The following is a 65,899-nucleotide window of genomic DNA, read 5'->3' as shown; positions in this document are numbered from 1 at the left end:
GTATTAAACAGTGGTTTATCATTAGGCGCAGCACACAAACAACAGCAGCAAAGTTGGGATAACCAACACTAATAAGCGACTCTGTTTTTTTTTTCATATTACAGTAATTTCTTCAGCAACAATGCTGTTTCATATATGGCCTGCTTCAGGAACTTGTACGTATAAACTTGCTCGAAGCGAGCGATTCCATTACACATATGGAAAATTTTCGAACGGCAGTTCAGAAAACGAAGAGCAAAGCTTTTTCGCGATCAGCTCCTTTTGTAACAGTTGTCGCAACATTTGTAAAATCGTGAAATGATTCCCCAATTCGTAAAGCTTGCGAAAAATTCGGGCAAGTTGGCCGCTACGCTGTAACTCTTTCTTCAGGCAACGTATACGCAACGCAACGTATATCGAATCGTATTGATCACTTTTGTAAAGTAGTCCTCCAATATTCGCACGGTAAATATTTCTTGCCCTCTTTCTAGCCTCTCGCGTCATTTCAACGGAGCCGTGTTCACACAGAAATCCTGAACAATACAACTAACGAACACAAGTATCGTGCGACATTAACCATGGTTGTGGAACGTGAATTTGTTCGTTTCTGACTGCGCTCATTTTCATTTGTAGCAATAGTATGTTATAGCGTTCAACTGTAAAGCTCATTCCCTGTTGCGCACTAACTGATCCGCTGTTTCCCACCAGCTAAAATTGCAAAATGAAAACGTCACCTTTTAAATCGCTAAATATTTCCACGCTTACCCAACGAGAAAAACCGTTCGTCCGTCCGTCCGTCCGTCCGTCCTTCCCGTACAACGATCGCTTTCAAGATAGGGCCCGCAGCAGCGAGCCAATTCACCTTCGTGCTGCCCCTCGCTTCAATGCGAACTAAGCGGCGAGAACACAGCGCTCACGAAGCCATCAGCGCTCGCCGCACTCTCACCCCTCATCGCAGATCGCTTTCAAGCTATCGCCTGCCTGGCCGCACCATATGCGCAGCAGCCGCCGGAGTACGGTATATCACGGTTGATAATGGTTCAACGCGTATGGACAAGGCCTCAAGGAGCGGCACCGACTTACAATGACCATGACGTCATCAGTGCACCTGGCTCCTCGGCGTGCAGTAGATTGCTTGCATCATCGATTCACCTTGCGCCGCCATCCGCAGCAGTTCGTGTCGTCGCAGCGCTGTAGCTTATAGTGGTCGGATAAAGTTGGATAACTTTCGTAATGACACCGAACGGCGGGGAGAGGAGCAAGTGGCGCAATGCTTGCGCATACTAGACAACTCCCAGAGGACTTTCTGCGCAACTCCTTACTCATTGCATATTATTTGTTTGTCCCTGCTCAACCCATACCCATAGGTTATGGCTTGCGGTCCTGGTGGTGTTAATAAATAAATAAATAAATAATTAAATAAATAAACCGTGCCGCATTTAGGCCACGAAAGAAGAGGAAGAACCAAAGGGACGAAGAAGGAGGAGTACGAGGAGGGCAGATTGATTAGAATAAACTGAGGGAATGTATTCGCCGCTATTAAGGTATGTGTTTCCTTCAGTTGCGTTTATAAGGAATGCTAAAATAAATAAATAAATAAATAAATAAATAAATAAATAAATAAATAAATAAATAAATGACATCTATTTCCTGGATAAGGAGTGGTTACCTCCGACGCCGTATGCAATTTGTGAGGTCTTCAAAGCTGCATATATTTAAACACTTATCAAGTTTAAGGCACAGAGCTTTCCCTTACGAGTTAAATAATCAGTTGTCGCTCTTTGCCGCTTATTTTGTCTACGCAGGAATCTCTCGTCTTCATTACTGAAATGTCAGCATGATGAACTACCTTTTGAAACCTATATAGCAGATGTGGAACATGTCTGAAATTAAATCCGTTACCTATCATCCGTTATCGTTATTTATTTTTAGACAAGCAATCAAATAAAACATGGTGCACTGTTTTATCACTGCAGTGCTTCAAGTCTGCTGCAAACAGATAAGGATTGGCAATATAGCTGAAGTTCTCCTTTCATGCCTATAGTCTGGAAGATTATGCCAACATTTGTGTGGTATTAAATTTTAAATTGCATATACCATTGTCACTGCATGTGGAGAAGCTCGTGTAACCTTTGAATTATTAACAGTTCAACTGTAGCTTCGTCTCGAAAATATTTGTGAAGGAAAGCAACTGTGGATGACCAAAAGGAACACATCTTCGACGCCAATATTCTTATGAATGTATGAAAGTTAAACTGCGCGTAATCATCTGCACCCTTGAACAGAGAATAAAATGAAATAAACGGCAGTCATCAAAGTTTACCTTGCGAGTATTAAGTGCCAGTTCCAGGTTTCTTCCACGTACCTCCTTCAGCACATGTAGTCAACGTCAAAAGCTTACGGATCGTGGAACCTGGGAAAAGCTTGATATTTCTGCAGCGTAGGCACGCAGCATGGTATTCTGATTTATCGCATATGCTGGTCTAGAACTAACAACAATTTTGCATAGTTTTCTTCACCATGCACTCTTACTGCTTTTAATATAAACTCCTTGACAGAACATGTGCCGCGAAAACATTTGGCGATGACTACACATTTGAGCACCTGTATTTATTTTTATTTTGCACTCATAATTATCTTTAATGAACGGCCGCCCAGCCGACGTCATGCGGCTCTTAAGCATGGCTAATTTTCAGGACAGATATCGTAGACATGATGCATGAAGTCTAACAAGTAACCCCTCTTGTAATACATGATTATCAGTGCAACTTAAATATAAGAAATATGTAAACAATATAAGTGATACAAACTTACCTATGATATTTATCCTAAACTTCAGGACTAAGTCAAAGCTTGACCTGTTTCCCACGTGTATATTCCTACGCTCTCTTGGCATATGAAAGACCAATACCCAGGGGGTGAAATCACCCTTTAATGCAGCCCTACGGCAGAAGAGGGCTATGGGTGGCATGGCGAGACCATATGAAAGACTTAGCTGCTGATGTGCTACTGACACACAATGGACGACGTCATGCAGTTTTATTTATGCACAGTGGAGGAAATTATAAATTGCGTTAAGTGGGTGCTGGCATGGTCACGACAAAACCATGGCACCTGTATGGGACATAAGTGATCGTAATAAAGGAATACTTCTAGCAAACGCTCGGGATCCCATCCATTGTTTCTTCAATCGTTGAAACACTTCGAAGGGGTCTAAAATCATTATAAGATAGTTAGGGAAGAATTGCATACGTGGTTATATTCAAGCGCTGGGACCGGACTCAGCAACAGAGGTCGTTAATAGAAATGGACAGCAAAATGGTACAGCAGCTGTGTCGTTATTCTAACCGAGGATAAGGTCTTCTTGTGAAACTTTGTGGCCGTAACTCAAGAAAGAATCTAGAGGTGGTATTGTTCCTCTTTTCACACGACAGCTTACACGATCATGTCCCTGTGCCTTTTCCTTGAAGTTTCAATGCTTAATGGACTGGTGAACAAGGCAAGTTCGAACTGGAAATTCATATATTAGCTAACCAGCGCTGAAATCCACACTCATGCAAATAAACAAAGAAACGTAGACAAGCGCTTTGTTCGTCGTAATATGAAGACATGTAATAGACCTTTGTTATTTATAATATGTTGTGAAGCTTCCTATAGGAATGGGTGAAATGATAGTTCATTTGCACTGGATTCTGAGAAGAGAAATGCGAGGCTTTTGATATGCCGGTCTGTATTAAGCAAAAAATAATTGTGTAGTAACCTGGACTGCCTTCATTTGCAGCAAGACTATGTACGAAAAAAGTTTCCTTCGATATAACGCCAATGTACTCCGTCAAATAGCTTAAACTATATTCTTTCGTATGTGCTACATCTGTGGCTGCTAGTGGTTTTTCTTCGTTTACGTATTTTAATTTCGCGCAGTAGATGCTAAACGTCTTTTTCTTTGCGTACATTCCAAGCTGCACAAGAGGATGAGCAAAACGAGAATAAGGTAAAAGCGGGAGCCATCGTTTCGACAACTGGACTTGTCTTTTTCAAGGCCATATGCCTTCCTCGGCACGGTATTGGGGGCGAGCTCCCCCACTGGAAGAGCTGGCGCCACCGTCGGCGTGACGTGGCATGAGGGATCACGTGGACACAGCGGCCGCGTCGGCTGCTTCGGAAGCGTCGAAACGAGCTGAAAACGAAAGTTTAAAGTCCCACCTGCGTCGCGGTTCTGATTAAGTGGTGAGGCTTTACCACATTGGGTGTCTGCTTGACAACATTTGAAAGTACTATAATAGGTAGTGGCTGCCTTTGGAGGCGTGAAGCATGGTAGGCTACTGCTCGGTGCCGCAGTGCCGGACGTACGCAACGGAACCTGGTGTCAGCCTTATTCACACGTAGCCGCAGGGCAAGGAGCAGCGTGAAGCTTGGCTGGCGAAACTTAACCGGCAGACAGCCATCGGCTATAACTCGGGTATGCAGCAAGCACAGACGCGAGGAAGTTTCCTGCTAGGCGCCGGGACTGCGCGACGTTCGGTGAGTAGCAGGAAACGCGCACTGAGACGCTCGCCCGCGCCCGCTGCCCCGGCTAATGTCATGACGCTTTATTATGTCTACGAACTTGTTGATACTAGATTCTGCCAAGTTCGCTGGAATGGAAAGGGAGCGGTAAGAAGCGCATTAAAACAAAGGCCTGACATATGGTCATGTTTGTGTTATCAATTATTGCACTGGATTACGAAAAACAACCAGAGGGAAATCGCACGCTGAAAGGCCGATAAGCACACAGTGCGGCGCAACTTGAGAAATAATATTGAAATGTCGAAGAATTTAGAAGACAAAAAAAGATTGAATCGTCGCGACGGCACATCACAGTCGCCATAGGCGTCGAAGTCTCTACAACAAAATTATTTTTGAACAGTTCTGATAGCGTCCACGCAACAATGGTTGCTAGTGTTCCGTTAAAGGTTCATATGCTGCGACCTAAAGCGGACAGCACAGTGCAAAAACGCGCTCACAACGAAAGCAAAACATTGTGCGCGGACATGCATGCAGATGCGTAATCGGTCACTGCGTACCCGTGCGATCGCTGCATTGAGGCTTCATTCTGTTATGCCCCATTTGGTTATACAGACAGCCCACAACATATTCGACATAGTTTACTATTAGCGTTTGCCTACCTTTCACGCAAGAAGCCGGTTCGGGAGACTCCATCGCGGCGACCGCGCGCAGTGGCGTTCACTGTACGTATTCGGTAAAGAGATAGCGTCTGTAAACGATTCTGTGCTTTCAGTTTGCCCAATATTATTATATCGACAGTTAAAAACGTCCCTCGTTTTTAACGTACCTACATAAATGTCCAGGAGGGCTGAAGCGTGGCGTTTTCATTAGGCGCAGTAAGTGAAACCTATGAGGAGCGCGCCGCGTGATCCCTCATACTGCGCAACAGAGGCGCCTGCGACAGATGGCGACTCCGTAACTCTTCGCCCCCAATATTTAGGTAGGGTTATTGTAAAGGGGAGAGGGGGTTATCCGGGTGGGAGAGACGACGACCGAGGGTGTGTTAGCAGGGAAGGTGTAGAATGGAAAAGAAATGTGTGATATTGAACGTCGGTGGTGGAATGTCAGATAGCGTCATTGAGAGCCGGTTAACGTGACACCGGCTGACACACGGCCGGTGACACGGCCGTGTGTTTCTTCGTGAAGGGGACTGGACGACGATGGGGTGGGGGGTTGGGGGGGTGCAGGGGGGGGTTATCGCTCCGCTGGAGGTCAGTGAGCTATCGTCTCTCTGAAAGAGAGAAAAGAAGCGCTAGAAAATGGTGCTCGTAGAAAAAATACTAAAACGGAATGAATACATTAATAAAAGAAGAAAAGAAAGGGAGGAAAGAAAAGAGAAAGAAAATCAAAACATGAAGAAACCATATGAAAAATAACTAAGTGCGGTTGCCTAGAGCTTAAAATTTAGCATAGTGAATAGATTATAAAGCTCCCTTTGAAACGTTGATGCTTATTGGTTGCAATGTCTTGAACCTATGGATGAGGTATTCTCCGTATTTTCTGTTTCTCACAGAACGGAAATTTTACCGTAGGGTCTGGAGTTGAAGTTCACCAAAGCTGCATCACAGCTGCACAAGTGTCACACAAACAATCCTTTCCCTTGATATAGCTCTACATGCAAAATTTCAAGTCTTAGTAATATGGCCATAAATATTCACCATAGAAAGGAACACGCTTTTAAGAGGTGATCTCGATTGATTGCCTAAGAAACAAGTGTTATGCTGGTGATTTGCGGCCAACGAACAGTGCCAGCGATTGAAACGCGATACTAGGAGTGCGTGGCTGCCGGCGCTTGACGTGGCTGGATTGACGTGGCTGCCAGCCACCTCAATCGTCAAACCAACCCAACCATTCGTCAAAATGATTGCAGCGCCCGCATTTCCAGTAGTGAGCCTTACGCTCAATATATGGAGCTTTGTATCAGTGGTTCCGCACATTCCATCCCAGCTACAACTATGGGAAGAGCACGGGTAGTGCATATTCCTGAGGAAGAAGCTGCCTACCGCGAGCATCAGCGAGATCTGGCTCGTGAGCCGGCTCGTCTTCGTAGGGCCGACTCCGAGCTTGGGGCCAGAGATGCCGAGTCTAAACGGCAGCGCCGGGAGGCCGACCCCGAGCTGCGCTCCCGAGACGCGGTAACACATCGGCGGCGGCGGAATGAAGAACCGGGCAGATAGATAGACAGACAGATAGACTGCTTGCGAAGTTTCACTTGCATGGTGTAACACTCGGTGTAACTAACACAGTTTCGCTGTTCGACCATCTTCACGGACTGGAAGGGGCGGTGATATTTTTTTTTTGTCTCTTCGCATGCGTCAACCTGCAATTTAGTTATATATTGTGTGACATAGAAGGCGCAGCTGACCTCACCCATGACGCCAAACTAAATAATAATTTCTGGGATCTTACGTGCCAAAACCACAATCTGATTAGGGGCGAGTCACGCCGTAGTGGACTGCAGTTTTGACCACCGAAGGTTCTTTAATGTGTACCTCAATTCGCAGAGCATGAGCGCTTTCTGCATTTCGCCCCCACCGAAACGCGGCTTCAGCGGCCGAGACCGAGCATACCCCTTCCAATTCAGAAGAGCAACGCCATAGCCACATAGACACCGAGGTGGGTGACAATGCTAAGATCTCTACACGTTAGCATTGGTACTAATTTTCAAAACCCTTCCATGCACAACATCCTATAGCCTATCTTTCGATTTCACTTTGTTAACTTAGTTCGTACTTAATTGATTCGTTTCGCAAACTCAATTTCAGTTGCGTCTATCTAGATGGTTTCGGCTTCAACATGTGCGGCTCACTTGCTGCTGAATGCTTTATGTATTTCCTTTATAGCTGTACTGTTTCGCGATAGTCATGTGTCATACCATTATGGATTATAGATATATTTTTAACCTGATAATGGTAGCAGCTGCGTTCTTCTATGCTGTGCCGAATCAATGCGGCCAAATCTCGAGAGCAGAAATAAATGGTCATTTTTCTTCCGTCATCTCTTTTGACAGGGGAAAAAATACAAATCAGACATCCATTGTATCTTTCGAATTCCTTTCTTGCGCAAGCAGCTTGTATAGATGAAGGCTTTTCATTTTGATCCGCTAGGTCTGAAGCCTGGTTATATGAGACCCCACTGACTGACGACGCGTATTTTAGCTTGTATTCGTAGGAGTGGCCTGAAGCACTGAAGTATGTACATGCATTATCGTTATCATGATTTCGGGGAGGCAAAGGGAAAGCAGCACTGGTGCTGGCATGTTGTATTGACGTTCTTAACTTGAACCAGTTAGAACTAGTCTTTCTAACGCATTGCTGTTCTACTGAAAAAAAAATCATTCGGGAAGGTAGAGTGCTGCAGACACCTGCACGCATGCCACAAGTAGCATGTGCTTGACCATAGCCAAAAGAGATCCACAACGACCCAAGACATTGCCATCAACGCTGGTGTTCCCATTCACATTACTTTATTATCACGGCAGTTTATTAACGGCAACAAGCATAAGACTGAAATTAGACTTTGATTCCAATAAGTGCATGAACATTCACTTCTCAGCCACAGCGCAAGAACGTCACTCCCACTGTGCAGAACATCGACGTGACCCACGTCAATATCGCCCATGTCACTCAAGGAAAGTGCAAAACTGCTGGTGAATAAATATGCGTTGCTGATGGCGGGCAACACGACGTTTTCGCTCGTTCTGCACTCGATGTGGCTCTGCATGAGGTATTCGATTGCGAGGCGTACGAGAGGGGCCAGCGTACCTTGGTCATAGGCCAGCTCCATTGTGCCAAGGGACGCGCACACATCCCACTACTCAACTACGCACTTTACTAGCCACACAAGACGATCTGTCAGTGGATACCGTGTCACTGCGGCACCTCTCATAACGACGGTGTGATAAAACTTCCCGAGTGCCCAACGCGCAGCTCAGGCCGCAAGGCTCCCACCAGCTCGAGGCACGTTGGTGACTCGTGCTGCAACGACTGGCGCAATGCTGCGCTTTGCGTAGATGTCAAATACCGTCGAGTGTGCCAATGTTTTCTAGCATCAACAATAATTCCGTTTCCGCGTACGGTTTTTCCCACCACAGAGGGATTTAAAAGGATTGTCTATTGACTCAACTGCTGAAAACATGAAAGTCGTCAGAACTGCTTCGTGAATACGGATCCAGTTTAGTCGTAAAATAGGCAAAAACATTTGTCCGTGCTTGACGAAGGCCTCAAGCCTGTCTTTTGTACTTTAAGACATCGTAATTTGTCCCGCCTATATGGGTCCAAGACAAACCGTACCCAGGGGCTAGCCTTACACGGGGTGATTACTGTTCGTTGCGGACTCCGCCGCACTGGGACAACGCTATCATGTAAAGCGCGGGCAGCGGGGAGCGAATGCTTCGTCTGCCTCTCGCACCAACGGGTCACCGAAACTCAAGATTCCGCAACTTCCAATACTAAAAAGACAGCTTACAGATAATGCCATGCCGTCTCGTCGGCACGCCCACTCTAAATACGCCCATTATATATATATATATATATATATATATATATATATATATATATATATATATATATATATATATATATATATATATATATATATATATATATATATATATATATATTTAAAGTCGCCTTCACATTTTTTTAAGGTGATCGTCTTTAAATATTACGATTTCATTCTTTCCATCTTTCATTTCCCCTTACCCTTCCCCCAGTGCGGGTCCGGTTACCCTCCCTGCCTTTCCGGCTTCGTTTATCTCTCTGGCTCCTTACAGGGAAAAAGGCAATGCCGAGGCATAAAGCGGATATGTATCATGCTCATTTACCAACCGCAGTGGTTGGCGTGTTTAGCCGCGACATCGGCCTCATGCAGAAGACTAACGTAGGCATGGTGATTTCAAGTCTACTCGACTTGAAATGCGAAATAATGAAGCCGGTGACTGACGCAAATATTTCGTAACGATTGGCGCTTAGATGTTTTGTAGCTGCATTTGGTTGGCCGTACGCGAGCATTCTTATGTTTTGTTCCCACGCCAAGTAATCAGATAGTGAGAGTATTTTCTTTTCAATTGACGCTGGCAATTCGCAGACGCCTCTACTCCTCGTAGAGCGAATACCCGATACAGCCAAAATAGCGCACAACGCGCACTCAAACCCCGGAAGATAATGCACGTTACCTGTTTGCGCAGCCAGGAGACATTTTCACGTACTGTAGTTACTACAACAGCGAAAGGCTAGGACGTGGTTTCCCAGTGGCCTTGTATGAACGGACATCACGTAAATTTTTCGGAGAACGAGCTAAAACATCTATCAATCGTTCCAGAGAACGCGACGCCAACGCATTCAAGGAGGACGCACCGCGCCGGCTCACACAAGCCAGAGGGCAGGAAAGGCTCACGGTGCTCCCTTTCTATGTATGCAGTCACTGAAAACAAGCGCAGGAAAATACAACAGCAGTAAAAGTTAAATTCGGATGTTTAATGCCCCGAAACCACGATCTAATTATGAGGCATGCTGGGGGACTCCAGAGTAATTTCGACTAGCTGGGCTTCCTTAAGTGCATCGAATGCACGGCACACGGACGTCTTTTTTGCACTTCACCCTCATCTAAACGCGGCCGCCGTGGCCGGATTTAATACCGCGACCTCGTGCTTAGGAGTGCAATGCCAAATACACTAAGCAACCACGGCGAGTAATACAACAACAATGGCATGGAATACAGCAGGCTTGTTTTTATTCAGTACCTGCTTGCTTAAGGAACAGATTGTCAAGAGTACTGACACGTGGTATAGGCTCTACAAACGCGCAGGTTCCTGGTACGTTTGCTTACGCACGCGGTTCCTTCTTTTCCTATGTTTTTTTCAACTCGTAGGCATATCTAGAAATATAATTCCGGGGCCATGATGTTGCCATCAATTGCAAGCCCTACAGTGACCAGCCAAGTGGCAAGAGTAGAGAGACCGTAGGAATCGCTGAAGTCACAACCATCTGGCAAAACCCGTACAGGGAGAACCAGGTGTTCCATTACATCGTCATCACTACAAGTTGCCGCACAAACACGGCCACAGTAAGTTTCCGGAAGCAGCGCATGACATTGAGCCTGCAAAAAATAAAAACACATGGAGAAATATTGTATCGTTAGTTGGGCTTTGAAGATAAGCCATGCTATTTTACTCATTTTTTTCTTGCTCTGTAACCTTTGTAATCATTCTGTCTATCTCTCTCGCCCTCTCTCTCTCTCTCTCTCTCGCTGTGCGTATGTGCGCGCATGTGTGTGTGCGTGCGTCTATGTGCGTCTATGTGCGTGTGTGTACGTGTGTGTACGTGTGTGCGTGTGCGAGAGTGTGTGTGTTCACTGTAAAAGCAGTTTTTCTTTATGATAAGTTTCTTGTCTCTACGATAACGTACTCAGCTGGAACGATTCAACAATTTACTTAGAGGAGTCAATGTACATTTTTTAAATATACGATACTGTAAACAGTGGCTCAGACCACACACCACTTTTTTTTTTTAATGTGAACTTCTTTTTACGTAAGACGAGGTAAAAGAGAAAGTGATGCACAGACGAAGTGTTTACACGATATTAAATATTTTATAAACTATCATGTATTAAATATCAAACATTAAACTGTAGCAGAGAAAGAAGAAAGGTATTCAGACAACGGGGTCTATATTTTTGGTTTTTGGAATTTTCGGTTCTTGTTTCAGGTCAACCTATAACTTAAAATGAAGGTTTTGCCTCTATAGTCTGTGTCACTCAGCCTCTGTAGTCTCTACAGGAGTGCGTTTATCTAGGTCAATTCCTCACAGGGGATCCTGGTCGTGAGAGAGAAATTTACAGAAGAATAAAAATGGGTTGGATTGCGTATGGCAGGCGTTGCCAAAATCGCGACTGGAAGCTTACCACTATCATTGAAGAGAAAAGTGTAAAATCATTGTCTTCTAAAGGTGTTATATATGGGAGAGACACTTGGAGGTTACCAAAAAAGATCGAGAACAAATTAAGGATCCCGCAAAGAGCGATAGAACGATGAATGGTTGGTGTAAGTTAAAGTGACAGGAAGAGAGCGGTGTCTATCAGCGATCAAACGGGGATAGCCTATATTCTAGTTGACATTAAGAAAATAAAATGGAGCTTTGCAGTCCATGTAATGAGCACGGAATATAATCGGCGGACCATTAGAGCTACAGAATGGGTAGGGAATCGCAGTGGAGGATGGCAGAAAGTATAGGTGGGGTGAGGAAATTGGGAAATTTGCTGTTGCAAGTTGAAATCAACTAGCGCAGACCAGGAGTAATTGGATATCGCTCGGAGAGGCTTTCGCTCTGCAGTGGACGTAAAGATAGACTGCTGCTGCTGCTGCTACTGATTGTGGTGTTGACCCGAACTGACACCCACGCACTCTAAACAGTCTGCTAAAGTATTTAGCTCTCTTATTTTTGCCAAATATCAAACAAAGCCCTCAGTTAGTTGGCGGAGCTGATCAGGTAAATAGGAACGCGTATAGATAGGCAGAAAGTAATGGAGGATTCAATAATGACTTGCAAGGATTGTATGTATATATATATATATATATATATATATATATATATATATATATATATATATATATATATATATATATATATATATATATATGGGCGGACATGTAATGAAGAGGGAAGATAATCGATGGTCATTAAGGGTTACGGACTGGATTCCAAGGGAAGGGAGGTGTAGCAGGGGGCGGCAGAAAGTTAGGTGGGCGGATCAGATTAAGAAGTTTGCAGGGACGACATGGCCACACGTAGTACATGACCGGGGTTGTTGGAGAAGTATGGGAGAGGCCTTTGCCCTGCAGTGGGCGTAACCAAGCTGCTGCTGCTGCTGCTGCTGCTGCTGATGATGATGATAATGATGATGATAGGTCGGTGTTCTTTCACTGGTCGTTGTCTTAAGTGGTGCTTTTCAAGACGGATTACAGTTTAGCACTAAAATGGCGAGGTTGAGAGTTTTCACGAAACAAGCTGAATAATATGATTTCTTAGGCTGTGCCGTATATGCAGTTTTACATCTAAGAGGACGCTTTAGCTCGAGCCCAACTCTGACGCGGCCTATTCAAATGCGTGTAAACCGCAAAAACACTTTTTTTTTCTGAGATAACCCCTTGACCGATTTTAATGACATTTGTTGGATTTGGGAAAGAAAATTAAGTTCTAGTGACTGTTGGAAGCGGAATTTCGGGTTAGGGCCTTAAATATGTCAAGAATTTCGAAAAATTCAAAAGTCTTAAAAAGAAATTGAAGCACGAAGTTTACAAATTAGTAGCTCTGCATCAAGAACAGATATCGCGGTTATGTAAACGGAACCCATTATATCATTAGAACTGGAAAAATTTGATATGTAAATTTATATCTTGCGTGAACTTGTTACGTTGTGTATGAGGGTTCTGCAAGAGCTGTATTTCCATATTGCTAATTTTTTTTAGATTCATGTGTAAAATATCAGTTTTGTCATCTTTAGATGTACTATGACATGCAATTCACAGAATTGTGGTATCATTTTTATTGCTGAGTTACAGAGTTGTAAACTTGATAGTTTCGCTTTCTGAAAATTGACGGCCTAAATAAAAAATTCCAGACCCAACAGTCACTACATCTCAAGTTCTTCTTTTATATGCAACAAACCTCGTCAAGTTTGGTGTAGTGGTTGCCGAGTAAAACGATTCCTCCTTTTACGTGTATTTACATAGGAGCACCTGAGCTGAAGCTTCGCCTTAATGAATTATTCATGACAACGCTGGAGTCAGGCGACCGCCGTAATTAACAACTTTTCTAAGGGCTGCCATAGCTGCATTTTTTTTTGTTTCCTTCTGCACGTTTTGCCCACCATGGGATGACGCTTGCCGAAACCGCAAGAGGTGGTTAATGTACTTTCTTCTAGGGCCCAGCAGAAGACAGAGAGTGCACATATTAGCCGCGTTCGATCCTTAATGCAGATGCTGCGCATAGGATACGCCTTCAGACGCTATATAGGTGTCTGTTCGTCAATAACATATTTCTGTGGACAAAACACATTTATGGAACAATAATAGATTAGGCAACTTTACACACATGTAATCTGCGCGCAGTAAATTTATCTTGTTGAAAATTCCAGTCATGCCTTCAGGAGCATAAACTCGTCATGCTGTGTCCATGAATTTGGGTGTGGGCTGTAAAGGTTCAAAATTGAACTACTACAACATTGTTATGAAGCCGCCACTGACGTCTCTACCATCTACTGACGTGGCGCTGGGGCGCCTAATTACTCGCTTAGACGTAATTTGCAGCGAAACACGCTTTGACGTAGCCGGCTTTTTGTTCTTTCTCTGCGCTATACGCTCACGTGTTCTAGGACAGAAGAACTCCGAAAGCCCACCGTCCAACTCATGATGCGCGCTTTTCCGTACGCTTACCGTGTCAGACGTTTTCACGCCCTTGCTGAAGCTCTGTATCCTCGACCTTGAATAGATACTTGCGAATGCCCAACATGTAGTTATCCCAGTACTGGCACCAGTCCAGCTTCCGCACGTCAATGTCGAACAACTGCACGAACAGCGACTTCATTACTAATGTTACAGAATGGCTGGAACGCTGTCACCCGCATATAGTCCATTGAACAGAACACCAATGGAACACTCAGTGCTTTTAGAAAAACGTCCGTAAATTTCATCGGATATTTTTTTCTTGGACATCGCTGACTCATTGTGACCTAAACGCATAGCCGTTATGAACAGCGACGCCATTATTACTGTTACAGAATGGCTGGAACGCTGTCGCCCACATATAGTATATAGATAGTATATAGAACATAACACTAATGGAACACTCAGTGCTTTTAGAAAAAAAAACGTCCATAAATTTTATCACAGATTTTTTTCCAGGACATCGCTGAATCATTGTCGCCTAAAAGCATAGCCATTAGTGAGCCATATGTCAAAGGTTATCAGCTTTTTTTTTAGCATTCATTTTGAAAGCTGCCTAGACGAAGTTTTCGCAAACAGAAGGTTGCCCGAAACTTCTACCCAGATGATTGATCCTACCCAGATGATCGAATTGATTCCTCCGCAGGAAATTTTCTCGCGTTGTACGACACTTCAGTGACACTTTACTACCTTTTGCTTTTTTTTTTACATCCGCGGAAGCATTTCTTGAAAAGCGCGACAATAATAAAATGTCTTCAGTACGTTGCACTCAACCACACCTAGTGTAAACGCAAAAGCCAAACCTCGAGTTAGGATATACTGGTATCTTACACCAAACGGGATCTCCCTCGCCATTTGTTCGACGAAAAAGAAACAAAGCTAGTTTTAATGAAGAAAACTTCTAATAAGCAACAAATAAACGTAGACTCTGGGTTGCTTCCACACTCCAGCAAACATTTGCGGCAGTTCTGCGCGTTCAAGGAAAAACAAAGATGCATCAGGAGTTCAGAGGACATTTAGGGATCGCTTGCGTCTGTCTTCGGAGTGCAGACGATGACCTCATTCCTTTTCGACGCGTTGTGGTTCTGGGGTACGATGCTTTGAAGACGCTCCTCATACAGCGCCGCGAACATTTTTTTTTACCAAAAGGGTATTTATATGCGTGGTCACGAAATCCTTGCTAAGTGTTTGCACAGGCTATCATGTTAAAGCGGAGCTTTCGTTGCGGAGCAGGACGGGTTTCGATGATGTGGTCGCTGGATGGATTGGGTTAACGCGGATGTGACCTTTCTGCGTTACTCGGGTTACGTTAGAGGTTGCATTAAAAATGAACTTTGCTAATAACCATAAGTCGGTATACGCATTCACGAGTACTCTGACTGATACTCGCTCGACAGCCATTTCACAGGCATGAGGTGGAGAATTAGGGAGTCGTGTAGGGTGGGAATGGACGCTATTGTGAGCCCAATAGGAGTGAGTGCTTGTTAACTCAGGGGCAAAGGAAAGCCAGTGACGGTGATTTTGAGTAGAAGTGAGTATGAACGTGAGCGGTCGCCGGCCAGTGTGAGTAAACGTACGTACGGGAGTGAGTGGGTGCTGACGCGAGTACGAGTCAGAATGTGTGGTGGTAAGCGCGAATGGAATTTACTATGAACGCGTGTAAATGTTGGTGAGTTTGAGTGGGCGTGAGTAAAAAGGTGGGTGAGTGCCGGCGGGTGTGAGTGCCCACGAGTGTGAGTGAGAACATAGGTTGCGAAAATATTTGCTTGTGAACTGAGGTTAAACAGTGCGAATAAAACAAGGACACGAGGAAACAAATGCCACAGACAAGCGCTGGTATTTTTTTCCTCGTGTCCTTGTTTTATTCGTGCTGTTTAACTTCAGTTCTAAATATGAACCAACTAGCCTTCATCAAGATCTTACTATTGCTAGTGAGTTTGAATGAGCATCCTTTTCGGTTGACTTATGAGCGTATTACGGGTTTAGATGCTGAGGTCGGTGGTGGTTGTTGGAAGGTGGAGAAGAGGACGCTGGTGGTGAGGAGAGTGAGATAAGGGGCGCTTTGAGGAGGAAGCGGGAGGAGAGGTAGTAACACGTGCTTATCGGATAGCACAAGCAGGACGTCACCAGGTGGCAGCAGCGGCGCAGTGGAAAAAGTACGCACACTTGGGGTTGCATGGTGCACCGGTATTCCATTGGCCGCGGCACTGGAGTTGATTGCATGCACTGTTGGAATCGGAGGCTTCGCTCACATCGATTCCGACAGTGCGCGCAATCAGCATCTAGGGCATCCCTTCACTCAACACTTCTCCTCGACTCAATGGATGGTTGAATGAACCTTTAAATCGGGTGACGGCACACGCCACCTAGCCGTGACTAGATAAAAAAGCTCATCCTAAATCTACCCCTCAATATAGTGGTCACTGTGCTCCATTAAACATGACCTCCAAGCGGCGCGCGCTGTACAGCACGCTTTGCCGAATCTCGGAGGCCATGCATTGACGCTACAACGAAATTCTTGACAAGTGTAGCGCGTTCTTAAGTCGAATAATGTCGCTGTGCTCAACTCAGTGGTGTGGACGAAAAGATTCGAGTTAAGAATCGTTTGAGATAGGAGGTAAGTAAGTCAGCAGTGGAAACTACCGCCAATTTAACTTTTCAAGCAAAAGCCACAGAATGGAGACCCCACCTGCTTGTCTGTTGGAGACATATCGTTCATCAGTTCCATGACGTTGTCTGATCGGAATATCCAGCTGTTAGTGGTGTAAAAGCTCGTGGCGTCCATGCCACTTATAGCCTTGCGATACTTGGCAACGAAGCTGAAATGACGAATCAATAAAAGGAAATGTGTTATTTTTTCCAAACTTTCTTTGCTAAATTCTAGGCTCTATTGACAGTCATGACGTCGTGTTTTTCGTGTATGCCATAATTATAGACGCATGTGATTTCGCGTATGCATAACATGTCGCAGATAAAATACACACAATTTATGGGAGCCGTACTTCAGGGACAATGTACTCAACATACCCCCTTTCTTTGTGGAATAAACATTTTTCTTCTTTTAAAAACAAATCTTGCTTTTCTGAATATCCACTGATTCAGAGGCGCTGTTTCGGAGTAAATTCTTTATATATGTTTTCATTATCATCATCCGAGTCAAAATTAGTACTGTCATATAAATCCCTACTTCTCCAAAAATGAAACGCGAGGAGCAAAGTTTGCGGCTGATGACAGGAATGACGAATTGGGTAATATCTGCGACAAAACATGAAGTTTTATTGTGAAAGAACTCACTATTCCAAAATCAAAGTCAATAGAAAATTCGCAGACCAAAAACGAAGTATAGAAGGTTAAGGTTAAGGTTAGAAAAAAAGTACGTAATAAACTGGTAATTTACACTTCAAAGGTAAAGTTTCACGACATCGCGACAGAACTCCGCAGACAGCTGAGTTTCTTGCAGACAAAGTCAGTATGGGCATACCAATTTAAGTAACAGGAAAAATATACTCCAAGTATCTTGTGTACTTCAACTATTAGTATTTGGTGATCTTCAAAGTGAAGCATGCAATGCGGTATTATCGGTTTGTTTCTTGCGCGAAATAAAGCATTGTACTTTGTAGGAATAATTCTTAACTTATTCGCCCTTGACCACCTAGACAATTTAATTAGTAGGTCGATCATTACATTTAACCATTAGATCGTTAAGGTTAGGGCCTGAAAGAAGTAGTGTGCCATCCACGTGTATCGCAAAATCAATGGAAGGATCTATGCTTACAATATCGTTTATGTACGTACTGAACAAAAGGGGTCCCAATATGCTCCCTTGTGGGACACCACAACTGAGAGGCAAAAGGGATGAAAGTACATTGTCTAAAGACACCGACTGGCTTCTGTTTTGGAGATATCCTTCAAGCAATGTGAGTTGTCCACCACGGATTCCGTGCATTTTAAGTTTGTTAACAAGAATTGTATGATTTAAGCAGTCAAAAGCCTTACTAAAATCAAGGAAAAGGCCCACCGTGCACAAGTTCTTATTAATATTGTTCAAACTTATTTCCTTCGTTGTTAATAACGCTGTTTCTGTAGATTTACCAGTTCTTAAACCAATTTGTGACTCAGATATTACCTTAAGGTTGTCAGAAAACTTACTTATTCTTGAAGAAATGACTTTTTCCAGACCTTTGGAAAACACAGGGAGTACTCAAATCGGTCTATAATTTGTTGGTACATTTTGGTCGCCACATTAAACATGACAGATACTTTTGCAGTTTTCATTACGTTGGGAAAAACCCTGCAGTCAAATGCAAGGTTGTAGATGTGTGAAATTAAGGGATATATTATGGGTAACACATATTTCAATGGTTTCATCTGCATGCACGCTGTCGATATCTAAGTCTTTGCTGTTACTAATTCCCATGTACACGCTATATACTTACATTGTATATACTTACGTTATATATTAACATTGTATAATTACATTGATTAACTTTCTAATTAATTACTTTACGACGCCTATTTCAATTTGCGAATTACAGCGGGTGAGTTCTCAAGGCGTACCCATTTACAACGAGTTCTGAGGACTGCACCAGTTTCTAGATAATAATTTTCAAAGTGTCTGACGAAGTGCATTCGTGTTCCAGTTACTTTGTGGTTCAATGCATAGAACTGCGTTTTCTTAAACATAACTGGAACGCCAATGCATCTTGTCGGACACTTTGATAACTAATATCTCGAAACTGGTGCTGTCCTGAGAATGCGTTCCAAGTGGATACGCCTCGCGAACTCTGTATACATATATTAATATATCTGCCGTAAAATAAATATTTCATAAGTTAATTAGGGTAATTAGGGTAATTCTTCAAATAATCATGTTGATTTGACATAGAAGTAGAGGCCGCCTCATGGAGTAATTTAAAGCAAGAGCTAGAATTTGGTGCGGCCAAAAAAAAAACAATGTAACCCTTTCAGAGACCTCGAGTGCTTGCAGAACTAACCTAGCTTCCTTCCCAGTTAACCGCAAGGCGAGGTCTCCGAAGAATGCAGGCACGTAACACCGAAAGAACAGGATCAGACGATACAAGACTTTGCTGGTGGTCACCATGACGCCGGGTGCGCGTACCACATTCGGCAAGGGGAATTGCACCGCAACCCTTTTTACTTGCGCCAGCACCTCACCCCATGTGTGCGTTTGAAAGGCGCTACTGGTACAGTTGTACACCTTCAGCCGCGTTGGCCTGCGAAATGGAATGGGTTTTCGTGATGTGCAATTCTACACACACACACACACACACACACACACACACACACACACACACACACACACACACACGCACACGCACACGCACACGCACACGCACACACACGCACACGCACACGCACACGCGCGCGCGCACAAGGCAAGTACATTATGTCGAAAAAGCAGGAAAAATTCGCGGAAAAAATGCGCGGTTCATGGCAGCGTATGTGATTGTCCGTTTAAGACTGGGAGCACAACATGCCATACCGCTTGCGTCAGTATACATGAGTCCGAGCAACTGCGCGAATGGGACTTGAAGAATCAATGCCCTGCCATGGCTAGCATAACGACCTGCCACGTTATGATGCCCTGCCACGTTATGCTAGCCATGGCTAGCATAACGCGTTCACTATCTTCTTTACTGGACTACAACACACTACGTTTTGTGCATGTATGACATCAGAAACACAAACAGCACATGCTTTGTTAATTGCTGTCGTTTTACGTCCAGGATAGGCAACGAGCGCTACCTAGTGGCGGATGCGAGAGTTCGTGCGACTAAACGCGATTTTTTATTTCAAAGCTGAGGCAAGCGCCCAGAATCCCTTAACTTCATGCAGTTCCTTTGTACTGAGGAAATATTGCAAATAAGGACCATTTTAAAGATTATTTCACTGCTCTCATTCCATTAATGTCCTATCGTCTGCCCCGCCGAGTGGCCGATACCGGCGACAGCAGGACTCAGAAAGCGCTTGAGTCTATGGTGAAAAGGAAAACGATAAACGATTTAAGATATCGTTGCAAAATACGGCCTCCCATTCCTGTGCCTCAGCAGCGGAGACGCCTGAACTTCCTTCTCAATTGCTGAGCAAGATGGAGCAAGATGGCATCAGTATGTTTATAATATTATTAATAATAAATAAATAAATTTTGTCATTACTGCCATGAACAACCTGTAGCTTTAATACTGACGCATATAAGAAAAGGCATCACACACACACACACACACTATATATATATATATATATATATATATATATATATATATATATATATATATATATATATATATATATATATATACTTTCCTAAGATCCCTTGTATATGATATTTAAAATTATTATTATTGTTATTATTGTTACTATTATTGTTATTATGCGGAAACCACAGGAAAGAGAAGCTTGTAGATCCGAACACGTACGACATTTATGAAATATTTTGCACAAAATAGGACGTTGGTACGACTACGTGTGCAGCTAAGTGAAGGAAGTGTAGGACGATTATTCAGACTTGAAATGTAGTTTGGGCGTGAGCTCAGAAAAGGATGTTTATATATATACCCATAAACGTTTTCTTTACGCGCCTAACAATAACTTCATTTGAATTGCTTGTGTCAGTAAACACCACTGAGGCACATTCAAGGAAAGGAAGACAGGTGGATGTCAACAATTTGAGGACGGGAAGTGGGGTACGTAAATCTCTTGAAAGTACAGGCGGAACCGAGCGCACGCAGACCATGCGACGCGTTTAGAATGCGGAAAAGGTTAACGTACTATCAAAAAGCACACTGAGGTTGCTTATTTCAACAACCTTCGTCTACACTGCTTGATCAATAGAATACGGAAACAACGTAGTGTTGGTTTTACGCGAATAGGACAAAATTCTGGTTTTCGAATAATTTAGAGGGAATCCGTTTAACTGGTACCATGGAGAGAATTAGGGTCGGTCGCAGTGCAGAGCGCGTCAGTCCTCGATACTGTCTCCTTCCTTAATTATTTTGATGTCGTCAGCGTAAAGAATAAACTAAGACTGATAGATTGCCGAGGAAACGTCATTGATGAACATCAAGAAGAGAAGTGGACCTAACACGGAAGCTTAATTGGGGCACACCATCAGATGCCGTATAGGCTAAATCCGTATAGGCGAAAAAGGAATGATCATTGACGCTAACAAAGCAGTACCTATCGATGACATAGTTGCTTAGCAGAGCTATAATAGCAGCTTCAACACCGTATTGGGCAGGCTTCTTGAGTAGTAAGGGATGATTGATAAGGTCAAAGTCTTTGATGAGGTGTCAGTACACAACATCAACTTGCTTCTTTACTTCACGGGCGTGGAAACCTGCACCACAAAGCTGACAAGGTTGTTTGTTGTTGAGCAACCAGAAAGAAGTCCACGCTGGTTTGTAACAAGAAGCTTTTTTACGTTGAACGGCAATAAACTGCGAATAGCTAAATTAAAACTTTTGGAAACCGCAGAGAGAAGAGAAATCTGCCACTAGTTTGCGACATCCATCTTGGAGCCTGTTTAAAAACAGAATTCGAGTCGTTTTCCAAGCATGCGTGAAAGAGGAATTATTCCTGCTGCTATCAAAGATTGATGCCATCACACGTACAACGATACTGCCGTAGCCTTTAGTAATGGCGGTCGGGCCGTAGTACAAATATCGGGGCAGCTGTACAAAGAAGCCCTCATACGCCTGAGGTATTCACTGATGAAATTCTTGTAAAAGAGCACTGAGCTGGGAATTCCAGTGGAAAACTGTGGCTCTGGTGGATAGTACCATCAGATGACGGTTTATATATAAAGAAAGAATAATTAACAGTGAAATAATAATAATAATAATAATAATAATAATAATAATAATAATAATAATAATAATAATAATAATAATAATAATAATAATAATAATAATAATAATAATAATAATAATACGCACTAACTTATAGTTGTACGACTTAATATTTTATATTGTCATTATTACTCTATTATTAGCGCAAGTGTACCGTGTTAGTTTATTTACACAAGTGTCCTCATTTCTCATAGATATAGTTTGTTACCAATTTCACTATTGTTTATGGCATCTTAATTTTATGTGTCCTCTGCAGTCTTTCACATTATACTACACAGAAGTCTGAACTGTATTTTCTCACTTTGCCACGCATGACGTATGATCTTGCACGCAAAGCAACAAATGAAGTCTCTTCCGGAGTACATTGATTGATAAAGAAAAAGGTTCAATTAAGACGTCCACATTGCTTGTTTAGACTACCACTTTCACTAGGTTGACTGACTAGAAAGACTGTCAGGCGAAGGGCAGAATGCACAAAATTTTTTTGAGGGCTCGCTAGTTACAGGCGATGTAGCTGTTAAACATTATCATAAATATGGCATAGTGTTTCAAAACAGAATGCTCTCCTTAAACGTACAGCTTAACGGCACAATAATTACCTTGTTGAAGCTACCTTCCAGGCAATGCAAATAAGTGTATTGGCGACGACGTCCACAGGAATAAGGTCGGCAACGCAGTCTTTAGAAAGTAACAATGACGGCAGCAAGCCCATGCTTATCTGCAAATCATGGCGGAAAACAGTGGTATCTTAGCATCCCGCTAACGAAGCTGTGAATGTGTCACTGTCTTTTTGTATGCAACATGGAAAATGTAAGATCGAAGATAAGACTTGACGAAATGTTTAATTTCCACTCACCGACACGGCGATTCCTGTGCAGGCCTTGTAATTGTCTATCCACCCCTTTAAAGGAGAAACAGATTGTTTCAATAGCCTCGCCCGGACCGAGCGTATCGTATGCCCATTATGAAAGCTGCAGTTAGGCTTTTCTTGCTTCTGCATTGCGCACGAAGTGCTACAGCTAACCAAAGGCAAAGCTAGCGCACGCATAGCGCGCGACGTCGTATCTACGACACCGTGGTCATTACATGTCACAAGATTCTTGACTCAGCAGACGAGAAAAATTCGTAGTTATATGTAAACCGAAATAACTCGCGCGCCAAAGACAAGTTGTACGCAGGAGTCCCCACAGCCTTCTGAAGTTGTAGAGGTCTGTTCTGTCACTGCTCCAAATGGATCCGTGACTGTACATACGCTTCGTTGTATCCTGTGCGATTCTTTCGTTATACTCGAGTCCTTTAAGACATTTCGCTGCATAAGAGCTTTTCACTTTTACACTCTCAGCTATATCTCACGCATGTTCCCGTATGGCGCGCTGGTTATGCCACGCCGGCTTTTCTTTATACAATGCGCCTACACATGCATCGTCGGTACCGACCACACTGCCACATGTAGTCGTCACCCCCGCCGCTGCCGCTTCTGCACGAAATTTACTGCGGAACTCCCATATATAGGCGTACAGTCATGGCCTTTTTAGAACATTTTCCACATTATTCAGCGCATGAGCTTGAAATAGTGGCAGAAGGCAAAACACACACGCACAAGAGCTAATTACTGTCCTGATTTTGTCCTGGTCTCGAGTATGGGTGCTAACTATACTAGCTGCAGCTCCCCTAAAAATCTAAAACTATTCGGCATACTGAACGCTTACCGGCAATGGCTCCTTCCACGATGCAGTAACAATAGAGGGCCTGACGATAGCAAGGGGAAGCTCTCTTTGTTTATCCAGCAAAAGAGACTCAGTAACAGCCTTGCTCAAAGCGTAATTATTCGGCTGGCCAAACTGAAGGTCGCTCATAGATTCCACAGCCTTCTCACCTAAAGACCTGTCATTGACAAAGCGACACATCCCATTAATAACACGTGCACTGACATGTGCTGGACGCCTATATATTGAAGCTTGAAAAATATAACATCGCTAGTTCTAGTCAAAGATAGCCCACTATTTCAGTTAGATTTCTTGACGAGGCAGACATGTCTTGGGTGACAAGTCATATTGTCACTATTAGCTAATTTCACCAACTAGCTTTTTTGGCAAAATAGGTGTCTGTTTTTGCTTGAACTGCAACTTCTGCAACTTCAATTTCATGCGGTATGTGGTAACTAACAAGGTTCGCATTCCAAGTACGATATGAGTGTCTTGCAGTACGTATAAGCAAGATCTTTCTCTCTTTATTTTTAGTACGTATGTTGACGAATCCCAGAAAGCAGTTGTTAGTGAATTCAACCTTAAAACATAATCCATATATCGCTTGAATGCTTAAATATCGCGTGGCAGTTTAAATGACACTTCATTCTTAAGCCACCGTCATCCCAACGTATTTCTTAGTTCCGAATTTGTATTGCTACCGTTCATTCACTCTTCTAGCACGAGCAGACATTACTGCATACTAAAGCGAATTTTTCGTATGTTAATTGGGAAACCGCTGTGGTCATCAATACTTACTCAGTGATTTCGATAAGGCTTTCCGCGTCTATAGGAGCTGGGTACACCATTTCCTGCACTTCTCTTCTACCCCAGCTAATATATGCGGTTGACACATGAACAAACGCCTGTAAATGAAGAGGCGATGCCTTTAGAGGTTGCACAATAGCCAAGCATAGCTGGTAAAAGCCCCAGAACGACCTCCATTAGACGTTTTTACTCTTGAACACTGAAACTTGTGAATGTTGTCAGGGCATGGCAAATTCCAGCGAATGAACTACATTGTAATATGGACTTTCCGACGTCGTTGTAGGAACGCCACTGTGAATGAGGAAAATTCGCATTAGTTAAAGACGTTTTTCACCGAATTCGTTTGCTCCCTATGAAACTAGGCGGCGCTTCCGGCTCGCCCAGCCACTCCTTGCCTCAAGACCCGCCATGGTACCTTAGCAGCAGCCACTTTACAGCTGGGATGGCCGCGATCTGATAGGGGTAGAATGGAAGAGCGCTCCTGTACTTAGATTAGCCAATGCCTCCTTTACTAGATGCCTGCCGCGTTGTCCGGTAATCTCGGTTCCGGGCCCTCTCCCTTTTCTCTCCTCTGCGAAAAGGCAACGAGCGCCTCTCATGGCGAACGCCTGCAACTTAAATCACGTGCTGCAGACTCGGAGATTACCAAGGCATCTTTCGACGTCTCGGAGGCCCGCGATAACGCACGCTAACAGACGCCCGCGCATATAACGCGCTGGCGGATGCATTCAGCCGCCGCTGCCACATCCGCCGGAAGTTGAAAAGGCTACGAGCGCCGCCTCACGGAATTTATGCTGAACTAAGGGAACCGCCGCTACAATAGGAAAGCGAGCAACGCGGCGGGCATCTAGTAAAGGAGGCATTGGATTAGCGTACACGTTAAACAACACAAGCTGGTCGTAATGAATCCGGAGACACCAGCCATGGTTGCTTAGTGGCTATGGTGTCGGGTTGCTGAACACGAGGTCGCGGAACCGAATCCCGGCCACGGCGGCCGCATTTCGATGGGGCCGAAATGCGAGAACACCCCTGTACTTAGATTTAGGTGCGCGTTAATGAACCCCAGATGGGCCAAATTTCCGGCGTCCCCTCACTACGGCGTGCCTCGAAATCAAGTCGTGGTTTTAGCACGCAAAAGAGCAGGATTTAATTTTTTGTCCGGAGGCGCCCACCAAGGGATGTCGTCAAGCCCGTGTGTCGCTTTGGGAAGTTGCATCCCTGAGTTTGATGGATGTGATTTCTTGCCTCTAACCAAAGAGCACTGTGGTTTAATTCGTGCAATTTGGCATTCTTACGTGGATATTTGTGGTAAAGGGTGGCTAGCTCGTGGTATTTCCTGAGGATGACGAAGAAGCATCGAAAAAAAAAATGTGCTCTAGTGGTCCCTGTGCTGAAAGACGTTCTGCTAACTCTGCTCTGATTGCAGCTTCTGTCCTGTTATGTGTCCATAACGTCGGAATAAAATATTAACCCTCCAGCTACCTCAAACCAAGGCGTTTTGCTGTAGCAAAACTTTTTTTGGGATGATTTTGATCGAAGGCAGAGTTGTTAGAAAAAAGAAGTACGGTGGTCAAATAGTATGGAAAAATTTGTCGGCACTCGGTGGTGCTCGAAAACAATTTTTTTTTAGGTATCCACAAATGTCCATCTCCCCTCACTACAACTGACTGAGACTGGCTCATTGGCTTTCGCGCGTAAGAAATGTAAGGGCATTCATTGTTGAGCATGCCGACCATAGGGTAGTTTGCATCGGTTACATATATATGTCCCAAGTTGGTCGTTTCGTCTCGAGCAACTACGTAAACGAGTAACGAGGGATAGTGCTTCTTTTCTACAAGCTGCCGCAAGCATTTTACAAAATTGCTGTTCTAAGCCTGGATCGTCGAAGTGCGAGAAACAGTGATGGTGATTTAATTCAGGAGCAGAAAGTATCTGTCCCGGCATATAGTTTCTTATGGCCCTGCCCTGTGCGCACCCTGCACAGTGGTGCGCGTACGAACAAGGCCTAATGAGCTCTGAGGGATGAATATGCGACATTTGCATGTGCTCTGAGTGCTGTTTCCTAAAGCTTCGTGTCGTTCACCCAGTCAGTGTCGACGACAGCCGCAGGAACAGCGGCTTGCTGTGCATACCCGGCGTCATGCGCTTCCATTGTAAACAGAAACAGTGGAGGCAGGCTGAGCCAAGCAATGCAAGCGTCATAACGTGATCAAACACTGCGGCGCCCACGGAAAGGTGGCGAAAAACGTCCGTATGAACAGTAACGTGATGTAAAATTATATAAGGAACCAATTCATGAGCCGAGTAGCGATGGCAGTGGTGGTATTGATGAAGTGCACGACTGGGAGTATAGACTAAATTTAGTCTCCTATATAAGGCGCCACAAATCTTACTCGCCGCTTTAGGAATATGATAGGAAAGCGAGAATATAACGACATGAAATTATGTGAAAGGAAATCAATCAAATGACGAAAGAAGACATGTCGCGACATTGCAAGTTATCCTTATCTGTAGAGAGCGCAAAATGACTTACACAAAGGTTTGGCATTTGCCTACAGATGTCTACCATGCTCCGTGTGCCCATAACATTCAGCTGAACCACTCGTCTGAAAAATATTCAAGTTGCAATTTCGAGGTTCAGAGTTACAACATTTCTCGAAATATTTGCAGAACGCTAATGGGAAAACTATGCAGTTAAGCTTGACGGAATGCAAAATAAATATCAAACACCAATGTGCTTTCTGATTATATATGCTGCTCAACAAGCGTTGTTCTATCAGCAATACTTAAGGAGTAAATATAGTTGAAAAGTAACAAAAAAACGCGACCTTTGATAAAGGCACAAGGTCGCCTTAATGTAAAGTCCATCGATATTTATTTTTTTTTTTTTGCAAATAGAGGAGGTGGTGCTCCTACACACACAGCGTTTACTAGTCGAAGGAGGTTACCTTGGAACGAGATCTAGTTTTACCGTTACTGATGAGTATAGCTACTGCGACGAAGCATGCGTTATACAAGAACAGACCTCATCTTTTTCCTGCCTGTATAAAATTTCTTCACTCACTTGAGCGAGTCATGAAACATGACTGTGGCCGCGAGGTGGAAAACGACCGACACTTCTGCGATTATGATGGCCATGTCAGTTTTACTTAGTCCCAGGTATGGCAGAGCCAAGTCCCCTCTTACTGCTGCTACCTTGCTGCGGGCGCCTGGAATGTCTCGCTTGAGTCGTTGAAGTACCTTGGTAGAAAAAAAAAAGAAACAAAGTGAATGGAACACGCTGATACGAACGGCAACGTTGCGTTTTACTTGGACCATGATCTGCTTCTGCATTTGAGAGCGAATTGGCATGAATAACACTTTGACGTGATCCCCCCCCCCCAAAAGAAAAGCGCAATTACACAAGTCAGTGACTCGCCCTTGCTTCGTTATTTATTCTTTTATTCAGCGTCTTAATTGCGTCAGAGTTTATCTGAGATACACTGGTCCTGGCTTAAGGTCATTAGGTTTTTAAAAACTTAATTAGCGAATTTTGTTAATTAGTCGATTATGCATTTCAATTGTTTGTGCATGTCCGCCTGTACGAGTAGACCAACTCATGGACTAGAATTGTACTATCTGCCACAGGCATTTTTGGAAGTGTTCGCAGCCAACGCAGTTTGTTGCTGTGACCACGTGACTTTTCGTACCATGTCCGTTGAAGGTTCGTTCATCGGAGCGCACGGAAGAAGTCACCAAAATGACCGCACCGACTGGCAGTTGGCCGGTGCCGTCAGTGCATTCGCAGAGGGAGGGGCAGTGTGGAAACGCTTGCGTGATGAGTGGCATCGAAGCCTGCTATGGAAAATGACGATGGCGAAAGCGCGAGCCTCGGCACAAGCGCGTCTCTGTGACCTCGTCACTTTTTGTACAATCTCCTAACACACCGCCGGATTTTCCACTTCACGATCCATATAATGCTTTCGCATTAAAACAACGCGGAACAAACGTTTAGTACAAAAAGCTCCATTTGCACACGCACAGGTATGACCCGACGGTGAAACGACCTGGTAGTCGTTACGGCAATGAAAGTGCGTTGCTTGATATGATTTGCAATTATCAGATCGAAGTTAAATATTTTCGCCATGTCAGAGACACTCCCGAAAAAATATTGAAGAGAGGAAAGAAGAAAAGTCAACCAAGGAAAAAAAATGTCACAGTTTTCGCCCGAAAGGCGAAGCATCGATTACAATAGACAGTTTATTAGACAGTTCTACAAAGTAAGGATATATTTATCGGTCGTATAAACTTGCAAATGTTTGCCTGCCAGCTAAATTAGTAGGCATGGTGTCGCGCGTGCACAGACAAACAAAAACACCTCACACGATGACCGCAGAACTTGTTGTCAAACGGTGGTGTAAGGAAGAGCAGCAAAAACAGCGGACGAATTTTCATTCGTGCTATGTCTCGCTTCGAGACGAACTGAGCGGCGAGAATCCTGCGCGCACGAAGCCATCAGCCCTCGCTGCGCCAAGACTCTGTACCCATCGAACATCGCTTTCAAGATAGCGCCAACGCGGTCGTGCTCAGCGGCGCCATATGCAGGCTTCAACACAACATAGTTAGTTATTTGTTACTAGCGAGGTTAGGGGTGCAGAGAGACTTCAGTCAAATTGAATGTGCACAAGTACATTTGGTTTAGAAACGCCAACGTATGCTATTTTGACAGTGGTAAAACTGCACTTTCAATAGCTACCTTATTTACAATACATATATTTCAGCGTGAGTTCGAGTGAGCACATCAGGTTACTTCGCGGTCTAATCTTTCTGACCATCAAAAGAAAAAAAAGTTCGGCAGCATGCTACATTCTTTTGACACGTGAAGGCGAAAGACTGCTGCACACGTGGTAATGCATTAAGTTATACGGCCGGAGGGGTCAGACTTCTTGCAACGTATGGCGCTGTAGGTCGACCTCTTCAACGACATATGCAAGCACCTAAGGCACTACCTAAAGGTTCTTCCGTTTCTTCTTTCGCTCTCTTTCTTTCCGTCTTTCTATCTTTCACTCTTTCTTTCTGTCTTCCCTTGTTCTCGTTTTTCATTGTTCTTTCGTTATTACTATTACGATATCATCGAGCGATGCTCAAGGGACGAGCCGTCGCGAGAACGACGACGAAGTGGGTCTGTGCCCTTGGCGCGAGTGAATGTCGGCCTGGTGCTCTGGCTCCAGTCCAGTGTAAATAGTCTGTAAATAGCCTCTTTCGTCTGTGTCTTTCTACACGTAACATTACTTTCTTTGTTTATTTCGTTCTTTATTTCATCCCTTCTTTCGTTCTTTCTTTCGTCCTTCTTTTCTTTCGTTTGTTCATTCATATTCAGCCATTGTAGCTTTACATGCTTATGTGGGTGCGAGCCATTCCTGGTGATGACATTTTTTGCAACACTGGACTAGATGCCGCATTTCCGTGTATTTAAGGCTTTCGCCTTAAAAATTGAACTCGGCTGGAATACTTGCATTGGAAAGGCAGCAATTCAGCACAATCCAGCACGGCAACGCCTTCCGCATTTTGTGCGGTGATCTTCCGCCTGGCTTTTAAGATCACTCGCTAATGCCTCTGCGTAACAGCGCTGATTGTGTCCCTCAAGGCTGCGATTAATACGCCGAAACCACATTGCTGAGGCAATAACAGCGTTCTAAATCTGTAGAAAAGGGACGGCACAAGATGTACACTGGCGACCGCCAACTCTCCACTCTTGCACGGTACGCGCAGAAGCGCTCTGTACGCGGTAGCAATTGCAGCAGTAGCTAGTGATATAAGCACTGTGGTTTGAAGCACTACAGAAAATAAAAGAAAGAAACGCGCTATTCGTTTCATGAACAAGGATATAGCTCGAAACCGAGGCGTGTTTCGAGACCGAAAATTTTGAGGGAAAAGAACACTGCCGGTATGTTTCTCTAGCTACCGTACCTTGTTTTTGTTTGCTGTGCACTGCCAATTCTACGGCATAGCGCACTTCCATATATGTACTCTAGAGATATTCTAGAGACCCAATTGCACAAAGGACGCAGGGGTGATTTAACTCCTTGTGGACCTCAGAAACGTAGCAATCGTTTATCGTGTATGCGCTGAATCCCTTGGTATGATCACATTCATGTCCACTCAACATTACCAAACGAGTATGCGGGATATGTGGGCTGCAGTGACAAAGACGGTCAATAAATAACAATTTGAATTTTGATTTCCCGCAAAAATTGTGCAGAAATCATCAACGGTGATTGCCATTATAACCGTTATGCTATTATAACGAACGAACGAACGAACGAACGAACGAACGGACGGACGAACGAACGAACGAACGAACGAACGAACGAACGAACGAACGAACGAACGAACGAACGAGCGAACGAGCGAACGAGCGAGCGAGCGAGCGAGCGAGCGAACGAACGAACGAACGAACGAACGAACGAACGAACGAACGAACGAAGGAACGAAGGAACGAAGGAACGAACGAACGAACGAACGAAGGAACGAACGAACGAACGAACGAACGAACGAACGAACGAACGAACGAACGAACGAACGAACGAACGAACGAACGAACGAACGCTTTTCTTGCCGAGTTCGACCTCTGCCCAACCATGAAAAAGGGCGAATGAGGCAAAGTAATATATTCGTTTTGGAACGGTTATTTGACCTGTGTAATGCTCTTAGATCTGCATCTGTTTTCGCAAACAACGAGGCAGGAAGGATCTGACCCACCGTCATGTTCACTTCTATTTCCCTCTCAAGATTTACCGGCAATTTGGCAGTTTTTCCGAAAGACTGCATCATGGCTCTACAGTCTACAGTCCTGCCTTAATAGGAAAGGGCGTTGCCAATAATTTTCGTGATGACATTCTTCGCCGTGTCTCTTGGAAAGATTAGGCACTCTTTATACAGGAACTTAATTACCCAACTGGTACAGCTACTCGAATATTGCAGTGATGTCAGCTGTTAAAGATTATGTTATTGTCTCTTCTGTGTTTATTTGTCTGTTTTGTTGAAGGCGCTTTCGCGACTGGGGTATGCAACTTTCCTTACAACGTGTACTTTCTAGTCGGATGCAGACCAGGTAATTCTTCTGAGCGGGGAAAAGCGAAGGTCGATTTCTGAGCTGGCTAGTAAATCTGGTTTCGGTGTGCAACAGTCACAGATTCTTCAGTTTTTGTCCTGGTACATAAAGTGTAGTAGCTAAAAACAGCTGGTTTCCAAGCTGTTCATCTCGTCACTGCAATAATCCGTCGTATTTAACTTCTCAGCGTGATGAAGAGCGTTATGAAAATTGATTGTTTGGGGGATCAAAAGGTATTGCAGTAAGTGTTGCATGGTGTTGAAAACGTGAGGATCACGGTTCATTCTTTTTATTGCGATAGCAATTATATGGCCACTCCAGACCAACTGTCGCCGTCGACGTCGCCGTGAGGTTCCATACAAAGTGCCATAATTTTGCGCTTTGCGCGTGGTTAGGGGTGGATGCGAGAGGGAAAGCAAGCGAGGGTGAGCCGAGTTGAAGGGTGGCTTGATGCAAGCTGTCGTCCCGCGTGCCCAGCGTTGGAAGTCACGTGCTCAAACGCGGGCTAGAATTGGGGGAGGGGCAGAGAGGAGGCAGGTGAGCGGACTGCTCTTCCTCCACTTAGACGGTGGCTGTAAATGGCTGTCCGTGCGGCTGAGCGCATGCGGGCCGTGCACCATACCGTGGAGGTAATCTGCGGTGGGGGCAAAGCTTGGATGAGTCGAGATTGCTGGTCGCTTTACGTGGACTGTCTTCCCGCTTTCCTAGTGCCGGAGGTCACGTAATCTGAAATGTCGGACACGCGTTGAAGACAGCGGCAGCCCGAAGCGTTTGCTCCCCAAGTCCAACACTCTTCATATTCAGTGTTCGCGATCATCGAGTGAAGTCTGTTGATGTTTGCCTGTGCGAGCGTGACACCATGCTTGTTTACTTTATTAGTAAGTGATTGCTCACTGCAGTTTATAGGTCCGATGAGGCTGCGAACCTTACTTCGCATAGTTGCCTAATACCTTATGGAGTTTGCATATCGAAAGGGAGCCCTATAGAGTTTTGCGAAGGTCTATGGGCGCGCCTTGCCCCGCCACATCTTTGTTGAAATAGTCGAGTGTCCGCGGCTGCTGTGGGAGACGGATGAGGGCTGCTGCCAGGTAATTATCGGGGTAATAGATACAAGAGCGCTCCCGGTCTGGTACTCGGCCACGACGGGAGTCGCACGCGCTTGATAGGACACCCAGCTCATAGTATGTTAGCCGACGTGCTACCGCCAGACTCCTTTAAGACCGTAGTGGTGGCGAAATTGTAGAGCATCCACCTCGTATACGCGAGGTCCTGGGTTCTAACCCCTTGCCACAGAATCCACAGTTTTTTTTTCTTATGAGTAGAGATGCACCCCTACTTTCATCTGGGTTGGTTACGTGGGTTTTAATCTGGAAAGGGGGCCCTCTAGAGTGTTACGGATATCTCTGAGCGCCCTTTGTCCCACTGCAGCTTCAGCGCAATAGTCGGCCATCCATCGCTGCTGTGAGAGGCACACAAGTCACGGCGCCGGGTATCCACCGCTATAGAATAGGTATAGGCGCCCTCCCGGCCTGGTTCTCGTCTATTGCGACAGTTCCGGATACTTGCAAGAACACCCACCTGATGGGAAGTTGTCGGCATGGCACCGCCAGACCCCTTTGCATTTGCAGCCACAGGCTATAGTGGTAGAGCACTTGTAGGAGCTCGCATCTCGCATCGTATCGCAATTTTGTGCGTGATCTCAGAGTACCTTTTGTCCAACCGCAGACGGCCTTGTCAAAGAGCATCACCGTGGCTGTGGGAGGCAGACGGGCGCTGCCGCCACGTACCTACCTGGTAAAATAGGTACAAGGGCACTCCCGGCCAGGTTATCGGCCATTGTTGGATCTCAATGTTTGAAATAGGGGCCTTTCCCCGACCCGAAGGCGTCCCTACTGATAGGTGAATGGAAACGTTACACCGGAAATGGCCGTCATGGGAGCGGCCAAAACCTCCTTTTGATTTGTTTGGTGTGCTGTTTTTCTTGGTTCTTGCATAGCAAGCGAAGCCATTTGTAGGAAACTCTCCCATACAACGCACCCCTGGAAATCCGGACGCCTGGCCGGGGCGCCGTTTATACCCATTTATAAGCCAGTGGGTATTTTGTGGTAGGGACCGAAACACACACTTCCTGCGCCCAAGCCGGGATTCCTAGCCACTGGGCCATTGCTGCGACCGTTTGTGGGGCTGTAGACGAATGAATATTGACGTTATTACTGCGAATTCATTTTATTTCAAAATGAATTGCAGGTTATGTTTAAGTTATTGTTCCTGGGCGGGCGCTACATGCTCATAGGGGACGTATTCTTCCTGTTGCCAACAGCCGCGGCACTGGCAGAACGCCGAAGATGCGCTGCGAAGCGTTAAACCTTATTCTACGTGTGCCGCAGTGACTAGGGCTCACTATTGAGGACAAACAACTGCCGCTTGTTCATTACACTCTATCTGCCGTTATGATCCCCGTGTGGACGGAAGTTGAAGCCGCACTTACAAAGAAGCAATGCGCGCCGCACTCTGTAGTACCTAGGAAAACGCGCATTAGAAGCAAGCATCCCCAGCAAAAAGTCTCCAGCAAATGTCCACAGATGTCACTCTCGTAACTCTAGCATGCTCACGACGTTCAAGAAAATACGAGCAAGATGCTAACATATACAGATACGTGGGCAGTCACGGCCGAGCGTGAGGAGAAAACAGTCGGTTTGTCCCGGAAGTGCACAATTAGTTCTCAGTATTCTAAGCGCAGATTTTCAATTAAATCAGCCCATTTAGTTAACGGAGAGAAATGTATTTATTACGACAGAAAAGCTGAGAGGTCGGCCTGAATCAATGTTCTGACCTGCTACTCGGCATTGGGGAAGGGGGAAAGGGTATAGACAGAAAGAATAGCGAAGACGTTGATTATGAGGATGAAGGTGGTTGGGAAAATCTTGCACGCTCCAAGACTCTTCAAAGTCCGTTGTCCAGTCCGCTGTCATACAAAAATTTGTTGAGAACCTTCCGACTATCAGGCTGATGACGAGGATCAGGCGAAGGTCCCAATAGATTTTTTTCAGTTATTGGTCCAACGACAAATTTGGACAAGATGTCTGTCAGTGATTTTCTCTGTACATCAAATCACGGGCATATGGACAACAGTTGTTCTGTCGTCTCAGGAATAACGCATTTCTCACAATTCGGACTGCTGGAGCACCTTTCTTTTATATTTCTCTTTTAGCTCCCAAATAATATAAGTCCGCCCGGCCGATGAGATGTAGGTAGCACCGGATGAAGGCCACACCTAGTCGTAATCTGTGCAGCGAGCTTGGGTTACACCTCTTCATGTTCGGTGGTATCCGTATTTTCATCTCTGTATGGAGTTGGTGAAGGCGGTGATGATGATGACCCGGTGTGGCCCGATACACTCCGGTATTATCGCGCAGGTGTCTGTACACCAACAGGGCATTAGTGTCTGGTCGTAAAAATGGGATGGACACTGGCGTCGCATTAATGTGGGCCACCTTTGCCTCCGCGTCGGCGAGTTCCTTTCCATGTAAGCCGCAGTGTTCCGGAATCTGCTGAAACTCTATGCTATGGCCAGCTCTTAGGGCGACATCATATGGTTCGATCATCTCTTGAGCAAGGACCTAGTGGGGTCCCCATCTAAGGGCACAATCTATCACCGGAAGTGCCGGCTTGGAATCGCAAAATATACAAGTCTGATGCGGCTCCATCAATATATAACGAATTGCCTCCCGAATGGCAACAATCTCTGCGGCCGTTGAGGTAGTTTGGTGGTCGAGATGGAAGCGCTTTCTGACTTTCATGTTCGGTATTACGAATGTCGTGGTTGAAGTGGTTGTTGACACCGACCCGTCAGTAAATATGTGTATTGTAGGAAGCGGCATATTCTTCAGATATATGGGTTAAAATAAGTTGCTTATGTCCACATGAAGGTATACGTGATTTTTTCCTGACCCCTGGTATTGATAGATTCACCACAGATCTTGACAAAGTCTACGCTGGTACGGCCGCTGCTTTTGCCGTAGTAAAGCCTGAGGCAAGGACGGTCTCATGACGCGAAAGAGGGAGAAGTGGTTCTTGTGGGGAAGGACGAAAGGCTAGCAGTATTTTCTGCAACCCATGCGGGAGCACGGCTCAGTGCCAGCAGGGTGGAGGAGATGGGATTAAAAGATAGAGAGGGTAGGAGGGAGAAAGGTATAGGGTCGTAGAGATGGAAGCGGAGTAGTGGCGGATCAGGAAGCACGAGGTGGTGGGATGGCCGTTAGGCCATCCGTCTTTGTAGAAATGTCCTATAGTCTCGCCGAGAGCCCCGACGAGTCGAGCTACTCGACAACATTTAGGAAGGCTGGTAGCTGATTACGATAGGGGAAGAGGATATCTTCCTGTCGTGAACATGGGAGCCCCAGGCGGTGGAACTCTTGCAGAAGTCGGCCGCGGTGCTACAGGTGAGCAGGGCAGGCCAGCAGGAGGTGCTCCAGAGTCTCTGGTTCACCACAGGAGGCACAGGCTGGCGAGGTGGCTTTCCGAAGGCGGTGCCGATGGGCTGCCGTCCAGTAGCAGCCAACTCGCAGTCGGAGCAACAACGAGGCATCCCTTCGTAGGAGGCCGTGCTGTGGAAGAGGCCGTGGAGTCCGGCCCAGGGATACCCGTTTGTCCGGGTGGCAGGCGATGATGTGCCGGTGCAGCCTGTGTCTCGAGAAGTCTGCGGCCGTTACAGCAGGGCTGAGGGGGGCGTTTGAGTGGTGGGCACTTTTTGCAAGACTGTCCGCCTCTTCATTGCCCGGGATCCCCACGTGTGCCGGTAGCCAATGCAGAGATACTGAGCATCCTGCGTCCTGAAGGGCCGCCAGTCTTGAAGAGAGCAGCGCTACCCCAAGGCTAGCCTTGTCAGGGTCCTGCACGCAGAGCATCGCCGTCTTTGAGTCGCAGAAGATGGCTGCCGGGATCGCTTGTAGCTCCTCTGCAAGTAAGTCCACAGCAAGGTGAGGTTCCGAGAAAGTGTTGTATGGACGTAGAAGGCGAATAGTCGATAGAGGGTGACGTTTATGGCGGGTCAATAGTCGAAGGTATGCCCTTAAAGGTTCGCATGAGAGATAAGCGTCTATAGGAGGTACACGTGCTCCAGCAATCACGCTCTTTGTCGAAGTGCAGCGTGGCAGACCAAGGCATGTTCTCAGTGCTTGAGCTTGTAAGCCCTCCGGTGTACGTAGGCAGGAGGGGTGAATGTTTGTAATAATTGGTAAACTGTATCGCAAGTAGCCTACGAAAAGTGATTCATGCAGCTGGAGCAATGATCTCTCTGACGGGCCCTCTGACACTTGCTTAGATCAGGACAAGGTTCGGTCAATCATGCCTCCTATAAATCTGTGGTTTGTTACCTACGGCATGGCTGTGCCGTTAATCGCAATCTGGTAGCGGTGCATCGCCTTGCGTATAAAAGCAAGGAACGCCCACTTCGCAGGTGCCAATTGTAGACCTCGCAGCTGAAAATACTTCTAGTTGACCGACACTGCACGTTGCAGTTGTCTAGTTAGGTGCTTCAATTCATGCCAACAGTAACAGTAAGAAGAAGCATACTGACGCAAACATCCTGCCTGCTTCATGTCATTCGCACTAGTTCGCAGCTGCCTATGCTATTCGCGGAATGTGTTTTTCCAGCTAGCCTGATGTGGGTTCAGGGCCCCTGTAAAGCGTGCTCTGGCATCAGCGTCGAAATTCACCGAGCGGATCTTTCACAGCTGCCGCGATGACGTTACGCAAGCTCTGTCGCTAGCACTGGCAGCGTTTGGCAGCAAAAAAATTTCTACAGCTGTCAACGACGTCATTGAGGGGCAGCTGCTTGCGCATTTGGTGGCACTCAGCTGCCTTCTACAGCACAAGAAACAACCTCCCTCGGCTTTTTTCTGAAGCATAGACAGAATAGGAACATGACTAGGTTGTGCGCAACGTAACAAGATATTACAGTGGCACCCTAGAGAAAACCACCTACCTCCCGACCCAGGAAGCCGAATAGAGGAAAATAGGTCGTCCTGAGGCGGAACCTCGCCATTATAGGCTGCCAAACAAAGGACAGCAAGGGAACTGCGACTTCAAATGCTGCAAGAAGCCTCTGAAGCAAGAAACTATCTGAAGCCTCTATGCCTTCCGAGAAGCTACGACGGAGATGCGAGGCCTCCCGTCAACACGCTTCACAATGGCATTTCAAGGCGGCCGTTAGATGAATACTTAATTATTCAATACCATAAGGACCCAGTTGAATTGCGTGCAGGTATATTTGCGTGCGTGTGCGTGTGCGTGTGTGTGTGTTAGCACACTGCTCCTGAAATATGGTTTTCAAGTTTTTTCAATCGAACCGTGACTGGATACAGTAACACATCAAATGTTTTTATAAAATGTGTACTGTTAATCTGCCTTCTTGAAGCAATAGCTGCAGACATCAACTTCAATAAAGCATTATCATTGTAACCCAAGAAAAGAAACACGTGGAAATAAGGTCGTACCAGCAGTTTTCGTCCGTCTCTATTATTTCTGATATCTTATCGTTTAGTTTCTTTTTTCTAGCATCAGTTATAATTTCAAATTTCCCCTTTGTACACACTCATTAGGTGCTTACTATTTGCCACCACACGTCACGTACTCTCAGGCGTTCTAGCACCCACAGCATACGCATATCGTGCTGAATGCACAAGCGCGAAATGATCGAGCAGGCGTAGCTGCATATCCTCTCTATCCATGAAGTAACTTCATTTTACTGAAGTGCCGAGCAGATTACAAACATTATGTTTTTAAGAATCCAGTGGAATGATATTACCTCGCACTTGAACAATTCCTCAATCCTCGCCTCGGCTTCCACACCACGCTTGCTCCGCACCAAAAGATATATCCGCTTTACCGGGCAAGAGCGCAGCAATTTTTCGAGCAACACCTGGAATGTAGACATCAACTTCATTATTTCTTATTGAGCAAGAATATTAAAGTGTTTTTTTATTCGTAACGACATTACTGGGAAAAGAAAGTTGTCAAGTTTACCACTGAATCATTCTCAGTTTGACGAAGTCTTGAAGACGCAGTGCCTGTGATTGCCTTTCAAAACACCACTGCGATATATTATTCACTGTATATCATAATATACCAGTTCTTCGATATATTTCGCTCAAGGACTGCGCTATGACTTACCCATCCAAAGAAAAATTCGCATGACCAAAAATGCTTTAGTAGTAACTTCAAATCACAAACCTTGCGATATTTCTTTCGTCTTTTTTGTCATTTAAAGACAAGAATTCTTTTTTTCGTCATACAGGAATGTTTTCACGAATAGCATGGAACTACGATAAGTGGTTCACTAAAGGTTAGCTCCTAAAACGAAAATCCGGAACAGTGCCTCAAACTTGCCTTTAAATTAAATTGACAATCGCATCGAGAAGTGTTATCTTCAGCCCTTACGCAGTTAGTTGCCATATGATCCGGTATGTAAGGTGGTGCTACGTGACTCCGCATGCATGGTTGACTGATTTAATTGCTGTGGATTGTAAATATAGGCAACAAGTAGAATATGTCGCTGGTTTCTTTACGACTCTAAATTACTAAACGAATGAACGCTGATCATTGGCTAAGTGAAACATTTCAGCTATTTAGCAGCTTCCAGCAGAACGCAGGGCCAGTCAATCAGAATTCTGAAATAAAATAATAAATATCTCGTTTGTCGTAGTCTAATGCGACTGTAGAAAACAGCCTTCTAATGTTCAGTTACTTTGCAGAACTTTAAATAAAAGAATAAAGCAAAGAAAAATTTAGTTCTCGTAGTCTTACAGTGTCATACAAAAACAAAGTACATGATCAAAGCCTATGCAAGTCTTAAACACAAGATCACCCATTTGTATTTTATAAAAGAGAAGAGAGCTCACCCTTTCAATATAACTCTCATGAAAATAGACTGTGCGCTTGCTGGGCTTCATATACCATCAGAATGAATATTCTGACATACAATCGCGATCAAGAAAACGCGGCGGCTGTGGGGCCACACCGGTGCGCTGCTATCTCCATCGGGCTAAAGCCCATCGGGCGCCTGCTTTGAGGGTGCACCGAGTGACGACAAACTACGCTCACTCTCGTGCTGCCAAGTCACGCTTTCGATGAATTCTGATCTGCGAATCAAGCGCGTCGACTTTTATACATGACTCGTCGAAGGCTCCAGTGTAATCACTGGTGCCACCTGGCTTCTAGAAAGTACTACGCAATTCACCTTACGCCTACAATCTGATTGCAAAACAATCGAAAACCATGACAATTGAAACAAGCGCGAACGAGACCAAACTAAGGAAACCAAACAAGCGCGAGAGAGAGCTGACGCGAGCGGACGATCGTACGAAACTAGCGGTCCGGCTGTGACCAGATAGAAGTACGCATCGAGCGGTCGGGCAAGTCCGCATGACGCCAGTTTCCGGCGCGCACTTTACTGAAGGGGCCGCGCTCATTGGTTTCCGCCGTTTGCGGCACGTGTCTTTCATCTGCCGCTCCGCGTTCGCTCTTTCATCTTTCGCTGTGCTCTTTCGCTCGGTTACGCCACCGACGCCGACATTCGCTGTAGGAACGGGCCATTGAGAGTTGCGCTCTAAAACGCACCACTGTTGTCGATGGTGGCACGCTAATAAAGTAGGTCACGTTCCTGTTGGAGTAATTGGTACTTGCGTGTCGTAGCTTTAAAATGGCCTGAAATAATCTAAGATTTGCTCGAGAATATTTACTCGAGTAGGCTTCCGGCGTTCACGTAAGAAGGCTGGCGAGGTGCAAGCACCCACCTTTTCGCTCAATCCAGGAAGTAGGCAAATGACGGGAAAAGGCACGGAAGAGAGATGTGTGTTCGTGTGGCAGGTACGTAGCGGTAGCTTTTAGGACTAGAAACACAAGAGCATGGTTGCAGAAATCTACAGTGCGTTGACTTCGGCGGTCATGGAATCAGTCAGAATGGCGATTTTCGGCTGAAAAAATATGCATCTCTCAAACTGTGCACACTTTCGCGCCGGCGCGAATATCATATTTTCTCACAAAGCGTCTCAAGAAATAGTCTCACCTGCCCGATGAAACCTGTGCCTCCGGTGATAAACACTACACGATCCTGGTAGATCGAAGAAACTTCCGATCTGGCGTCGCACTTGGTTTCAGTTTCCGGTGATGGGATTTGCTTTAATAGGGCTTCCTTCGTCATTGTTGTACTTCGTTCCCAGCAGGCTGCTGCGCCACAGATCAAGGATATTTTGGACCTAGTTACAACGAATACAAGCATTTTAGAAGTCAAGGCCTTCTTAGCTGACTTAACGGAGGTTTGGCGTATTTGGAATCTGGGTATCTCATGACCACTTCCAAAAGAACGGCCACATTGCGCCTCCGCAGCGTCCTAGAAACTCGAAAAAGGTATCTAAATGTAGGTCTCAGCGAGATAACAAGCAATAATTAGTTGCAGAGTAGGCGAAATTAAGGGTTCGGGCGTAATTAGCGCCGATATAGTCCAAAGTAGCCGCACTGCGTAATACACGGCGCTATCTCTGCAACTGGACCACCTGGCCTCCTGTTAAAAAAGAAGAAAGGTCAACCAAATGTCTACGCTAAAGACGAGTAGGGTTCATTACACCTATATTAATATCAACAGAGGCAGAAAGGGACCGAATAGAGATGTACAATCAACATTTAATCATAGAATCATTCGGACCACCATGTACGTGGACCTTTTGTTCTTTTATATCGACACTGCGCTTAGCCTTTTTTTTTTTATGCCCAAGCATACATGCCCCCTCCGTGAAATCGGCGAGATTGTGTGTGTCGCCGCGGTGGAAGCGAGCGACGGAGGAGAAAGGCGCCTGGAGATACAATGAATGCAGGCTCGGAAAAAATTAATGCCAAGAATACCTGTGACATAGCGTGTGATGAGCGCCAGCTAGTCTACATTGCTTTTTTAATGAGTGAGCATTCCTTGGCGAGTACTCCGGCCCCGTCAAGTGAAAAGTGAAATGCCTTGTTTCTGCGCAAAAATGCGTAATTTAATTGCACAGTTAAGACATTTATTCGTTATGATAGCGTAAATGTAGATGTTTGGTAGTTTCATAAGCGATAAGAAACAATTTAAACCCCCAAAAAATAAATAAAAAGCGATGCCCAGAGAGATACACAAGGCTCCTTAGAAAATGCATAGGGAAGCTTATAGATAGGGGTGGGCCAACTCAAATTTGTGGGTGGGTCCACTTGAAATCTGGAGGTGGGCCAACTTAAATTAAGGGATAAGCCAAGTTCGAATCTTGGGGTCGGCCAACCCGTCAATTTCTGTATTTTTTCTGCTTGCATCTGTAACATGATCTGCAATATGAAATAAATAAATAAAAATTAAATTTGGGGGCTGGTCAACTTGAAATCTGGAAGTGAGCCAACTTGAAATTTGGACGTGGTCCAACTTAAATTTGGGGTTGGGCTAACTGAAATTTGGGGGTGTGCTTACTTATACTTAGATAACTCCAGCAGTGTTTCCGTATTATTTTCGGTTCTTCATTTGCTTTGAATTGGACCGCCACGCACGCATGAGTAGGTGACGATTATTATTTGGTTTTCTCACGGATACAGTCAATGTGTATTCGCGTGATCGCGCACTGAAATTACGCAACAGTCCTATATTTAGCTTAGAGATCACAGCACAAAAGTTACTTTCACAATGAGAAACTCACGACTAATTCATTATAAGAAAGCACGCTGAATATAATACCTGCGCGGCACATGCGCGCACAGGCAAGGAAAAAAATCTAAACACAGAGGGATGTGCCACGATCAATACTAGATCAGATCCGCTAAGAAAAGCGGCGTTTTATGCGGCAGAAGAAATGTCCGGCGTAAAGAACTCGCTTCAAAGCTCCTTTTACACCAGTATGCCCCATTCATTCGGCTTAAAGAAGAAACCAACCTCCTCATAATCGTTACCTTCAGCATTCTCGATGCTGCTATCACCATGTTAAAAAATTTTCTACACCACTGGGGCGCGCAAGTAGCCCAAAATCATGCGCCACCATCAAATACTGCGGCGCGTCCTTGGGCGCCAAGGAGAAAGAGTGTTGCGCGCGTAGCGCACGCACGCGAAGAGAATCTAGGAGGAAAGCACCGCGGGGGGCGGGGGGGGGGGGAAGTGCCGCTACTTTCAAATTATCAAGGAGGTCGTAGAGAATGGATGGATGGATGTTATGAGCGTTCCCTTAGGGACGGGGCGGTGGGTTGCGCCACCGAGCTCTTGCTATTATACTGCCTAATGTCCTGCCTAGGTTAAAAAAGAAAAAAAAAACAACTATGAACTCCCACAACCAAATTTTCTGATCCCCTATTTCGAACTTTGCTTCTGTACGTCTCCGCTTCTTTGTCATTTCCCTACTTTTCTTCCACGAATCTTCCAATCGCCTCTCACTAATCTCTATTGCAGACATGTTTACTTTTCCACTGCTCTCGCGGAACCCAAGGGCTTCAAGGCGGCCAGTGGTGCCTAAATAGACCGCTGCGCAGACGTCTTCACATTGTAATAAAACGAGCTCCATCGTTTCCCTAGCTTTACCGCAGCCAAGCACATGGCTCTTCTTCCTTCTTATATCTCGCTTTATAGGTTCATGTTCTAAGGCAACCTAATCTAGCTTCGAAAAGTAATGAGCTTTCGTTTGAGTTATCATAAATTGTTTTTTTTCCTGATTTCGTTCTTTCCTCTTAGGTAGTTACTCATGACATCTTTCTTTTCCGTTGCCGCCACCAATAAGATCATTTCAGCCGCTCTGACTTTCCGCTTGACGTTCTTTGTTGCTGCGTTGCCCACCCTACTAGCCGCATACCTGCTGGTAAGCTTCCTAATTCGAGCGCGCGACAAAGCAACGCCACCTGGAGGAAAGTGTAGGCGGCGTTGAGCGAAGCGGGGAAATAGAAAGGAGATGAAGCGTCGCAGAGGAGGAGGGTAGGTGGAGGCGCGCTGGGTTAACCTCAACTGGCATTTGCTACGGGTTCTGTGGGCGCTATGGGAGTACCGGGTTCGTATCGTGATCGAGAGGCCGAGCGCCGAGCAAGAACGATGGAGCATGAACGCAAGCAGCGGCAGGCAGAGCGCGACTCTGCCGACCCCGAAGTCATCGCCAAGCGCCGGCTACGAGCTGAACAAGTCCGGCAAAAGGCGCGGGATCGGCGTGCCCAGGAGGCTCCAGAAGAGGAAGAAGGAGAAGGGGAAATCATCATCATCATCATCATCAGCCTGGTTACGCCCACTGCAGGGCAAAGGCCTCTCCCATACTTCTCCAACAACCCCGGTCATGTACTAACTGTGGCCATGCCATGCCTGCAAACTTCTTAATCTCATCCGCCCACCTAACTTTCTGCCGCCCCCTGCTACGCTTCCCTTCCCTTGGGATCCAGTCCGTAATCCTTAATGACCATCGGTTATCTTCCCTCCTCATTACATGTCCTGCCCATGCCCATTTCTTTTTCTTGATTTCAACTAAGATGTCATTAACTCGCGTTTGTTCCCTCACCCAATCTGCTCTTTTCTTATCCCTTAACGTTACACCTATCATTCTTCTTTCCATAGCTCGTTCCTTGAAGGGGAAATAGCTTGAAGGGAAATAGGATAGTGTGAATAGTACATCACCAAATTGCTTGAAATAATAAAGACTTGACATTTCCTTACAGCGCCTTACCATCTTTCCAAACGGCGCATTACACTTAATAAAAACAGAAAAACGAACATAGAACATAGAAAATAAGACATAAGCCTCGAAAAACTCCATCACACACGCAATCAAAGCATTTTTAAAACATTCTACGGGCAATGCGCAAAAAGCAATAGCACTCATACACTTGCACGTAACCTGCGTTCGCGAACTGAAACCTGACTGTAACATTTTTTTTTTACTGGCCCGTACATATTGTTATTGCATAGAAGTGTACAGGAGCGGACAAAAGTAAATGGAACACGAGATCTGCGGCCAAACATAATAATAGTGCCATCTAGCATCCTCTGGGGCAAGGCGGAAATCGGAGCGCGCATGCCTGAAGGCAGGCGCTGTTGGTCAGTTCACACCTTACTATCGGCTTTTTTTTTTATCCGTGGATCTGAGTATTGTTCTCAGCTTCAGCAATAGCATCGCTACACTCGCGTGTGTCATGAGGGCTCAGTACGTCCAAAGTGCAGAAACAACATTGCTATCGGCGCCATCAAGCTAGCGAGTGGTCAGCCGCCGAAGCTGCCAACGACGCTCCGATCCGCGGGTAAGGGAACAGATCGAGAGGTGCGAATCTGTAATGAGCGCCGTCATATGCGCATGCCTGATCCAAATTCTACCTTTCCCCGAGGCTAATATGCATACATAGCAGGTAGATTAAGTTTGGTCACAACCCCCTTGTTCTGCGTACTTTTGGCCGCATCTGTACATTCTAACAACGTGGATTGCTTAAACTGCAGGCAACCTATTTTCTAAAAACATTCGGCGTGCCGGCGAGTGGCGTCAACGCGTTCAGCTTGGGCACGTGATAGTACGGTAACGCTCTTAAACCGAAACGTGTGCCTCCTGAATGAGCACAGGCGATGGCAAGGAAAGTCAGCCAGGAAGAAAGACAGCCAGGACAGGGAGACGAGATTGAAAGGCTACGAAGATATTCCAAATATACGCATAGTTCTCATCATTACGAAAAAAATAGCGCGAATACCAGGACACGAAATTGTGGACTGCCCTGGCCGCTCTTTGGTGTCTCATTTTTCGCGCTGTATTTCTCTCATTAATGCGTACCAGCGACAGCAAGTTTGTATTCCTTTACGGTTCTTATTCAGCGAGCTTTTCAATAGATGTTTTTATGGTATATGTGAGAGTTATTTGAGGCCGACTGAATGCGATCCTACCAAATTCTAGAGACCGTCGCGACAATTTGTCTCTTTTTTTTCTCATAGGACTATATGTGCCAAGGAGCTCACCCTATTTAGGCTGGTCGGACTCTTTGTCGCAGTCAACACGCATTGCACACTGCGGAAGGCGAAACTACGTCGGAATGTCTATTAAATGTTCCCCCATTTATGACTTCCGGAATTTTCGGGATTGGATCGCTCGCAGGTGCGTACAAGCGGCAGAAAGACGCCCACAAAATGCCCAACACCAAGCCGACCTCACGTGACCGCGGCAACCCAGAGATCTCTTTCGAGGGAAATAAATGGTCCGGATATGCACTGCCATCAATCGGATCGTGTACCCTGTCTTCTGATGGGCTTGAATCTTCTCGTGTGCTAACGCGTGTGTGGTCGTGCATGTTAAGCGACAGAAGCACACCGCGTCATCAAGAAGACTGAATAAAAGGGTCAGTGACAAATGTCCTACGGTGTCCACCCATTCAGCTCGAAGCACCATGAAATGTCAGTTGTTACTCTGTGTTTTTCTTAATTCTGCCATCGTTCTTCTTGAGTCACATGCTTATATTACGTAGCTCCGGTTGTAGTGAATAAAGGCGCGGGTTCATCTCATTAACCCATTTTGCTACGAATCGCGTCATTGTTCGTGCCCTTCTTACTTTTTTTTCTTCTTTCTTTCTTTCTTCTTCCATATTTCGCTGCTCGCTTTTTGAAGTAAAGCATGAGCCCACAGTGCTACCTGGTTCTTGTCCTTCTCACCCCTTTTGCCTTAATTATTTTCACTCATTGACTAAAGTGCACATCAACAACAACAACAAAAAAAAAACGCCCATTTGTGCGACCTTGAAGAACCACAGAAAATTTCAGCGAAGCTCCTTCTTTTTAGCAATTACAAATGTCTTTTTTTTTCTACTTTCGCCCAAAGGGTGACCGCGCTTTGACACCTCGGGCGGCCTTATAACAACAAGCGGGAGAGGAATATTCGCGGCGCTTCACACAAGGCAGCACCTTCTGGGTGGGAGGAACAGCGCCCTGACAGCTGCAGGAGTCTCACACCGCTGACGTGACGACGAGCGTCCCCAGTGGCGTTGCAGGTGCAGCTGCAGTGGCGCACCTCGATGGTGCGCGAGACGAGATCAAGTGGAAACCGTCACCATTTGTCAGCGCCCAGTAAAATATTAGTTAACGTTAGCTCGACCCTTGCTACCCTTGCAGCTGAGAGCCGCGCATACGTGCAGCAGTTCAGCAGGAGCGCTATAGCTTGTTTATGACGTGCGTACAACGCTAACAAACCGTTTTAGTATAACGTAAGTGGCAAGGGAACAGGAATTCAAGTTAGCCAGTCAACCTCTAGAGTCCGTGAAGGAGTACGTTTATTTAGGTGAATTACTCACAGGTTCCCTCATCATGAGAAAGAAATTTACAGAAGAATAAAAATGGGTTGGAATGCATACGGCAGGCATTGCCAGATTCTGACTGGGAGCTTACCACTATCATTGAATAGAAAAGTCTACAATCAGTGCATTCTACCGGTGCTAAGACAAGGGGAAGAAAATTGGAGATAGACAAAGAAGCTCGAGAACAAGTTGAGTACCGCGCAAAGAGCAATGTAACGAAAAATTCTAGGTGTAACACTAAGAGACGAGAAGTGAGTGGTGTCGATGAGAGAGCAATCAGGGATAGCCGATATTTTAATTGACATTAAGAGGAAGCCTGTTATTCCCTTTACCTATTCTCCAGCACAGGGTAGCCAGCCGGTATTTACACTGGCTAACCTCCCTGCCTTTCCCTCCCGTTTGTCTCGCTCTCTTTAGCTCGGGTGCTCCTATCTAAATACATGTGAAAGGATAATTCGTTTTTCTCAGCAACCACTGCACCAGATTTGACGAGGTTTGTTGCATTTAAAAGAAAAAAAAAGACGTAAAATATAGTGACAGTTTCAGATTTTCGATATAGGTCGTCATTTTTTTATTAAATATTCACCAGCTGCGTCGCATGCGTGATAACATGTCGGAGGATTGAAAAGGAGAGCTCGCGTACGCCGCAACCACAGTTGAGGCAGCAGTATGGACGGCGACAATTCTGATACGCAGGAGGAGGCCTGGAATCGACATCGGCACGACATGAAGAGTAAACGAATCGCCCAGGAAACAGACGAACAGGGCGCCGAAATACTGGCTGAATGCCGCAACCATTGCTAGACAACCAGAATAATCTGAACTTGCAATCAAGATTAACCAAGGCTAATCATGCTGTACCTTGGCTTTCGCTGCGTATATCCTGTCATAGCCGAGCTAAGCCACTGCCAATTTTTCTTTGGCACTTCGACGAAGAGCAACCGCACCTATATCGACTGCTGCTTCTAGTTCTTCAGATGCGGGCTGAGAGACCAGCCATGGGTTCGGCTAGTGTACGGACGGCGCTGCTGCGACAGGTAGTAGGTTAAGAGGAAATTCGGTGAAGATTCCACAGAGTTTTTGCGAGGTATAGTCAGCGATTTCATGTGGTCATTCACGTTGCTCGGGACGCAGCGCATTGACGGCGAACCCTCGTAGTCTCATGTAGCGATATAAGCATCGGCGGTAGAAGTGGCCGGCTTTTCGGCAGTCATAGCATAGCCGGGGCGGTCAGGCGGACACAAAATATGTCGGTCTTCCTCGGTGCGTTGCGCGGGCTGACAGGCGGGCAGGCTGGTGGCGGTGGTGGACGAAGTACGGCGTTGTGGGGCCCTAGCGCTGGCGCGGAGGCGGAACTTGACGGCTGGCAACGGTTGAGTATAGGTAATCGCTTCCAGCTGGAGCTGCGGGGGTCCCCGATGCATTTCGGAAACTCTCAATGACCTCTGGGTCTATTTGGTGATATCACAGATTTAGGTCTCTTGAGGCTTCTGTCTAGGGAGCAATATTTTAAGTTCTTCGCGCACAATGACCCTAATGGTCTCTCTGAGGTCGTCGGAGGGTAGTGCTTGAATTTCGCACTTCACTGCCAGTACTTGGCGGTTATATTGCCCTGTGCACAATTCCAGCGTGTTCTGCATGAATGTGGCGGCATTCGGTCATAAATTCCGCGAGGATATTTGGCAGGTTACGAATTAATCCGACGAAGATATCTTGCTTCACACTTCGTATCAGGAAGTGGACTTTCACTCTTCGGACATGTTAGGGTTGATGTGTCGCAAGAGGCTAGTCATCTCTTCCGTATAAATAGCGATGTTCTCGCTTCCTAGATGGTTCCGGGCTGCTTACAAAGCTTCGGCTCGCTCTTTCTGCACGACACTTGTGAAGGTCTGTAAGAGGCCGCTGCGAAGCCTCGTTGCTAAGTTGGACTGTCGATTCTCGAAGGGTTTCCTGGCGATGTCTTCCAATGAGAAGTAGACATGCCCCAGCTTGTCTCCGTAGCTCCACTTGTTAGAAGTAGCGGTCCTTTAAAAGGTCCCCAGCCAACTTTCAAGGTCAAACGATCATCCCAGGAAGATTGTTGCTTCCTTGGGTTGTTACACCACGACCAGGTGACACCGTAGCTGTCATTGTGGCTGTCGATTGGGCCATGATCTTTTTATTCTGCTGAGGTAAAAATCCGTACTCTGGCTGCAATCGTTGCAGCCTGCAGTTAGCTCCCTTCTCCGGGACGACGACGAGGCATTCTTCACGTCATGGGATTCCAGAAGGTTTAGGGTACACTGATCAGCACCTCCGCCAGATGTCGCGTTACAGTGACTTTGGAGTGACGATTGGAGGATTGGTGGAATAAAAGTAGGGAAACGACAAAAAACGGAGACGTACAAAAGCACAGTTCGCAATAGGGGATCAGAAAATTTGGTTGTGGGAGTTCATAGTGTTCTTTTTATTATGGTTTAACCTAGGCAGGACATTAGGCAGTATAATAGCGAGAGCTTGGTGGCGCAACCCACCGTCCCGTTCCAAAGGGGACGTTCATCCATCCATCCATCCATCCATCCATCCATCCATCCATCCATCCGTCCGTCCGTCCGTCCGTCCGTCCATCCATCCATCCATCTATCCGTCCGTCCGTCCATCCATCCATCCATCCATCCATCCATCCATCCATCCATCCATCCATCCATCCGTCCGTCCGTCCGTCCGTCCGTCCGTCCGTCCGTCCGTCGAAGAATAAGACAATGGTACTTGAAGAAAAAAGCGCTACAAAGACGCGGTCTAAAAGAGGAACATGTACGACGGACAAGGCGCCTACATGTTCCTCTTTTAGTCCGCGTCTTCGTAGCGCTCTTTTCTTCAAGTATGCAAAATCAACTCGCCCACATCAAGCTTCTGCTGCTTCAAATAAGACAGTGGCACTGCGAGCTGACTAAACTAATTCTTTACTGGACGAACTCGTGCCCATACAGCAAGTGGCACTCAAACACAACAATAGTGGCGAGTGCAGGCGGCTATCCTCGAAATCTGATCCATGGTAAATAAATGTATCTCGTAGCGAAGCTTCCATAGAAGCCCATACGTTCAAAGCATAGTGGTTCATCGGCAGTTCATAGGGTTTACCGCAATTCGGGTCAGGAGGAAGCGCTTCCGGCGGAACAAGAAATGAAGTGACGTCATATTCGCTGAAAAAAAAAGTGCCAACATTTTTATTGTCAAAGGCGCGAAATTTAATTTGGCGGCCTTTCCTTAGAGGAGTATCTTTAAATGCCCTGAAATTCGTCTCGATGGGCCTTTCGACCTTTTGGCGCGTTAACGCAAGTTGTGCCGATCATGCACAGAACATCGTTTTCTTGCTCTTTTTTAATTTTTTTTCCAGGCTGAACAAATCTTCGTGTGTTGATGCTGGTCGCGTTGTCGGGTGCCTGCCGGCCAGCGCACCCACACGAAGGCAGCTAAGTGAAAAATTATCTGATGACCGTGACTCAATACTTTTGACCACGATGAAAAACACCTCGCAAACACAACGTCACTACAAGCCAGACGAAGGTTGAAAGAAAACAACGCTAGAAGTGAGGGGAGTGTATAGTAGCAGTTTTACTTTACGAGCACGCCTTTCCGCTAATTACGAGAGCTGCATTGCGTTGCAATTGACAGTGGCGTGAACGCCTGTTCTTTCTTCTTCTTTTAATGTGCGCTGAAAAAGTCGTAATTATTGGTAATGATAAGTGAGTGTTCTTATTTTTTTCGCTCGTGGCATGTAAATAAAACAGATTGGAAATTTTATTTTCGTTGAATCAAATCAATTTGTGTCGTGTATCTAACGAAAAAAAAATGCTGCTCCTTGAAGGATGTGTGTTTACTCCTCACTTATACGCGCTTCAAACTGCTAGTCCCATTACCTCCCTTGATGATGTCGGTGACCGTTGGTTCCGGACCGCGTTTCGTCCGAAGCATCGCTACTCATTTTAATCGACGATGTGTGATCCGCACGTCAAAGCATGTTGGTTTTTATGCGTGACTCGTCGAAGGTTACAGCGTAATCGGTGGTGCCCGCGTGCTTACCACAAAGCGCAACACTATTCACATGGCGCACACAATCGGATTACTCAACATAGACAGCAGATATAGCACCAACGATAACGTTCGAACAAGTTTCAAATTATGCAGGTGCGTCTAGTCATCGGAGCGCTGAGCGATACCTTTGTGTTGTTAGCGGGTCGAACGCGGTCCCTGTAAGAAATTACCGTACTTGAACGCGGTTCAACAAGTTTGTCGAGCGATTGCTCGGTTTCGCTTGCCAGACAGCCGCTTTTGTAGCAGCAACTACCGCATCTACAATTGCGCCACAGGACAACAACACACAGACGTTGCTCCGCGCCATCCGGGTTCGCGCCCAGAGCGCGCAGTGAACTTAATTGGATGCAGCCAGTGCCTCTGACGGTGGCGGCGCGACAGACTGACCACAGATGGACTGACCTCGGCAGTTCGTTTCAGTTTGTTCTCCAGGCTGCGTCGCCGACAGGCGCAGTTCGTTTTCAGTCCGCAAAGCACCAGGCATGCCAAGTCCCAGATTGACCTTGGCTGAGCTTGAAGTTCAACCTGACGGAACGAGGCGTTTTCTGGGTTTGCACCTTGAGTAGTATAGCTATCGCTCTAAAAGGATATACAAGTACACGAGTCAATGTGCTCACCGTGCTACCGATGGTCAGAACGGGCCCTTCTTGCTCACGGATGCCAACGCTTTAGGACGAAAACATCCAGAGGCCGCTGTGTAATCAGGGCGACGCGCGTACGACGTAGCGATGTCTGCTTAACCAGGCTGTTGTTTCATGACGCGCATTCGCAGAGGTGAACACATTTTGACGTTTTGTCGCTCTTTCGATTCACTCTCTTTCTCTCGCTCTCTCTCGTTATATATATGTAGAAAGAGAGAGAGTGAAATGGAAGCATCACAACGTTATATATATATATATATATATATATATATATATATATATATATATATATATATATATATATATATATATATATATATATATATGCTATCTTTGTTTCTGTCAGCCCGTCTCCACTATGTGACATTGATTGTTTGTTTGTTTTTATTTGTTTGTATGAGCTTTTATGATTTTGATAAGTGGTAGGGAAGGCAACGTTAATTGGGGTTCAACTTGCAAGGCTGTAAGCAATACTCCTACGTCTACAATCCATTTCACTTATACTGAAAAAAAAAATTAGGTTTGAAATGCAAATAAAAAAATATTGATAAGAATAGTAAGCACGCTTTAGGGCGCACAGACACTCACATTTACAAGAATGACTTTTTGACATAGCAATAAAGAGCAGCCGGCATTAAACATGATGCCAAAACTCTCCTGCGCGCCTGTAATAATATTTAAAAAAGAAACATTCATGGCACAACATCGTATAGCGTACTTTTCGCGTTCACTCATTTAGCTGATATCCTACTTAATTGGCTCACTTACTGAGCTGGATTGCAGTCACTTCTATCGCTCCAAGCTTGGCTTCGAAATGTAAGGCTTGCTTGTAGGCCAATGCGTCGTCTTTTTTTTTTTCTACATCTGCTGTGTCGCCCTGGTCATGTGCCGGCTTACTTTCCAGTGTGTTTAAATTCTTTGCTCCTTCACAATTGTAATAGCTGCATCTCCTTATGCTGCGCTGTGAAACCACTGTCGCCAAATGGAGACCTCAAGTCAGAGGATACATTGTCAGCACGCTTTTCTTTTCGCTTCACACACAAAAAAAGAACAAGAAAAAAGACAACCATTGCACCCGTTCAATTCCTGCGTTGTGCAAGCAGCCTGTGAAGAACGCTTTTCTTTTTGATTCACTAGGTCTGAAGCCTCGTCGTGTTCGACAACGCTATCGGCCTTGCATTTTAACTTGTAAACGGTAGTGGCCTGAAGTGCACGTTATCGGATTACCACTACACTGGGGATAATAAGGGGTACAAGCGTTGGTGGTGGCAACTTGCAATGATGGTTTTAACTTGAAACAACGGTCTTCTTTTTGTCGCATTATTGCTGTTATAAAAACGTAACAAACGTTACCATCGTGCAGTTCACGTTGCTGTCCAAACCTGTACGCATGACATATACTTAAATGTGCTAGCCTATAACAAAAAAAATAAAAACACCTCAGGACGTTGCGGTTACACGACGACGAAAGACGGCGCCACCAAAACCGCGATTTCTATCCACTACTGTCATCGTGGCATCCCAATTGAGTAACAGCAACACGCGCAAGTTAAGCTGAAACTTTAATTTAATACGCTATTTCTGCTCCGTAGGCCTAATTGAATAGCGTGTGCGGGGCAATGAGTAGGCAGTCCAAGGAAAAGAAGCTCAACCTCATGGAAAGTCCTTGAGGGCTGCACGCAAACTATTTGAAGTCTGTGCGCTTCATAATCCTGCTATATATAGGGAGCGATCAATATGGTGCAATATGGCAAATAACTTGCGAGGGAGCCCGCAAGCTGGACGGTAGCCATGAAAGGTGCAATTGTCATCCGCCATATTCGGTATACCGCTGTGCTTCGAGTTGTCGTTTTATTCTCCCTCGCTCTGCGATCTGCTGGCCTTTTGGTTAGCTCGAATGAGAGAGCGACTGTCCCTTTTCGTCGGTATCAGACGTTGGTCCAAGTTTCGGACCAGGACGAATTTTTCTACAACTGTGTTATGTAATCGATAGCGCCCCCTACGTTTCTCTCTGCTAGTTACGCAATAAACGCCACTCCCCACTGGTGATAGGCCAGTGCTGATTCAACCGCTCAACATGGCGTCCGTTGTCCTTTCTCTTATCAGTCGTAGTCCACAGTAATCAAGATATAACAGATATAACAAACTGCAAAGCCTTCTGTCCGAGAAACCGATATGTTCTCTTTTAAGTTACTTTTTTATATATACTGCCAGGGGAATGGCGAAATTTCCTTTCATCACGCACTGTATCTGCTAGATAAGACAAAAGCTGCAGCCAATGTTTAACAAAGCGCTGTGGTGAAGAGAACGAACGTACCCTGAAATATGACTACACTGTAGAAATGTTTACACTCTTAAAGGCGTTTTCTTGTCACACTGGTAACACTCTGGCTCTGCAAAAGGCTCTGCAAAAATTTATAGAGGCCGACAACGGAGCTCCAACTAGACGTGCGATGAAAAAAGACGCCATTGAAAACTGTGTAATCATTCTGACAGCCTTGGACGCACAGATATATCCAACACGATAATTTCACAGGGAGAGATGGGAAACTCTCCTACCGGATATTTCTCTGCCGAATACTAGCGCTTTTGGTCTCCATTTGTTGCATACGTTCATTAGTTCCATTAAATTAGCGCGGAAAGTTGAAAGTAAGCGCATATTATGCCCTTTTATCCATCACTGCATTTTTAATCCTAAATGCTGTGTACGATCGCACGTGCCAAGGGTGTTTATTTGATGCGATTCGTATGAGCACAGAAAATTTTTACGCACGTAGCGCTTTGCTTCATAACCGTCCCCACAGCTATTCTGTTCTTGTATCAGCATCAACGGTTCTTTTGCAGAAGGAGAATGTCTTTCTGCCATTAGTGCTTACGCGGTGCTAGGACTGGTCCTCCGGTGATCCCACACTCCTGGCATCCTGTTCTACCGGTGGAAACCGTCTTTCATGCATGTTATGTAATGCGGCCTACCACTCCTATAGGGGCGCATTATGGCGTCTCCAAATATTATTGACATGCTAGCATGTTCAATCTATTTTGTTGCGCTTGCGAACGAATTGAAACGCCTTGATATTAGATACGCCGATTCAATTTTATGATTATAAAGCATTGCAGTAATAATCAACATTAGCTAGTGAAATGTTACGGTCAAACTTTCTAAGAAGTAAAACACAAAGAAAACAAAATGGCACTTCTTTCATAATCTTTTTCGACACTGATTATTTGATGGACAAGCATAGGAACTATTGTTCTTCAGAACTAAGCTATTCTATCCCGAATGCTGCTTTATTTTTTCTTTGTCAAACTTTTTAAAAACTTTATGTATAGGGGGATTTAGTGCGCTGACGCTTAGTGTATTTTGTTCTTCCTTGGTTTCTGCTCAACGACCCCAGCAGCTAAAGGTTCAATGTTGCCGCAAGTTTATTTTGTACGCCTGACATTCTCTGTTGCACATGACAAATGCGTAATGGGAAAGTTGGCGCTAAATACTCCCCGTCACATTTTTGTTTGCCTTATCATTGTGGAATTTCATGAGCGCGCCGGTCTGGCCAGCGAGATCTGGCTAGTTGTGAGTTCTTTGTAATTGTTCGTTAAAATCCGTTTGTTCTACGCAAAGAGCCACGCTGACTGCACAGCACAGAGCTTCTGATTGCATTAATTGGCTTTCTTGCCATGCACTGCAATACAAGACCGGTGAGGCATGGTCATACGACGAAGCCAATATTACGAGCGTTCACAAAAGCTATATTCGCAAAATTGGTATTTGTTTCAGCGTCACTGATAACTACTCAGTAATTTTTGTAACTCCGTACCTTCACAAGTGGGCTAATTCGACCGCTAAATGGTGGCTCGGGTTGACAGTGACATGGTGACATTTGTAGCCCTGTAACGGCGTCAGATGCATGAATCTGTAACGTACCCTACAGAGAGGCACCGCATAGGCAGTTCGCAACACGCAGCTGGGATAGGCAGTGACTAATACACGCCAATCGTGTCCCCTTTTCCTCTCCTGCATGCAATAGCAGACAGTTTTAGTTTAGTGTGATTAGAGTAATATCGCGCTTAGTAGAACAGTGGGCTTAGCAGAATAACAGGATCGAAATGCGCATGCGCAGAACGCTAACCGACCCATAGCGTGTAGCGTACGTACGCATGCAATTTTTCACTTTTAACGCTGTCTTCTTTGCGTGATTCGCGTAATTTACGGGAAACATGACGGCGGTGCCGGCCGCCCACTTCGAAGAGAATTTCAACTTGCTTTTGTACAAATGACTTCGTTTGTAGCAAATGACTGTGTACACGGCTTTCACTTAATTTCAGGCCGCTTCGGCGATCGAGCATTATGGATAGCCTTGGGGGGTCTACAAGATCGCTTCTCGTTTTGAACACATCGAGGGCTAACAAGAGAGATGGATGGATGGATGTTATGAGCGTCCCCTCTGGAACGGGGCAGTGGGTTGCTCCACCAAGCTATTGTTATTTTATTGCCTAATGTCCTACCTATGTTAAAAAAGAAAAAGAAACCCATGATTAATTCCCATAAACTAAGTTTCTGACACACGACGGTGAACTTTGTTTTTGTACGCCTCCGTTGTTTGCCGTTTCCCTACTTTTCTTCAACCAATCTTCCAATCGCCTCTTACTAATCTCTATTGCGGACGTATTTACTTTCCCACTGCTCTCGCTGAACCCAAGGGCTTCAAGGAGAGCATTCCTAAATCGACCTCTGGGCAGATGTCTTCACATTCTAATTTAACATGCTTCATCGTTTCCCTATCTTTACCGCATCAAGCACATACTTCTTCTTATTTGTTATATCTCGCTTTGTAAGTGCGTGTTCAAAGGCATCCCGATCTCGCTTCGAAAAATAATGAACTTACCTTTGAGTTATCATAAATCGCTTCTTTCCTGATTTCGTTTTTTGCTCTTAAGTAGTTACTCATGGCAAGTTTCTTTTCCATTGTCGCCACCCATGAGATTCTCTCAGCCTCTCTGACTTTCCGCTTGACGTTCCTTATTGCTATGTTCTTCACCATACAGACCGCATACTTGCTGGTAAGCTTCCTTGTTCTTTTCCTCCACTGTGGATCAATGTTATTCCTGTACAAATACCTGAGCACTCTCCCAGCCCACTTACATTCTTCCATATTCCTCAGTCGTCCTTCATAATTAATTTTACTGTGAGCTTCTCTCAGTTCAACACTTGTCAAGCCCTTATCACTCTGCGCAGCTTCATTTGTAGTCTTCCCGTGATTGTGCAAAGCGAGGCATCCCACTGACCTTTGGTTGCCATCGAGTCCCGATTGTAGCCCTGATTTCAAGCTAACAACCGTATTTCGAAATGTAAGTCCTGGAACGATTACACGTTTCCACATACCCCGGTAACCACCAGTACTCACCAGTACTCACCTACGGGGCAGAAACCTGGAGGCTTACGAAAAGGGTTCTACTCAAATTGAGGACGACGCAACGAGCTATGGAAAGAAGAATGATAGGTGTAACGTTAAGGGATAAGAAAAGAGCAGATTGGGTGAGGGAACAAACGCGAGTTAATGACATCTTAGTTGAAATCAAGAAAAAGAAATGGGCATGGGCAGGACGTGTAATGACTGGATTCCAAGGGAAGGAAAGCGTAGCAGGGGGCGGCAGAAAGTCAAGTGGGCGGATGAGATTAAGAAGTTTGCAGGGACGACATGGCCACAATTAGTACATGACCGGGGTTGTTGGAGAAGTATGGGAGAGGCCTTTGTCTTGTAGTGGGCGTAACTAGGATGATGATGATGATGATGATGATGATGATGATGATGATGATGATGATGATGATGATGATGACATACCCCGGAGCATCTCGTACCTATTGTATCCCCATAGCACTCTGTGCTTCATTATGAACGCATTTCTTTTCCCCTTTACTGTTATTTTTTTTTCTGTGTTTCCATATGTCTATTGCCTTCGTTTATCGATGTACCAAGGTATTTGTATTCTTTTACGCGAGGTATTTCCTGGCCCTGCATTGTCACTGTCATTGTTTTCATTGAATGCCTTAACTGATTTTTAACGCTAAATTTCAGTCCTAACTTATCGCTTCCCTCTCTCCAGATATTAGCCAGATGTTGCATATCACTTTGCTTCTTAGTAGCAACACAATGCTATCCGCATAAAACAAACCTGGAAGCTTCTGCTCTACTCCAGGATGACATCCAGGATGAAAACGCCACCTGTCGGCGAAGTCAAAAGGCGCGACGTTATGTGGCTTCTGATATTGGGAAATCGCGGAGGACATGCACGGAAAGTTTGTGCCGATTTCTTCGCAAATCGAGAGACACGGAATATACATGTAAATGTGCATACATAGATAAAATTAGCACTCAATCTACAACTGAAACATTAAGACAATACACACAAATGAGCGTTAAATTTGACTTATTTTTCAGCTTTTCTTTCGCGCGTATAGGCAAATGTGAAATCATTGTACGTGGAATCTACACCGATTTAGCATGTGCTCCAAAAAGTAGAAAGCACTGTCAAACGCTGCCTTATATACTGGGCAAAGTAAAATGATCCAGAAGCTCTACCCCTCTGCAACTTTCCTTTCATTGCCACATATAGTCGTCCGCTATTACAGTATTCTCTGCTGAGACACGCTATTAGCTGGGTTTCTGTGTACAAGGGGACGTATCTCGCAGAGTCATGAATAGTCTCGCTGGTTTCGTTGTTGTATCCAGTAGACCCTGTAAGACTGCGAAGGCCTCATTAAGGTGGGTGGGGTATGGCGAGATTTGACGACATCCTGCTCCATCGATGATCATTTAAGGAAATAAAAATAAATAACATGAAATTTCTATGCAGGATTGAAACACAGGACATTTCACGCCTGTTATCCTCCTCCAGGCTGTATTTTGTTGTTGCTCGTTTTGACACATGACGCAAAATAAAGCGTAGGAAGAAAAGAAACAAGTGAACAATAAATCAGCGCACTCTTTATTCAGATAAAATGGTAACTATTTCTTCGAGAAAATAATTCGTGACCCAAAGTAATTTATTCACACTCTTCATTCAAGTAATTCATTCACTATGCATACAAATAAAATAATACATCAGAGCACCATTTGCCCAAATGAAACGGTGATTATATTTCTTCGTGAAAATAATTCGTGGCCCAAAATATTTCATTCACACGTGCCAATAGCAGCGGGCGATAACGGGCCCTATGAAGGAGTTGTTGTGCGCAGAACAAGTGTCAATAACCCCCATCTCCGTACACTTTTTCCTATCGTGGAGGCTCTGGAAAATATTTTTGAAATGATCTTAGAAGAGTGCCTGGTAAATCAACTATTAAGACATAAAAGCCGCCAGAATGTCTTCGTTAATATGCAGGCCCAGTTGCGCTGTAAGACACGCGAGAAATTTTGCACGGGCGTGCTTAAGCCCGGTTACCCAGCTTTTATTAAAACATTATGGGGTTTACGGGTGCCAAAACCACTTTCTCATTATGGGCCACGCCGTAGTGGAGGGCTCCGGAAATTTCCACCACCTGGGGTTCATTAACGTGCACCTAAATCCAAGTACTCCGGTGTTTTGGCATTTCGCTGCATAGAAATGTGTCTCCCGTGGCCGGGATTCGATCCCGCGACCTCGTGCTCAGCAGCCCAACACAATAGCCACTCAGCAACCACGGCGGCTTGATACCCGGCTTTTGTATTTAAAGACATTAAGAGGGATCCGCCTATTTGTGTGCAAGAGAAGTCACAACCTGTTAACTAATAACCAGAGTCGGCGCCGAGGACACAGGGCCAGAACGTCACGTCGTAGGTCCGCGCTGAAACGCACGCACGCACGCACGCACGCACGCACGCACGCACGCACGCACGCTTGTCCTACAACTTATCCAAAAGCGGTCTGTTGAGCCCGATGTTGCCTGATTGCAGCCGCGCGCTTAGCTCTACGATTCGCTTCTTCCCCAGCGATTTGTACTGTGCGAGGAGGCGCCATAACGTGTACCGAAGAGTAAGCACAGGTATCCAGATCACGTGCGCACATTTCAGATCCCTTGCACCGTGGCACCGTGCGTTGCTGTCGACGATGATGATCATAATGATATTTTATTGGCATCCCCTTCGAAATGGGGTGGTGACAAATAGCCACGTAGCCTGCTTGAGTTAACCAGGTCCAGCTACATGCAGCATGTAACTGTTACATATCGGGACACCTGATGGAATAGAACGGAAGTGCCATGCAAGGTTTGTACGTATCGACACTGCGCGGCCCGCATGTCACATCGCATTCCAAATGACACGATACGATGCTGCTGCTGCTGCTGCTGATGATGATGATGATAAGAATAATAGTAATTTATTTGCATTCCCTTTGAAACGGGATGGTGACAAACAGTCACCTAGCCTGCTTGAATTAATCAGGTATGCCATACATGTTTTTCATTTCATCAATACTTATACATCCCTTTACTCTTCTTTTTCTTCAAGTTTTATCTATATGCAACTGCTACATAGCGTGCCACCTGCTGTAACAATATGCAACTGCAATGCAAAGGGCGCTCGTACAGACTCTATGTGGCGCGCATCTGACATCGCAAGGCAAGTGCCACGATACAATGCTAATGATGATAATGATGATTCATTAGCATCGCCTTTGAAACACGGCAGTGACGCAGTCGCCTAGCCGGATTGATTTAATCAGGTAGACAACATATATTATTTATAACATTCTTATATACATTTTGTTAAACTTTCTTTTTTTCCTCAAACCTGCTTTAACTGGCTTGTACCGCTATCTGTGTAACTGCTGCATGGCGTTCTACTTGTTGTAATTATGTGCAACTGCAATGCAAGGTACGCACGTGTTAGTGCTACGAGGTGCGCATGTCACATTGCGTATCTCCTCGCGCGCTAGGACGCGTTTATAGGGCAATTTTCTGGTGCATACTAGCAAGCGCTGGCGTGGCTTCTGCAAATTTCTACGGAATACATCTCATAATAAAATGACATCTTTACAATCAGTAAAACAGTGTTCAATCAATCCAGGCACGTCACAAAGGCGACAGTTAATTGAAGCAACGAAAATATTCTTTTTCCGAAGCCATGTTCTAACTGGCAACATTTCAGCGTGTAACTTATGAAAAAATAAAAAAGTCTCAGTTTCGCCCGAAAGGCGAAGCATTGATTGCGACAGCAAATTAGTCGATAGCTATACGAAGTAAGGATAGTAGCTTTATCGGCCGTATAAACTTGCAAACGTTCGCTTACTAAGTAAATTAACAAGCACAGTGACACGCGCGCGCAGGTAAACATGAACACATCTCGCTCAATGACCGCGAAAGCTCGCTGACAAAGCGCTGGAAGGAGGCATCGCGGCTGCACCAGCAAGCTAATTGACTTTCGTGCATCTGTCGCTTCAACGCGAACGAAACGTCCAAAGCACAGCCTACGAAGCTACCGGCACTATGCGCACTCTGCAAACATCGCCGATCGCTTAAAAGATGAGGCCCGCGCGGGCGCGCACTTTGGCAATGTCACAGACCGTTTTCAGGATACAATGCCCGCACAGCCGCGCCGTAAAGAGCAGCCGCCAGTCCCCCACCCTCCTCTCTCGTCTCAGCCCCGTGCCTCTCGCGCAACAGGAGAGGGCGCGCTTGCGCCCCGCTTTCCTCGCTCGTGCACGCCATCTTGAGCCGACGAGCCGCGTTTGCCAGCTCACACTCGCGCGTTTTCACTAGCACATACAGCACACGGCGCGTAGCGACGGTTTTATTGCCCTTGGACTTCACACGGAACCTCCCGGCGACGCCGACGCCAGACATGCGCCTGGAGTGCCCACAAAATTGCTATCACAATAAATGTTTTTGTGGAAGGGGGAACGGGCATTTTGAGCATTCTTGCAAGTACATCGTGTCCTGGTGATCTGATGCATACTGGTCGATAAGACGGCGGCGGGAATAACATGGATATTAAATCTTTGTAAAAAAATTTTCGTGACGCTGTGTTTTGATCTAAATTATCACTGCATCCGTTATCTTGTCGGCCCGTGTGATGATGTGCCATACGATATGTTCTTACTGATAGGCCGGCATAGCCAACCGAAAGCTCGTATGCAAGACCGAAATGCAGAATGAGCAATGTCCTCAAGATCGCATTTCGCTCAAATGATTACCCTCTTAAAGTACATTTACGATCGAGAAGAATGTCAGCCGGATTGGTATCAACTTTTGATTAGGTATTTAACTTCTCCTTCGAAGCTTTTGTTGTGATGGATGTTGTTGCTTTGTGTGACATTTTCTTTGTGTGTTCTGCTCGGTGTCTTGTCACTGGTTATGAACATATGGGGCTCATAATATTGTAAATAGTTCCTGTGCATAATTTAATTCATTGTAATGAATACCATGTTTAAATAAAAAGCGCTGGCGTGGCTCTGCGGTAGAGTGGCTTGCTCTCACGCAGCGCGCCGAGTGTTCGGTAGTCAGTGGTCTGACAACAAAACGTTCTAAAAATCGTTTCTCATAACACGTTCTTTAAACTTTCTTTTTCTTTCAACACATTGGCTGACGTTAGTTGGGACGCCATATAACCTATTCAGGTTTATTTTATCAACATATTCATCCTGTCAAAGTGTAACGTTGTCGAAGCGACTTTAATCTTGACACGTACACGACGCATGATATTTCGTTTGTAATTTTTTCACTTGATTTACTACAGCAATACAGATTTTGCAACTAGGGATATCATATCTCTGCAGACATCATCGTCTAATGGTAGAACCATTTTTCGCAAGAACATTGAAATATCAGAACTCGCCATTTGTGTTGTCAGTAAAAGAGTGGAATGATGTGCCGGAACAAATAGTTACCTTTATTGATGTGTCATCCTTTAAGACAGAATTGCTGATGTATGTGGATCGAGTCACCATTCAGCAACCCTAATCCCGTCAACATGCACGAAATCAATACTTTATATGGTACACCTCTTGACCAGTCACTTCACCTTTATTGTCTAACATATTACTAAGATCTATACCTTGTCATAATGGCTTATACACATATGTATGCGCAGATAGCATTGCGTTTTTGCACAAGACAATGGCATCCAGTCTTTATATAGTCGGTGGCAAACATACGTGTGCGCCATAGAAGACTGGTTACAGAATATTCGCCTCTCCTTTAACGTCAAAAAATGCTGAATTATAATCTTTCCTTTAAGGGATCCAGTGCATATGGGGATTACCTACCGCCTGCAGTGGACTTAGTAAATACATGATAACCATTTTAGTTGGCGCATGCACTTTGAATATATATATATATATATATATATATATATATATATATATATATATATATATATATATATATATATATATATATATATATATATATATATATATATATATATTAAAAAGGAGTGTGAGCGGTTACAGTGCTAAGAAGGCCTTGCAACAGTCGATCGTAGATGCGGATATATTCTCTTGAGATGGTTTATAATATGTACGCACGGCCAATCATGGAATTTGGGTGTGTTCTATGTACAAGCGCGCCGGCATATATATTGCTTCCTCTGGTTCTTCTGGAACGGGAAGTTTTTCGCTTGTACTTTGCGTTACCAAAGCTCGTTGCCAATGATTTACTATAGCTAGAAGCATGCTTAGCGTCTATTTTGTCATAGATTTCAGTTATTAACAGTCCAAATGGTCCTAAAGATGTCTGATTACCCTATAAAATTACAAAACGTATTTAGTTCTCGGCCTGTAATAGTTTTTCAATCTTCCTGACGCCAGTAGCCTTCGTACAAGCGCTTGTTGGTCCCTTAGGTGTACGATTATGTGGGATCCCTCCTATTGGCAGTGAGAGATATAATCTTCAGATAATATTTGAGGATGTAGATCCAAACAACGGTAAACGCAGTTATTACAGTGCTTTAGGTGCTCTGTTAAAATCACTTATTGGAGCTAAATCAACGCCGTCATAGCGACAGATGGCTGTCAAACCGAAGAAAAATCTGGAAATAGAATTTTCTCTTCCAAATTTTGCTGGTCGTTCCCTTTAGGACTTCCTGACTACATACGGGTAGTTTTTGCTGAATTTCTTGCGGTCACATAGCTTCTACGAAAAGTGAACTCATCGATCTCGGAAGACGTAAAAGTGACGGATTCTCTGTCTTTATGTTCAGCTCTCACTCCAAATAGTGACTCACATATCTGACGTACATTTCATTGTCTAATTCCCTCTCACTGAACATTAGATTGTTATGAGTGCCTGGTCGCAAAGTATTAGCTATGAATTATTTAGCAGCCAACTTGGCGAGAGCGGCCCTTATTGGTACAATTCTTCCGATCTTTGCCGTATGAGGTTTCATAACTGCAGCTAGGTTCAGGAGGCGTGCAGTCATGCAAGTCTCTTGGAACTTGTCATTAAAAGATTTAACTGATTACTGACAACTCATATTTCCATGGAGGCGAAACTTATTCTGTAATAGAAAGTTGAAGTCCTGTTTACTTTATTCCAATGTGGAATGCCTAGGTTAAACTATTATCTACATCAATCTGGTCTGACACCTTCCTCCTTGTGCTCATACAGTGGCGAGGATGCGACAATAGAATACCTGTTCGTGCCATGTCGCCGTTTTTCATCAATAAGCAAACATACTTTAGAAGGATAATTTCATGGTGCTGTATCGAATATAACGATTCCTGATATTCTATCATTGGGAGCCCCTTCTCTGGGACATTATCATAGGGATGTTGGTGCAGGTGTTGTGCGGTATATAACGGAATCAAAGCAATATCTGCTAAATTGCTAAATTGCTATCTGACTTTATTCTTTTTAGCTATTCAAAAGTTGACAACAGTGCTTCTTTTTAGACTCGTGTAATCATTTTCTTAACTCGCCCGATTCTTGGCCGATCCCCCATAGGGGGCATGAGCCACTCTTGGAGTCAGTCAGTCAGTCAGTCAGTCAGTCAGTCCAGCCAGCCAGCCAGCCAGCCAGCCAGCCAGCCAGCCAGCCAGCCAGCCAGCCAGCCAGCCAGCCAAGCCACGCCAAGCCAAGCCAAGCCACGCCAAGCCAAGCCAAGCCAAGCCAAGCCAAGCCAAGCCACGCCAAGCCAAGCCAAGTCAAGTCAAGTCAAGTCAAGTCAAGTCAGTCAGTCAGTCAGTCAGTCAGTCAGTCAGTCAGCCAAACAAACAAACAAACAAACAAACAAACAAACAAACAAACAAACGAGCCTGGCTGGGCTCCCTTCCGTCTCCGCGAATGTTCTGTTTTTGTAAATACAACTGGTAAATAGTTTTACGCGCGTAACATTTGGTGGGAGTGCTGGGTATACCCGTCTTCTAAACAACGGGGCTCAGCAGTGGACGTCACATCCAGCTAGTGACTATGTTTCCTGGGGAGGACACGTCGCCTACGCCTGTACTTACATCGTTGGCTACTCAGACTCGGCACGTTGCCCTTCCACATCCGCATTACCCAGGCAGATTCTCTGGCCTCGATGGTATGGACGTAGAAGAATGGCTGAGCATGTAGGAACGTGTGAACAAGGGGAACAAGTGGGACCCAACCGTAATGCTGGCTAATGTCATTTTCTATCTGTAAGAAACTCCGGCCGTTTGGTTCCAAACACATGAGGAGGAAGTCATTAGCTTAGAGCTGCTCAAACAGAAGCTGTGCTACCTTTAGTGCGAACGCGGTACTAGTCTACCAACGTGGATTTTGCCTCTGTGTGAAGTCTTTTCATACTCGCGTGTCCTCAGACGCGTTTCGCGTGTGCAGCCTCTTCTTCTTCTTTTATTCCCACATACGCACGCGGGCGTATGTGGGAAACAAATGGGGAAAGTGAATCGTTATTGTCGTTGTAAGTGTCCAAAGAAGAGATTCGTCGCACGAAGCACCGCAAACAACAAGGAGCTCGGCGGCAGACGCAGCTGAAGTCGACCGACGAAGAAGATGTGGCCAAGCAATTGCGACTGTAGCAGCAACGAAGACAATTCATGGCGTTTAAACGTGCCAGCGAAACTGCCGAACAGCGACAGTAGCGATTGGAGAACGACAGACTGTTCAAGCGTGCCAAGCGCGCTGCCTAAACGGATGAACAACGACAAGCCCCACTAGCTGCGGACGTTACATACGAGCATCGCAAGGCCAATGAACGTCTGTCTTTGGCAACGGCTGCGACGTCCATCTTCAAGCGGGACTTCATCGACAACCCGTTTGGCTTTGTGTGTTCTGTGTGTAACAGGCTGTGGCACAACGACAACGAATGCGTCACAACCCCCAATGTAGCACGCGACTTTGGCTTTGGCCTTTCCCGACGTTGAAGAATGGTCTTCATTTAAGGTGCGTAGAATGTGCGAGTCTTGGCTCGGCCAAACTAAAGTGCCTTGCTGGATCAATGCACTCCTCTGCCGACGCTGCCACATCACGCACACGAGCCACGCGGCTTATGCGG

At 45.3% G+C, this 65,899-nt stretch overlaps 1 protein-coding gene across 2 annotated transcripts; it reads right to left on the bottom strand.

Moving 5' to 3' along the window:
• Positions 1-10,243: 10,243 nt before the first annotated feature.
• On the bottom strand, positions 10,244-51,570 carry LOC142577853 (fatty acyl-CoA reductase 1-like). Of its 2 annotated transcripts, XM_075687288.1 has the most exons (13): positions 51,423-51,570; positions 40,508-40,697; positions 38,249-38,362; positions 27,412-27,587; positions 26,881-26,953; positions 24,339-24,445; positions 23,544-23,718; positions 22,691-22,735; positions 22,434-22,552; positions 18,961-19,200; positions 16,656-16,785; positions 13,958-14,087; positions 10,244-10,623 (listed from the first exon to the last, which is right to left on the bottom strand). In XM_075687288.1, exons 2-12 carry the CDS (start codon positions 40,640-40,642, stop codon positions 13,962-13,964), a joined length of 1,440 nt encoding a protein of 479 aa, XP_075543403.1. In that variant the 5' UTR covers positions 40,643-40,697; positions 51,423-51,570; the 3' UTR covers positions 10,244-10,623; positions 13,958-13,961. The 2 variants fall into 2 exon arrangements, with proteins under 2 accessions (XP_075543403.1, XP_075543404.1); XM_075687289.1 differs by lacking the exon at positions 18,961-19,200.
• Positions 51,571-65,899: the final 14,329 nt, after the last annotated feature.

Source organism: Dermacentor variabilis, chromosome 4, assembly GCF_050947875.1.
Source record: "Dermacentor variabilis isolate Ectoservices chromosome 4, ASM5094787v1, whole genome shotgun sequence".
Lineage (NCBI taxonomy): Eukaryota > Metazoa > Arthropoda > Arachnida > Ixodida > Ixodidae > Dermacentor > Dermacentor variabilis.
The sequence above is the reverse complement of the archived record's forward strand: the minus strand, read 5'-3'. Positions and strand labels throughout refer to the sequence as shown.

Excerpts from the sequence above, each read along its gene's own strand:
- LOC142577853 (XM_075687288.1), bottom strand. The coding sequence starts at position 40,642 with ATGACGAAGGAAGCCCTATTAAAGCAAATCCCATCACCGGAAACTGAA. Across the intron at positions 22,553-22,690 it reads GCACAGGAATCGCCGTGTCG|ATAAGCATGGGCTTGCTGCC; the intron begins GTGAGTGGAAAT and ends CATGATTTGCAG. Across the intron at positions 14,088-16,655 it reads TGTCTCCAACAGACAAGCAG|TTGTTCGACATTGACGTGCG; the intron begins GTGGGGTCTCCA and ends CTGTTCGTGCAG.